The sequence below is a fragment of the Leuresthes tenuis genome, unplaced genomic scaffold (assembly GCF_036924035.1).
Source record: "Leuresthes tenuis unplaced genomic scaffold, fLeuTen1.0.hap1 SCAF_14, whole genome shotgun sequence".
Lineage (NCBI taxonomy): Eukaryota > Metazoa > Chordata > Actinopteri > Atheriniformes > Atherinopsidae > Leuresthes > Leuresthes tenuis.
The window spans coordinates 34,428,179-34,500,267 of record NW_027325368.1 but is presented as its reverse complement, the minus strand read 5'-3'; the positions used below and the strand labels follow the sequence as shown (position 1 = coordinate 34,500,267).

General features: G+C 41.1%; 2 protein-coding genes across 2 annotated transcripts; one reads left to right on the top strand and one right to left on the bottom strand.

Moving 5' to 3' along the window:
• The first annotated feature begins 4,353 nt into the window (after positions 1-4,353).
• On the top strand, positions 4,354-8,457 carry LOC140268850 (homeobox protein engrailed-2b-like). Its single transcript, XM_072363841.1, has 2 exons — positions 4,354-5,141; positions 6,836-8,457. The coding sequence occupies exons 1-2, from the start codon at positions 4,673-4,675 to the stop codon at positions 7,150-7,152; spliced, it is 786 nt and encodes a 261-aa protein (XP_072219942.1). The 5' UTR covers positions 4,354-4,672; the 3' UTR covers positions 7,153-8,457.
• A 23,386-nt stretch (positions 8,458-31,843) lies between these two features.
• Positions 31,844-66,862, bottom strand: cnpy1 (canopy FGF signaling regulator 1). Its single transcript, XM_072363113.1, has 6 exons — positions 66,743-66,862; positions 53,070-53,172; positions 49,142-49,257; positions 35,663-35,875; positions 32,639-32,735; positions 31,844-32,006 (listed from the first exon to the last, which is right to left on the bottom strand). Exons 1-6 carry the CDS (start codon positions 66,761-66,763, stop codon positions 31,969-31,971), a joined length of 588 nt encoding a protein of 195 aa, XP_072219214.1. The 5' UTR covers positions 66,764-66,862; the 3' UTR covers positions 31,844-31,968.
• Between the last annotated feature and the right edge of the window lie 5,227 nt (positions 66,863-72,089).

Below are 72,089 nucleotides of genomic sequence, written 5' to 3'. Positions count from 1 at the left end.
GTTTTAATATCTTCAAGTTTTTTGTGGAGTATAATCTGCTTTGCAGCATCTGTTGGGGCAAACTGAACAAACAAGGATGGCTCTGTGCTGGGGACTGCTCTGGGGCTTATTGTAAAAAGAGGAATGCTGCACAGGTTGATCACACACTGACCGTCCTCTACACATCATAGTGATCAAAGAGATTCTGGTCCTCCTCTTTACAAATTGTAATTTTAGGAAATATCCCTCTCAGCTGGATTGTACTGAAATTAATTAGATTATTTTAATTTCTTGCGTTATAATTCAACTCAGTTGGTTTATATTTAATGAGATTTGAATGGAACTTTATCCAGTGCCCCAACATTACTAATGATGATTTGTTGTGAATTAGCACTATATATAAATAAATTGATTTGATTTAAAGTTCAATTAAATTGGGGCCTTTCCAGCCCAGTCACACAACCTCATACAATGATTCTCTGTGGCAGGTCAGGGGTCTTCATACTTCTTTACCCTTTTATTTATTCTATGTTATACTTTCTTTGGGGAAGTAACAGATTTTCCATTATAAATGCAACATAACATTTTTCCATGATTGTATGCAGTCATACTCAATGTGGGAACATGAATTTGAAATCAGCTTTTTCCACAGACAATCTACAGTTCCTCGTACAAAAAATACCGATCATTGGACTAAAATATTGTGGAAGAAAACACTCTATCATACATATTTATTATGTCAACATTGATGATGGCTTTCCTTTGTTCTTTGGCCTCTGTGCGAGCAGCATTCAACACTGTTTAGTGTGGTACTGAAACCAACCAACACATCTAGGTGTAAAGTCTCTACATTGGAAGAAACAAACATTTTAGTCAGTCTACTGCTACAGAACCCAGGGTGTTCTGCATCCTTCATTTCTACAAAGGAGGAAGATAGAAGGGCTTTAAAAGAAAAAGCAGTGGAGCAAAACCCTCCTTTGTCAGCCAGCACCCCTGTGAACTCATGCAGGACGGTGCAATGGCCCAGGATGCCAAGCTCCGCTGGAGCCTGGGAAGCCGTCAGCCTGGCCTGGAACGACAATCTGGAGGATTAGGCAGGAACTGATAGCAAAAAGCCTTCTCTCAGCCTTTTGAACCTGCTGTCAGAGACCAGGAGACAAAGAAACAGATCTGAGTGCTACTAAAGTAGGGGGCAAACGCGGAGGACAAGACGTGGGAGTGTTTTGGGACAGCAACTTTGTGACTTCATGTTCCTGTCTTCCGTGTCTTTTGTCTTGTAACTTTAAAAGTAATGTAACTTCATATTTTTACTTTTACACAAACTGTCCTGGTGGATACACTTGAAGATGAAGTCACCTAATTTAATCCATTCGTCAGATCCTATAACTAAATATAATGCAGAGTTTGCTGAATTTGAATGATATTTAATTTTAAATAGAAAGATGTCAATTAGAATATAGATTTTCCACCCATCCACCCATTCCCTGTAGCTTCTTTTCTCAGTTCAGGATTATGGGGGTGTGGGGTTGAGCCATCAGGTGAGAGGCAGAGTACACCTGAACAGGTCAGATGTCCATCACTGGACCCCACGGAGACAAACAGACATGCACACACACACACTTACTCCAATGGTCAATTTACAGTCACAAAGTAACCTAACATTCAATTCAATTTTTTTCTTTTTTTGTATAAATCACAACAAATGTCATTTCAGGGCATTTCAAAGATACAATGAAGTATGCATGTTTTAGAATGGTGGGAGGAAGTCAGAGCACCCGAGAATGACATGTTCTCCAGACAGAAATAACCCAGCCATTATTATTCTTATCATTATAAGAATAATAATGATAAGAATAATATTCTTATCATTATTCTTATCATTATTATCACTATTGTTATTATTATCTTACCTTATATCAAGTTATCAAGTTAACTCCTTCATGTCTGACTTTCTTAGAGCAACCACAGTAGGTTAGAAAATGCAACAGATAATTGAACAACTTCTCTGCTCTGTGAAGCTGACTGATTGGCCTTTCACTGTTTGTATAGTAAATTTATGGCTAGAGATGGCAATAAGTGAGGAGAAAAAACTCTGAGAGGATCCGTTATAATTCTGTTCAAGATAGTTGAAAATTCAACAGTCAGTGAAGTGGTTCAGGGAGATAATGGATTCAAAGTGCAAATTAAATGTAAAGAAAATATAACTCTGAGAGGCTTAAATTGCAGACTACAAATAGAGTTGGATTTTGTTTCCTCCAGCAAGTTGAACTGAATCCTGTGGCAGGAGTCAGTGTGGTTCATGGCACTGCTGACCTGCAGGGGAAGTTTTCAGAGGAAAGCATCGTGAACTGTGTGCTTTAAAGACAGCTCCGGGATGCTTACTTTGGAACTGTTTGAAAGGTCAGCCATGACATGCTCAGTTTGACTGATATATTCACATTCATGCCTCAGTGCTGTCTTTGTCACCTGATCTTCTTTAGTGGAAGTCCTACAGTAAAAGATGGAGTTGATGCCAGTCTGAGCTTGGACTCATGTTTTACCTCAAGTTTGTTTCAAAAGGATTTTTTTTTATCTTCCTGCCTCAGTGACAGTCAGCTGTCTTTTAAAAAACATAGTTGTTATACTTATAGTTTGTGAGTGTTATCAGCAGTGGAGGTCTGGGTTCAGGCAGCTTTTTTATTCCTCTCTGCTGTGATTATTGTGTGTCCTTGCACTAATTCTCCGTCTCTGCTTAAATAGCTCACAGAGAGGAACAGGAAGTGTCTAACCTCAGAACTCTCACCCTGTCCCCCTCCGGGAGGTTTTGTATGAGACAGGAAGCTGATGGTCCTGGCTGACCTTTGCTTTGTCCTTTGACTCATCTCACATCTGGGAAGCAGCACACTGTCGCTGACCGCAGCTTCCAGTGCCATAAGCCTGCTACTAATACCGCTACAGATAGAACTAATATTGAAGATGTTGTCTCTGCTCAGTGAGATGTGTCATATGCTGGCATTTTATCTTCAAATATCAAGCCATCATCCTTCAACCGAGCTGACATTTGTTTCTGTGATACTGCATGTTCTGATTAATGCTGAAAGCCTTGAGGGATATTCTGTCACAATGTATGATCCAAGTTGAGGCATGTCACATTGGTGCTGAAGAAAGAATCCCTAGAACCTTTGTGGGATTTCCCACTGAGCTGGACTGATCATTTGGACAGCTTCTCAGCTGTATAGGTCGGACTGAACAGGTCCTTGTGCAGGGTGTAAAGGTTTCAGCTCTGTTTGATCCTCACATTTCATCCCTTCACACTGTGCCTGAATGTGAATATGTGAATATGTGTATACAGCCCGACACGAGCGCACAGCTGGATCCAGAGGTGAGGCTTTCATGCCAACAGCAGCAGTGTGCGTGTGTGTGTGCACGTGTGTGTGCAGCCCCACAGCAGGCCGGTTCCCATGGAACTCATGGAGGACCAGTTGTTCTTCAAATATACCTGGTGTTTATGTAGAAGTAAACACAAACAAGTGAGTGAATGAATGAGGTGGAGGAAACGATGGATGACTGAGTGACAGCTTGGTCTGGTAGAGCAGCTTCAGTCTACCACAACTACACCTCAGCTGTGTTTTCAATTTCAGAAACTCTGGATTATCTTGGAGGATGCCCTAAAATGTCTACATTATTCATTTAGATTTAGATTTTTTTCATTTGAAGGAATCCTAATTTGAACTTTAACAGGCAACATAGGCAACATACCAATATGTTGACTTTTAAAAAACTTCCCAAAAGAACAACTTCTCAGTGGAAGTACTTAGAATGTGTTTTTTTTTACTGATAAAAAAAGATAAATCAGATAAACCAGTGAGGGCTATGTACCACAGGACACTTCTACTGCTGCTGCTGTCTTGTTATTTAGCAGATGTCTGACATGGACAGAAATCCAATCTCACCCAGCTGTGATGATGTGTCACTGTGATGAAAAAGTTCACCTCAGGGGATGATGGTTTTCTTTAGCCTTAATGTGGGACCCGGAGATTCATCTGCGACCCTCTAAACGTGTAAAGTGTTCATGGAGACTCAAAGTGAGTGGGCTGACAGCACACCCCACAGCTGAGCATCACTCAGTACTAACAGACATTTCCGTTGTACCCTGAACGCATCTAAAACTGCCCGTGTGGATTGGATTAATCTGCGCCTTCAGGGAATTACGGGAACCTCACATGACACAATCTCTGCAGGTCTATTGGTCTGAGGCACGTGTCTGAAAGACCCGTAGTACAACGTCACCGTGGGGTCTTGCGGCCAATCAGAAATAGGAACCAAAATCTGTAGTGAAAGTATTTGAGCGGTGTCTTTATCAGAGCTGTTTATTTCTGCTGGAGGCGTTAATAATTGTGTGCAGGGATCTGGAAAAATGAAACAGACTTATTTTCCCAACTGGTTCCAGCAGGTTGAAATAAGCAGAAGTGAGTCCAAGTAACAGAAGGATGCTCGGACGACAGACTGCAGCATGATTGTTCTCAGCTAAACAACATACATCAACTACTATGTCAAAGAAACAATTCGTTTTTCTCATCGCCATTTTGTTTTTGTTTAGTTTTTTCTAAGTTCTAAACGCAGCCAATAATAAAGTAAAGGACAAGTATCAGCACACTGGAATTATTACTTTGGAGAGGGAAGCAGGAGCTGAGACTAATCAGACTTCATCATTATGGAGGAAAATGCTCGGCGAGACCCACAGCGCCCACAAAACTCCGGAGAGGAGTCCAACCGGGCCGTTCCGCCTCTCCTCCAACCACCCGTCAACCAGCAGTCCCACACCATCACCAACTTCTACATAGACAACATCTTAAGACCGGACTTCGGCCGAAAGAGAAAGGATGGGACCTCAGCTCGGGAAGGAGAAAGTGTGAGAATGAGAATAGGAGGAGGGGAGCTGACAGAGAGGAAGCCTTCCAAACCTGGCAACCCGCAGCACGGTGAAGAGGAGGACGACTCGGGAGCCCCCGACCACCAGCATCCGGACTCTGAAGCCAGGAGGCCCGACCTGATAGCCAGTGAGGCGGTGGTGGCGGGGACCCGCTGCCGCAGCCCCAAGGCCGGTGCGGCCCCGGCGGCCAAGCCGATGCTGTGGCCAGCCTGGGTGTATTGTACCAGGTACTCCGACCGTCCATCGTCAGGTTGGTGGGAAACGTTACTCATCCACTTTTAGCCAACCAAGTAAAAACAGAAAATTAGCGTCAAATAAAATCATTCTGTGGTTGTAGAAGTGTCAAACGGAATTTTCAAGTTAGTTATAAGACGGAAAATGTGAGGAAAACTCTTTCAGAAAGTTGTTAAAAAAAAAAAGAATCAATAGTTTCCAGTTAATAGACACCACCGAGATGAACGGATTAGCCTAATAAATGCCCCATACAGAACCGACAGTTTATTTAATAAATTAATGGAGCCTTTGAAAATAAATGAATAAATTGAACATTCTTGGAATAAAGCGCAGCCTCAATAATTCATCCGAGACAATATTTAGAAAACAGGAGTGAACTCCGAGTTTCTGCTTCGATATAAATAAATAAAACTAATGTCTCACTCATCCAAAGTCTTTATTCAAACTAATATAGGATAAATAACGGCTTCTACATGATGTATGTGTAGAAATTAAGTTTAACGCCATTGTTCGTCCTCTTCTTTGTTAATATTTCATTAGCATTTTTTTTTTACAAAGGGGGAGGGTGGGGGCAAAAAGTGAGGGCCCAAAAAATGGTTTCAGAGAGCTAATGTGAAATGGCTCTAAAGCTTTCTTTTCTTTTTCTCTCCCACGAGCAGCTAAAAAGCTTCGATTTCCCACCACGTTCCCATTTTGGTGTGTCCGGTCATTTTCAGGTTTTTCAGAGTTAAACGTGTTTGTTCTGGTGCAGCTGAAGCTAAAATAGGAGAAACAGGTGAATGAACCCAGGCCGCAGACTGTGAACGCGAGTTTCCCTTTGTCACAATTTAAAGACGCGCAGCTGCAGGAAAAGTGGCCTTTTAAAAGCTTCATATATTTATTGTGTTATTGACTTATTCGTTCATTCATTCACTTGTGTGGAAATGTGTGGCAGGTTTTCCCGCATTATTTCCTCGTCTGCTGACCCCACGAGCTCCTCTCGCAGGTGAACTGATGGATTTAAACTGATGGCGGCTGTTTTTACACTGCAGCTTTCTGTCGCTTCATGACCCAACCGTGTCAACCTGAGGGTGGACAGCTTTCTGTTCGTTTTCAATAATTATTCTTTAAAAAATGTTGTTCCTATGGTAACAGTTAGGGAAAGTGGCGCCTAACTCCACCATCTTCCATGGTTCTTAACCCCACCCCCATCACCCTCCTCCCCCCTGTAGCAGCCACAGCAGTCAGATGGCCCGTTAACACTGAATATCCTCATTGATACCTGAGAAATTCAGACTTCTGTACAGCTGTTGGCTAAAACATCCCATCAGATGGATGTGCTCAGTGTCACACACTGCTTTAAATCAACGGACCGTGTCCGTATGCTTCAGAAACACAATCACTTAAAATTAACTAATACCGAATTAGATATTAGATATATATATATACATTTATATATTCATTTATTTCTTTTATATATATATATATATATATATATATATATATATATATATATATATATATATGTATACAGTTGTTGTCATTTTCTTGGCGGATTCGTTCAGAGGTTTTTCACATAAATAAAATCATTCAGCAGTTAAACTCGTGTGATCACTGTCAGCTCACATTTATTTGTTAAAGAAGCCTCTTTGCCCCAAAAAGCTCACTTTTGTTTTAAAAAGTCAGAAATAAGAACCTAACCATTTGATTTTGTTTCCACATCCACACAAGGGCCCAGATCCCGCAAGCCGAAGAAAGCGTCGTCTCCGAGTAAAGACGACAAGCGGCCCCGGACGGCCTTCACGGCGGAGCAGCTCCACCGGCTGAAAACGGAGTTCCAGAACAACCACTACCTTACCGAGCAGCGGAGGCAGAGCCTGGCGCGGGACCTTGGCCTTAACGAGTCTCAGATCAAAATCTGGTTTCAGAACAAACGGGCCAAAATCAAAAAATCCTCCGGGAATAAAAACTCTCTTGCACTGCATCTGATGGCGCAGGGACTGTACAACCACACCGCAGCCAAGGACGGGCGCTCGGACAGCGAGTAGGGCACGCCGGGGCGGCAATAAAACCACTAAAAAACCAGCAGGTGTATACATGCCCAGCCAGAGACGATGATGTTATATTTATGTGTCGTATGTGTGCGTGTGTGTGTGCAGACTATGCACGTGCAGACAGGTCTGCAATTCTAACGATGTCCAATACAAGTGAAAGACGGTGCTGCGTTCTGTGGGACAGAGGAGTTGGGTTGAGGGTGTGCTGATGGGCCTACAGTACTGATTCGGACTGGTTCAGACAGTGATCCATAAGCTCACACTTTGTGGGCCACATCTTCAAAAAGAACCTTCTAGAAAAGAAGAATTCAATGATAGGCCCACGAAAGAACCGTTTACACAGATGTAAAATCTGAGGGAATTTATGCCAATTTTTACTTATAACTTGGATCATTTTCAGTTTTTTCAGTCTTCTAAAATAAAAAGTCTGGTGTTCGGATACCTGCAAGCTACAGAAACGCGGGGGCGCATAGGTGCCCCCCCAGATAATAGACCATCGAAGTTCAGTTCAGTCAAAACCCAAAGTTGAGAGACTGTCAGGATTGTTTGTGACGCTGCCGGAACATTTACAGAATTGAGCTGGGTTCTGTAAACCTGAGGAAGGTGCGCCGTGACACGTCCTGCGGCCCGTGTCCCTCCGCCGTCTGAAAGTGTGTGGTGTGAAAATGAGGTGCTGAAATCCAAAGAGTTTTTTTTCTTGCTGTATCCTGGAAACGGTGAGGTGAGGAAACAGCCAACCGTTCTGAGCTGTATCTCCTGAGCCTTCCTGCGGGCCCGGTTTTGCTCTGAGTTCCGGTGTCCGCGGCCCGGAACGGTGCCGTTACAGCTGCTTCTCTGTGAGGAGAGACGTTTTAACAAAGGACGCACACAAGCTTTTGAATTAATTTAGTGACTTAAAATGGAAAAAGTATTTGTGGTTGTTATCAAAGCACAGAGATTCTTTTTAAATTCCTCTTCAACCGTGTGCTGCCTTAAGGGAACCCCTCCAGCCATGCCTGGACCTGCAGTAGACCTACAGCTCGGTCCGTATACTGTTATTTATTTTTTAGAGGGGAAACGGGACCCTGCAGTTTACATAACTTATTTTTACGACGATCTTTGCTGGGTCCTATGAATGTGGATCCAAACCAAATGTTCGTCTTACAATGCAGTCAATTCATTTTATTTTCATGGACGGGCCTCTGCCTTAAAGTCCTGAGGACCGAGCAGCTTGGTTTTTTAAAGGTAGAACCATAGTACTCTTTCTTTTCAGCTCGAACTCTTTTTATATACAACATGTAAATCATTTATATAATGATGGTGGCGTGTAAATAAACAGCAACACAAATCTGACTGTTCAGAGGATTTTATTCAGCTGACACATCATGAGGAAATGTTTTACTAGACATGGTAAAGATCTGTACAATTTTACAGTGAGCTTGGTTTTCTTCTGAGTCCACTGATATTTTCTATAACCTGATTAAATATCATCAGCATGAGGGTGAGGCAGCTGAGAGATCTGTGATCAGAGCACCCAGGTACACCACAGCAGTTAAAAGCTCCATTTCAGCTCAACACAATGAAAGCATTTGCATTTACTGTCTGAGCAGAATTTTTCTAATGAGCTGGAAAGCACTGTCACTGACAAACAGTCATATTCAATAATCAAATTAATGATCAAATTTCTTTATTCAAACAGACTGTGACACTTTTTCTAAGTGCACCAGGAGCATAGGTTTTTCATAGTTTTGTGGTTAAGTCTTTAAATTCTTTTCTAAGGAAAACAAATCAGAATAGAGCTCATATGTTTTTTGCAAGTGAAAACAACCCGTTAAGAATTTCTTCCATGCTATCAAATTAGAGTGTGTGAAGATGCCACTTTCAAGTGCACTTCAATGGGCTTTCATGCCTCCATGTCTTCACAGTGTTAGGACTCTAAAACAGGACCGTGCTCTGCAAAAGTTTGAAAAAGAGTCATTTAGGATCAAATCATTACTGTCATACAGCGTGCTGAGCTGATGGAGGTCAGAACGGAGTCAGTAAACAAACAGAAAGCACACATTCATTCATCCACTACCAAATGAATTATTTGTCATTAAAAAGTCAAGACTGTGTTGGAATGTTCAAATACAAGGTTTTCCTTCTCAGCGACTAGACAAATATGTTTGACAGCCATCGTCACTGTAGGCACTGAACCTGAAAAATTAGCCAGTACTAAACAAGTAATGTGAAGAACTTTGATAAAGATTGAGACAAATGGAAATGGTTAGGGCTATTTACCAGGTTTTCGAGAACAGGGTTATTGAGTGCATTTCAGAAAAAAGGTTTTCTTACAAACTGAAGGTGCCAGCATCATTTATCTGTACAAATAATACTGGTAAACTACATTTCTTTCACTTAATGAAACAGTGAAACAAATTTAGTTTATTTAGTCATTAGTTTATTTAGTAAATGGTAAATGGACTGTACTTATGTAGCATTTTTCACTCAAAGCGCTTTTACATTACAAGCCACATTCACCCATTCACTCCAACGCTCAGACTTAGCATCTTTACTTTATGTTAGCTATCACTTTGGTGACAGAAAATATAGACTCTTCAGATTTAAAAACAAAGTTGAAAAATGACTGGTTCATGAAAAGTAGCTTTGCTGTGGATCCAATTATCTGCAATGTCAGAGCATGTTCTCCTCTCCAGAACCTTCCAGCAGCCAAATGAACCAAATCCACGAACAGTGTCGTTGAGAAATCACAACTGTTGACATCAGTGACAGCTGCCTGTGGAGAATAAACAGGAAAAAAAGTAAAACAGGGAAGAAATTTAGAGGGGAGAGGAAGATCCAGAGCGTTGTCTGGCACTTGTCCATTGGCAGCGATAGCAGCAGTGACCTGGGCTCTTTGAATGGCTGCAGAGGCCCTCATCTGCATTTCCTTTCTTAGCTGGCTTGTATGTGGAAGTAACGCCCAACGGTCGCTGACTTGATGAGCCGAGATACTCTTGACTTGGGAAGGGAAAGGGAGAAAAAGCTGCTTTTCTATGCACTGTCAGGGGCTGTCAGTTGAAGGGGTTGGGGGTATGGGGGGAGGGGGGATATACTGCCCGTAGAAACTGATGAAGGTCAGAATGTTATGGCTTTCCACGTAAAAAGCAGCAGATGACAACATAAGAGCCAGAAGAAATGGAAAAAAATCTTTTTCATTAGAAGAAATTGATTATTAAATGACACCTGCCACCATCATCATAATTACTTACTTTCTTTAAGTATGGAGACATCTTTTAAATCTTAAAACTTTTGGTTGAAATACAATATAAAACCTTTTCCAACACTACTTCTGAATAGACATGAGTGAACTACTTGGAATGAATATACCTGCTTCATGCATTGACCCACATCTGATCTCCTGTGGGGGCTAGAACATGTCTGCTACAAACAATGCGAATGTGTAGTCTGGTTTATATAGAAGTGAGGCTGGAAGCTTATTCCTTGAGGACACACATCCAGACAGATTTGGACAATCAATAATGGGCAGTTTCCCTCTACAAATAATTGTACATTTGATTATCCTTATATTCTAAAATTCAAATCCTCCTGCTGTAAGAAATGACAATCTTTTGCTCTTCAAATTCATTGTTTGTTCCGTTTTTTTCCACTGCATGCACAGTCATTGCCGTTGTACAACAGTCATTAAATCCCACATGTACATCTTCAGATGCAGCATAGTCGCTCACAAGAATATGAAAGAGTTATGTGGGTTCACAGCACAAAACATGGGTTTCACAATGCAGGCTCAAACATTGAGAGAATACTACAGACCTGAGCTCCAAAACCCAAATATACCTGCGTCTGCCACTAAAAATCTTAGCATGCTTGTTTAAAATATGTGGAACTGTTATCTATGCTCAAAGGTCGATACATTTTCAAGGCCTCTTACATGTTGTGTGCTGGAGGTTTTTCTTGCAATTTGCAAATTGTAACATAAATTGGCATTTCACAACCACTACATTTTCATCCAACACAATACGGGATGTGTGGGACAGTGGCAGCAAGGCAACCAAGTCTAAGTGTCAATATTGTCCAACAGCTTTACAGTGAAGACAAGCTCTGAGGGGCTTCTCTTCACTGTTGCCCATCTTGTCACTGTCATTGTTTTGCAGATTATGTACAAATGTTTCTCATTTACCCCCCCCCCCCCCCCCCCCATAAAAACAAAAACATAAGACAAACAAACAACAACCACTGAAGGGATTTAGCTCATAGATGAGTTAAACTTCCTTAAGATTAAAGAGGTCTTTGGCTAATCCTGAATACTCTATTATTATATTATATCATTATTATAATTTTCAAATTATTGCTTTATTTAATTATTGCAAATTATTTCCAATTAATTTTTCAACTTTAACAATCAGATCACCTGTGTTGACATGTCCTGCTTCTTCCACTTCAGAGTTAGAGTAAAGGTAAATCTTCTCCATGGTGATCCATGCCCTCATAACTTCTTGTCCTGATTTCTTTCTATGTGCGTTTAGATTGGCCATCCATTCAACACCTGCAGTTAGTTCAAAAGGCTATCGTTTTACCACCTGGAGTTGGAGCCATCTCACACCTGTATTGGGCTCCCTCCCTGTACTGGTTCCCATGTTACAGGACTTATTTTAAAAGCTTGTTTATTTAAAATACTTTAATGGAAAGACTGCCTTAATGAGTTGATCTCTTGCATACTCATACCTCAGCTAGAGACCTGCTGTCCACCAACCAGCTGCTTTTTGATGTGCCTCAAACCATGTAAAAGAACAAAGAAAGGTCATCAAGCTTTTGCCATGGCTACTCTTAAACTGTGGAAAAGCTTACCTCCTACAGTTTTAGCTTCTCTTCATTGGCTCCCTGTTAAACTCAGAATAGAATTTAAGATTCTTCTCCTCACATATAAAGCTCTTAATGACCGAGCTCCATCACATCTTAAAGATCTCACAGTTGGATATTTCCCCAACAGAGCACTTTGCTCTCAGGCTGCAGGTTTCCTTGTGGTTCCCAGAGTTTCTAAAAGCAGAATGGGAGGCAGAGCCTTCAGTTATCAGGCCCCTAAAAGCAGAATGGGAGGCAGAGCCTTCAGTTATCAGGCCCCTAAAAGCAGACTGGGAGGCAGAGCCTTCAGTTATCAGGCCCCTAAAAGCAGAATGGGAGGCAGAGCCTTCAGTTATCAGGCCCCTAAAAGCAGAATGGGAGGCAGAGCCTTCAGTTATCAGGCCCCTCTCTGTGGAACCAGCTGCCAGTTTGGGTTCAGGAAGCAGTCACCCTCTCTACCTTTAAGATCAGGCTTTAAGAAGAGTCAGAGTTTCACTGATTCTAGGTTGTTAATGTTGGTAGCTCTGTTTCTGAGAAATGTTGTACATATTCATCCAAATCTGAATACCAATAATGAATTTGAGCATTCTTTCTTGAAGCGAGTGCTACCATGACTGATCAGTTTATCATCAAATCCCATTGTAGGGTATATGTATGTCACATTTACTTAGCTCACAGATGAGGACAGAATTATTGCAGAGATGTGTCTATTTGATCATTTCCCAGATGTGACACTCAGTCACTGAGAAACACAGTTTTATACAAAGCATGATTTTTATATTCTTGAATCCTTACTCTTCTTGCATAAAGTTTGATCACTGAACTACAGCATTAACATGTTTTCTAACAAGATTAAAATATATTTGTCCTGGAGATTAGCATAGATAAGTGTCCCTTTTCCTTTCTTGAGGGGCTATGGAGGTATGGTGATGGTGGGTGGGAGGTGAGGGGGTTATGGGGCAGCTGCTTTAGGCTTTGATCAGTGTAGCGCAGCGAGGCCCAGGCTTCGACTGGCCATCCAAGTTCTGAGTGTGAAATTGGTCTGATGTCATCCCCCATTCTTCACCTTCACCAGCTTTTAGTGGCTGTAATTATATTTCCGCCACAAAGCCCCGGTCCCCTTCATTCCATATTCCAAGTTTGACAAGAAAGCATTTAGAGAATCTTGGCCAAATCTCTCAGTGGGGGGAAGGGGAACTGGATGGGCCATCTTTTGTCTGACAGAGACATAGGACACATCATTACTTTGTGATATATAATTTTCTTTTCTTTGCCCGTCTGGCTTTTGCCTCAGCCTGTTGAAGAGGTTAAGTTTATGATAAGGGAATATCTGAACTTTGGATTGAAAGTTAGTTCACAAATGTTGATGTAATATTATAAATCAGATTTAACAGCATTTGACTAGTGTCTCAACTAAAAAAACATGACCTCATTTACCTGATAGAAATTATACTCTCAGAGACTTACAGAGAATTACATTATATTGTCAGGTTTCGGAATGCAATGTTTGATGAACTAATTAAATCTCATTTTCACCTTTTATATTTGCTAATTAATACTACAAGTACCAGTTAAAGATCTTGTACATGGAAGCTAGGAGCTTTTCATCCCCATTTTCCAAAGTACAAAGACAACATTTCAAATATTGACTGTTATTATCAAATGTTATTTGAGACATATCTGCTCATTTTGAATCTGATGCCACCAAAGCAATGACAATATTTTAGTTGGAGCCACAAAAGACTGGAAAGGTGGTCCAAGGATTTGAAAACAAACTTGTTGGTATGTCTCACAGCTAAGTAAGATTTATAAGCAGAGGTCATTAACATGACTGGGTATAGGAATAGCATCAGAGAGACTGATTGATGATTGAGAGAGAGATACATCAATGTAAAAAAATATTAATGAACAGGAAGAAACCTCTGGCAGAATCAGAACCAGGAAGGGCGGCCATCAGCCTCGACCAGCTGGGGTTTGAGTGGACAGAAAAGAGGGGACAACAAACACTGTAACACCATTCAAAGGATACCTGTTCAGACTCAAGTTAATGACAACAAGAATGTCAAATGTACATACAATCATTTGAGAAATTAAACAGGGGGAAAAAGAGAGCAAAGTGAGGAAAGGTGTGACAGATGAGGTCCCCCAGCAGTCTAAGCCTATAGCAGCTTAACTATGGGATGTTTCAGGGTCACCTGAGCCATCCCTAACTATAAGCTTTATCAAAAAGGAAAGTTTTAAGCCTAATCTTAAAAGTGGAAAGGGTGTCTGCTTCCCGGACATTTACTGGCAGCTTATTCCACAGAGAGGGGCCTGATAACTGAAGGCTCTGCCTCCCATTCTACTTTTAGAAACTCTGGGAACAACAAGTAAACCTGCAGTTTGGGAGCGAAGTGCTCTGTTAGGAAAATATCTTACAATGAGATCTTTAAGATATGATGGAGCTCGGTCATTAAGAGCTTTATATGTGAGGAGAAGAATCTTAAATTCTATTCTGAATTTAACAGGGAGCCAATGAAGAGAAGCTAAAACTGGAGAAACATGATCTCTCCTGTTAGTTCTCATCAGAACTCTGGCTGCAGCATTTTGGATCAGCTGGAGGCTTTTCAGAGAATATGTGGGACAGCCCAATAATAAGGAATTACAGTAGTTCAGTCCTGAAGGAACAAATACATGGACTAGTTTTTCTGCATCACCCTGAGACAGGATGTTCCTGTCAGGAGGCACAAAATGGCAGGCAGGAACCCAATAGTACTGCACAGGGAACAGTTCAGATGAAAGAACAGAGGTTTAATAACCAGCACAGGTCAAGCCAGGTAATAATTGCGTGGCAAACAAATCCAGTGGGAGCAGGCAAAGGGAAGGTCTGTAATCCAAAAAGGCAGGTCAAAACACAAACAGGCAAGATCAGAGTCAGGATGACAGAACGCTGGATAGCAAGGGAAACACACTATTTCCTGTCAATCTGGCAAAGAACTGAGGGAAATGGACTGGTATATAAACTGAGGGGTTGATAGCTGATGAGGAGCAGGTGAGGATGAAGGTGGGGCAGGCCAGGTGAATGAACTCAGGAAGTGATGCAGAACAGGAGGGAGTGGCAGGGTCTGAAATGACATGAGAGTTAGTGTGGCAAAACAGGAGACAGACAAAAAACAACTAAAGCCTGGCTGAAGTTGTGACAGTTCCTGATTTGAACAATATTACAAAGGTGAAAGAAGGCAGTTCTAGTTATGTGTGTGTCAAATGATAAATCTTGGTCAAAAATAACTCCAAGGTGCCTCACTGTAGAACTAGAAGCCAAGGAAATACCATCTAGTGTATCGCTAGACAGTTTCTCACTGAAGCACTGAATTTAGAAGCAGAAAGTTCCGAGTCATCCAGGTCTTTATGTCTTTAAGACAGGCTTGTAGTCTGACCAACTGGATAATTTCTTGTCTCAATGCTGAATAACTACAGACTGGTGGCTTTGATATCTCATATCATGAAGGCCTTGGAGAGACTCCTTGTTCGTCGCATGAGATTGCAGGTTGCTGAGGAACTTGACCCCTCCAGTTGGCCTACCAGAAACACATAGGAGTGGAAGACGCAATTCTGTACATGCTGCATCGGGCATATGCTTATCTGGATGTGCCTGGTTCATATGTGAGAATCATGTTCTTTGACTTCTCCAGTGCCTTCAACACCATACGGCCTCCCATACTGAAAGACAAGCTGCTAGGTAACTGGAGTGTGGCCCCCTCCCTGACATCGTGGATTATAGACTATTTGACTGCCAGACCACAGTATGTCAGGATGGGGTGATGTGTTTCTGGAACACTAGAATGCAGTACTGGGGCTCCGCAGGGTACCGTTTTGGCTCCTTTTCTTTCACCCTGTACACATCAGACTTCAGGTACAACTCAGAGTCCTGCCACATACAGAAGTATTCTGATGATACGGCTGTTGTGGCATGTGTCAGGTACGGTGCAAAGAAGGTAGGACCCAGATACAGTACTTTCAAAATTAAAAAGGTTTATTTTCAACTACGAGGTAAAAAACAGAAAGCATGGCAGAGCCAGTTATCAAAATTACTTTAACTATGGAAAAAACAATGAACAAAACAAGACTATGAGGCAAGGACCAGACTTAACAAGACTTAACTTTGGCATGAAGGGTACGTAAGGATTCTGCAGTGGACATGAGTGAACCAGGAAACTAAATGCTGTAGGGAAGTGATCAGTGATGACGTGCAGCTGTGAACAGAAACAGGTGACATGAGTGAACCTAACGTGACAGGGGAGAAACATGACAAGAACCTGAAAACCTAACAAAGAAACTGAAAACATAAATGTCAAAACATGAACTGTGACAGCATGTGTGCGCGGTGGACAGCAGAAGGAGTACAGGGACCTTGTGGAGTCCTTCTATACTTTTTACTCCTGAACACTACCAAAACCAAAGAGCTGGTGGTGGACTTCAGAAGATCTAAAACTCCATACCAGTTAGTCTGCATTGATGGAGGGGAGATAGAGACTGTTCAGACCAAATACCTGGGGGTGGTGATGGACAATAAACTGGAGTGGTCTGCCAACATAGCAGCAGTGTACAGGAGGGGCCAGAACCGTCTCTTCTTCCTGAGACGGCTCAAGTCCTTCAATGTCTGCAGTGATATGATATGCAAGTTTTATCACTCTGTCATTGAGAGGGCACTGTTCTATGCTGCTGTCTGCTGGGGGAGTTGCACTATAGACAAAAACTGTTGACACCTGGACAAACTGGTGAAAAAGGCCAGTTCTGTTGTAGGCAGAAGGCTAGACCCTCTCAGTGCTGTGGTGGAGCAACGGATGAGGAGGAAATTATATTCTGTTTTGGATAATAATAGACATCCTCTCCAAAGCATCCTGGCAGGTCAGAGGAGCAGCTGCAGTGAGAGGCTCATCTCACTGGGCTGCAGGACTGAGAGGTTCAGGAGGTCCTTTGTCCCCACAGCCATAAGGCTTTTTAATAGCGACTGCTGACATGTTCTTCTCAAATTTATTTATTTATTTCATCATTGATTATTATTATTGTTATTATTATTATTATTGTTGTCTAGTATGCAATCATTGTAAATATTTATAATTTTTTTAGCTACTCGACTAATTTGAATTTCCCCCACTGGGGATGAATAAAGTATTTTTCCATTCAATTCTATTTCTATTCTCTTGTAATTTTCAAATTTTGAATTGATTGGACCTGGAATACAATTTATCTTTACATCCATTTTCTATACCTGCTTCATCCAACTCAGGGTCATTGGGGGGTGGGGTTGGAGACTATCCCAGCTGCCATCAGGTGAGAGGTGGGGTACACCCCAACAGGTCACCAGTCCAAAACAATTCAATTCAATTCAGTTGTATTTATATAGTGCAAAATCACAGCAAACTTCATCTCAAGGCACTTCAATAATACAATCCAATTCAAACCAATTAGAGTCCAACTCTTTGTAATCACAATCCAATCAGATCCAATTAATTAAACAAGGCCACACAGAGACAAACAATCAAGCCCACTCACACACATTCCTGGAGTCAATTTAGAATTACAAAGTTTAACCTAACGTGCGTGTTTGTGGACGGTAGGAAGAAGTCGGAGTATCCAGAGAGAACCCACAGGGGGTGAACATGCAAACTCCACACAGAATTACTGGCTGTGATTTGAACCAGGTGATCAAAACACAATGCAGCACCATCATTACCACATGGGCTAGTGATTACTGTGGAAAATCTTTGTCAAGCACTACAGTGCAGAGTTATATTCACAAATGACACTTTGAACTTAACTTTGCAAAAGAGAAGCCTTATGTTAACATTGTGCAGATGTAGCAGAAGATTCAACAGAAAATACACAGAATAGGCCTTTACAACCTGGAGTTTGCTGAAAAAGGGAACAGAGAGATGATAATCTGACACACATGTCACACTTAACAAAGACAACCTGGAGTTGATAGATAGAGGAGTGAGAGGGAACAAAAGAAAAAATTATTTGCTAAAAGTCAAATTCAGTTTCTGAACATTTGTACTCAAAAGGAAAACATTGTGTCCTTTACATAAAAATAAGTTAGAACAGAAGTTTTTCCTCTTCGAGGAAAGCAGATATATCTAGGCATATTACTGACCTTGTGGGAAGACTAAAGATCTCAGCCTCTGACTATTGATATCCTATCGAAGTTATTGAAGAACAGGTTGGATTTAACCCTGTCCAACCTACTGTACCAGAATAAAATAAATCCCTTGAGAAGTTGCAGATGGAACTATAATCTGACCTGTTCGAATTCAGTACTGGATTCCTGTGGCTTAGTTGGACCAAGAATGAATAAATCTGCTTTGTTCAACTTTTCTCCTGTTCCACCTATACAATATAATAATGACACGGTGGACTCTTGTTAGCAAAACGTATATTTTCAGTCCGGCAGTTGTCAACAACAGGTAGGTACAAAGCATCCTCTTAATTGTAATCCAAACTTTCTGTCCAGGTGTTAGTTTTGGGAGTGGTCTGGCATGGTATTGTCAGGAAGAGTGGTGTGGAGGGAGGAACCTGATGCAGACTTAAAGCAAAACTTGATTTATTAACAAAAAAAACTAGAACATAAAGCGCGGCTGAGCCGGACACCAAAAATCTTAAACTGTGGAATAACAAAATGAGACAAAACAAGACAAGACTATGACTGTGGTAAGTTAGCAAAAACCTAACCTGACCTGACAAGAGAGGAGCAAACGTGAGCTAGGATCATGTGAGGTGAGGTGAGGATTCTGCCATGAGACTGGGGAAACCTGGAAACTAAATACTAAGGGAGGTGATTGGTGATGGAGTGCAGCTGTGAACAAAAACAGGTGACTTAAGTGAACCTAACGTGATGGAAAAAACATGACCAGAAATGAACCTAAAACCTGAAAACAAGACAAGACAAAACTCAAAATGTGACGTGACAGGTATCTCCGGTTGTAGTGTTTGGCCCGCTCACAACTCCAAAAACTGTGGCCCATTATCCAATACCACAGTCTCTGGCCTCTTTGACAGCTTTGATAGTGATAGTGCATTTGGAAATCCCTTGATGGCCTTCATGCAGACGTTGCAAAATGTCTGCTCTCAAAGGTGGTGGATTAAAAGTCTTTCTCCTTTCATAAGAAGGCCGTAACCAACATCTAAGTCCATCCTTTGTTGCCAGTATGCTTTGACGTTTGGCTTTAGCTTGCTGTTTGGCAAACCTGTAAGACAATAGTCCTTCACTTTTCTACACAGGTCGTCTTTTTCCTGTTCTGACATTGTCTCCTCCAGCCTTTTGTCCGTGGCAGGGAGACAGGATACAACAGTGTCCACAAAAACCTCTACCTCTCTCTCCAGCTGAAGATCTCCTGCAGAGGCCGGACCTCCCATTGCAGCGCGTGATATGGCGTCAGCTGTGACAAGTTTTTTTTCCTGGAACATGGACAATTTTGAATGAGAAGCGAAGCAGCCTAAGCCTGAATCTTAATGAAGTGGACCTAAGAGTTGTGTAATGCAACTCAGGTAGCCACCTCTTTAGCACCTCCCTTAGCTCCTCCCCATGTTGTGTGGGGTGACTATATTAAGGCTCAAAATGGTGTGTGTGTGTGTGTATGTGTGTGTGTGTGTGTGTGTGTGTGAGAGATGAAATCTGTTTTCTCACTAACATTTTGTCTTCTAGGTTTACTTGCTGCTGTGCTGTTTTGTTTAGTTTGTTTCTGAGTTTCAGGCTGGGTGAGCAGGTTTCTTTGGTTACCAGGGCGGACTCTGGTTGCTGCCTGCTGGCACACCTGTGCTTCATCTACAGTCATTAAGATCCAGACTTAAGGAGCAGCAGGAGCACCAGTCTTTGCCAGATCGTTGCACCATTTTCCATTTCTTCCATAGAGGAAAGTTTTACACATTTTTTGTTTAGTAGGATGTCAGGATCGTTCCAGATGGGTGCAAGCTTATGTGGCAGTGAAGAGGTCTGTCAGTGTTACTCAGACATAAATGAAGAGGTTGACATCACCACACAGGGAATTTCACCCAGAGAATCACTAGTGCACACAAAGCACATGGGTGCTCAGGAAAGCATGAGACGTGGTTCCCAATTTGCAATATAAATTTTATTACGAGATTGTACCATTAAAAATATCTGTAAAAACTCACAAAAAAACCCAAAACTAATAGCTGGGGCATAGTGGAACCGGCAGAAGGATGGGCGTTTTTATACCTGTCTACCTCAATGATTAACCACTAGTGGTGTTCAGTACAAGCAGCGGCAATTTGCATAGACGGCACGTCCTGATGATCAAAAACATAAAAGCCAGAACAACAAACTAACCTTGGGGACGATTTATATTTAAGTGCCGGCCAGCAGTTTGCCTTGCAGTCCAGTGCGGGGCCACATGGCTGGAATCAGGATAACTGTCTGGGTGTGAAGCGGAAGAAGCTAATCCTCTCGAAGATTAAACTATTTAAGGGCCACTCTGAGTAGAGCCTGGACATGAGGCACTAAGGGCATGGTAGGAATAGGAACACCAGGTTGCTGGCCAAGAACAAGAAAATCATACTCAAATGAACACTTCTCTTTCAAAAGCATCCCCTCTACTGGGAGCAAGTTATTGGAAGAGGCCTGACCCGGTGAATCCACTCCAACAACAGCCTTCAGCATGATGTCTTGTCTGACCTTTATCTTGTCACCCACTGGCACGATGCTATACATGGATCCACCCTCCTTAGGTACCCTCACCACCTAAGGTCAGAGATTTCCAGATTATCACATAGTGCTTGTTCTATATTTAGCTATCTATATTGGTTCATCTTCTGGGCTAGGTTTAAACCATTTCGATATACAATCCGAGACTATGGTTCTCAGCCGGAAGAGGGTGGAATGCTCTCTCCGGGTCGGGAATGAGATCCTTCCCCAAGTGGAGGAGTTCAAGTATCTCGGGGTCTTGTTCACAGTGAGGGACGAATGGAGCGTGAGATTGACGGGCGGATCGGTGCGGCGTCTGCAGTGTTGCTCTGCACCGACCCGTCGTTGTGAAGAGGGAGCTGAGCCAGAAGCCGAAGCTCTCTATTTACTGGTCAGTCTACGTTCCCATCCTCACCTATGGTCATGAGTTGTGGGTAGAGACCGAAAGAACGAGATCGCGAATACAAACGGCCGAAATGGGTTTCCTCTGCAGGGTGTCTGGGCCTCCCTTAGAGATAGGGTGAGAAGCTCAGTCATCCGGGAGGGGCTCGGAGTAGAACCGCTGCTCCTCCGCATTGAGAGGAGTCAGATGAGGTGGCATCTGGTTAGGATGCCTCCTGGACGCCTCCCTGGTGAGGTGTTCACGTCCCACTGGGAGGAGACCCCGGGGAAGACCCAGGACACATTGGAGAGACTATGTCTCTCGGCTGACCTGGGAACGCCTCGGGGTCCCCCCGGAAGAGCTGGAGGAAGTGGCCGGGGACAGAGACGTCTGGGCTTCTCTGCTCAAGCTGCTGCCCCCGCGACCCGACCCCTGGATAAGCGGCAGATGATGGATGGATGGATATACACTGCTCAAAAAAATATAGGGAACACCTAAACAATACAATGTAACTCCAAGTCAATCACACTTCTGTGAAATCAACCTGTCCATTTGGGAAGCAACACTGATTGTGAATCAGTTTCACCTGCTGCTGTACAAAAGGAACAAACAACGGGTGGAAATGAGAGACAATTAGCAAGACAACCGCTATAAAGAAGTCAGAATATTGAAAGTTCAGCAGTCCAGATCAGTAGAGAAGATGAAGAGCAGAGAGTTCTAAAATTATGGAATGAGAGTCTGGCGGAGAGTCTCTGAAAATGGCAGGAGAGGAAGATGAGATGAAAGAAGAAGGTCCGAACAAAGACAGAAAGAGAAGAATGTAGTAGAAAGATACATTTTGCGTTTTTGTTCGTCCGTCATCCTGTCTCCTCTCTATAGCACGTTTTAAACTCTGCTGCTGCAGCATCCTCACCTATTTTTGATCACCAAAAGGAGCCAGCGTTCAGCTTCTCAACCTTTTTGTCAATCTTTGGTGAATTTAAGTTCACCTCATCAGAGTTGGTCAGCAACCAAAACCAACTCGACCCTTGGACAGTTTGATCATTATTTGCGGTGAATTTAATAAAATTCAATTTTGAAAATTGAAAAAGAAAAAAACACAACAATATTAGGTTGCTGTATTCTTTTCAGTTTTCAAGTTTGTTTAAGAAAACCCAAATTAATTGAGTTGTTTTAAAAAAAGCTTTATCAATACACAAAGGGAACATATATTGTTGCAATATTAAATATTAAGAAAATACAAATCAATAAATAAAAAAGGATTAATTGAAATAATTTGACAAACTGATGTAAAATTAAAGAGGAGCAGATAGAGAGAGAACTGTAGTTGAAATCCTTACAGATCACCATAAATGCATCACAAAGTTGTGTTTATAGCCTGACAACAACTTAAGATATCACATATAACACTGACAGTTAAAAAGGTGAACACCCTTGATAGACAACGTGCAAAGAAATGAATAGCCAACAGCTCAACAGCTGTAGTGTAGACATGCTTCTTGAGAATTCAATGTCCAGGATAACACCATCTGTTGTTGACGAGTACTGCACAACTCTGTTTGCCATTTTCTTCTGTCCATGTTGTCCATATATTAAAGCTTGGTACATGAGGGTGAAGGACACAGCAGCCAGGCAAACAACGCCCAGCCCTCTCCCCTCACCAGACCCCTTACTCCACATCACCAAAGGTCTCCAAAGGAGGTCTCTATCCCAGCCAGGACTCCAGCGACCACCATCTACCAGGAAACACAGGGCACCCCGTCCTCTTACATCATCTGTCCTGGCAGAGCAGGGCACAGGGGGATGTGCAGGATGTTCAAGGAGCAGCAGCAGAGTTCAAAACAAAGATAACATGCCATGATGCGTTCAGGGTCCCTGCTATAGTAGTCCTACTACTGACAGCTGTTCAGAGAACAAGCTGGGACCCAGTAGGATTCCTGTGTTAGTTAGTAAAAGAAGGAATCTAAAACAGTCAACTTGCTGGGTGAATCTAACTTATCTGTTAACGGTACCACGTACAACTCAGAATACAACTGAGACCAGAGTAAACCCCACAGAGCTACCTCTACTTAATATTAGATCTCTGTCCAACAAGTCACTGTTAGTTAATGACTTTATCATTTCACACAATTTAGATTTTCTTTTCCTGACAGAAACATGTTTAACAGAAAGCACAAGTGCTACTGTTCTTAAAGAAACAGCACCCCCAAATTTTAGTTTCATGGAAAAATGCTGAAATGGGAGGAAAGGTGGGGGAGAAGCTGCCTTATTTAAAGATACATTCCAGTGTAAAGCGATCTCATTTGGTGATTTCACTTCTTTTGAATATCTTAGTTTTATTTTAAAGAGTGTTCCTAAAATTAGATACTGTGCAAGTTTTATTGATGAATTTTCTGAATTATTATTATCTCGACTGATTTGAACCATTTTATCTTGACCGGGGATTTTAACATTCACATAGATAAAATGCTGTGATGGACTGGCGACCTGTCCAGGGTGTACCCCGCCTTTCGCCCAATGACTGCTGGGATAGGCTCCAGCCCACCCGCTACCCGACTGACGGATTGACGGTATAGAAAATGGATGGATGGATAGATAATATGATGGATGGTAAAGCCAAGGAATTTTCTTATGTGCTGGACATGTTTGGTTTGTGGCAACATGTAACAGAACCGACCCACCTTCGAAGTCACACTCTGGACCTGATCATTTCTAAAAGTGTTGATAGATTCTTCTGTTGTGGTTATTGATTTGGCCTTGTCTGACCATTTCTGTATTTTATTTGATTTATTGAATTCTGAAAAGTTTACTTATTATCATTATATAAATGTCACAACCAGAGAGGCCATTATATATATCAAAACTTCTCAAGGAGAAATTTGGAGACAAAGAGAGCTGTGTTTTAAGAAAGAATGTTGTCTCCCCACTGATTGTTACCTTTATAGCTCCCCAAATAAGGAGATGCCTCCAAACTCAGGAGATATACCAGACCTGGGCACATGAAAGCAAGAAGTAGATTGTATGTATGTGTGTGTATCACCAAATAAAAGAGCAAGGGAGGCAACCACTCGTTGGAGAACTCTTGTGAATCTGCAGAGAGAAGGTTCGTGTGTTGTTCTCCCCTTGCAAGTAAAATACTGAGGCCTCTGAGGGATTTCTTGGTTTCATGCTGTTGTCTGTGAGTGAATTTTTCTAACAATTGATTGCTCAGAATGTTCAAACAACCAGATTCTCAGTTAAGAAGAGGTACATTAATGAGAGAACAAGTGCTCAGTTTAGGGAGGCCATAGCTATGTCACCAACAATGAGTGCAGAGCCAGTTGACAGACTGCTGGATCATTTCAACTTAAACTTTGAATGTAATGGAAGTTGTTGCACCGATAAAAACCTTAAAACAGAATGCAGGAAAGATGAATGTAAGTGGAGGAAAACAAAGCTTCGGATTCACGATGAGCTGTACAAACAAAGCCTGTGTAGTTCTAACAATGAGTTGTGCAGGGCCAGAGAGCTGCATTTATCTGAACTGATTAATAAGAACGCCAACAATTCTCCAACTCTGTTTGCTATGGTTGAAAAACTCCTCCAAAACAGTTAAACCCAGACCTCCTCTCCACTGAGAAATGCAACGAATTTGCCAACTTTTTTAGCCAAAAAATCAAAGCAATTCGACAAAATATTCCACACAGACAAACAAGAAAACTAATCTGTGTCTAAAACCTAGAACTAACTCTAACGTTATGTCACAATTTAATATTGTTGATTTAAAAATCCTAGAGAAAACAGTTCAGCATCTGAAATCAACAACTTGCATTCTGGACATAATACCATCTGACTTTTTAAGAACTGTTTCTACCTCAGTAGAAAGTGATCTCCTACAAATAGTTAACAGCTCACTGGCATCAGGCATTTTTCCCAAGTCACTAAAGACAGCTGCCATTAAGCCACTCCTAAAGAAGAGAACTCTAGATGCTTCTATGATGAACAACTACAGACCTGTCTCTAATCCCTCTTTTATATCCAAGATCACAGAGAAAATTGTATTTAACCAGCTCAATGATTTTCTGAATGAAAGTGGAAGTCTCGAAAACTTTCAATCAGGCTTCCGACGTCATCACAGCACTGAAACAGCTCTGGTCAAAGTGTTAAACGACATTAGGTTGAATACTGATTCTGGTTATGTTTCAGTCCTGGTTCTGTTGGATCTCAGTGCTGTGTTTGATACTGTAGATCACAGAAGCCTGTTGCACAGGCTGGAAAACTGGGCTGGACTTTCTGGTCCTTAACTGGTTCAGGTCCTATTTAGAAGGCCGGAGTTATTTTTGTTACAATTGGCAGCTATGAATCTGAGCGAGTGGCCATGACTTGTGGAGTCCCCCAGGGGTCAATTCTTGGACCTCTGCTGTTGAACTTGTAGATGCTACAAAATACATCTGTGATATGTTCAGAGAATATAAACCCAGCAGAGCTCTTAGATCCAAGGACTCAGGTCAGCTGGTCCAGTCCAGAGTCCAGACTAAACATGGAGAAGCAGCATTTAGCTGTTATGCTGCAAACAAGTGGAACAAACTGCCAGAGGAGATTAAACTGTCACCAAATGTAGACATTTTTAAATCCAGGTTAAAAACAGTTCTTTTCTCATGTGTCTATACATAAAAACTGCACAGTATCTTTTAACTTATCTAGACTGTTGCTTATTTTTATTCATTTTAATTATTTTATTTCTTTCTATTTATATTCTTTTACATATATTTAATGTTTTTTTCTGCTCCCTGCTGCAATGCTTTTATTTTATGTAAAGCACTTTGAATGGTTTTGTACATGAAATGTGCTATACAAATAAATTTGACTTTGACTTTATATACATATCATACATATTACAGCATTCTGGATATTCATGCTGCATCCTTGTCATTGCTCCAAGTTCACATATCACAATACCAATGATGATCAAAAAAAGAAATTGTTTAAACTTTATCCTTGTTGCTCTTCCTTTTGCTCCTGCCTTACATTCTATGTTTATGTTTATGTATTCAGCAGACGCTTTTATCCAAAGCGACTTACAAATGAAGATATAACAGCTTTATAAAAAGCTAACAATAAACTACATAGAAGGAACCCACTAGTCCGACTCTGTCAGAGGGGACAGAGTAGAGATAGGGTGCAGGCATAGAAGGAAGTGCAGGAAGATAAAGTGCAGAGATAGAGGGGGGAGGGAAGTACAAGGTAAGTGCTGGGATAGGAGATGCTCTCTGAAGAGCTGGGTTTTCAGGAGCTTCTTGAAGATAGACAGGGACGCCCCTGTTCTGGTAGCGCTTTGTAGGCTAACATCAGTGACTTGAATCTGATGCGGGCGGCTAAGGGTAGTCAGTGGAGTTCAATGAACAGAGGGGGGACGTGTTCTTTTAGGCTGATTGAAGACCAGACGCTCCGCCGCGTTCTGGACCATCTGCAGAGGTTTCAAAGTACAGGCTGGGAGACCAGTTAGGAGAGCGTTGCAGTAGTCAAGGTGGGAGATGACCATGGCCTGCACCAGGAGCTGGGTGGCATGTTGGGTTAGGTATGGTCTGATCTTTCTTATCTTTAGTAATGCAAAGCGGCACGAACGAGCAACCGAGGTAATATGATCTTTAAAGGTTAGTTGGTCATCAATCATGACACCCAAGTTTCTGGCAACCTTTGATGGAGCAAGAGATAGGGATTCAGTTTGGATGCAGATGCTGTGGTGTATGGTTGGTTTGGCTGGGAAGACAAGCAGTTCAGTTTTTGGGAGGTTAAGTTGGAGGTGATGGGCTTTCATCCATGTTGATATGTCAGAGAGACAGTCTGAGATTCGTACTGAGACCGTGTGGTCGTCAGGTGGGAATGACAGATAGAGCTGGGTATCATCAGCATAACATTGGTATGAGAAGCCATGTGATTGGATGATCTGTCCCAGTGAGTTGGTGTATATGGCAAAGAGAAGAGGTCCCAGTACTGAGCCTCGGGGGACCCCTGTGGCGAGGTGGTGCATTGCAGAAGTGTGACCAAGCCAGGATACTTTGAAAGACCGACCAGTGAGGTACGATTCAAACCAGGAGTGTGCTCTCCCTGTGATGCCCATGCTAGAGAGTATGGACAAAAGGATGCTGTGGCTGACAGTGTCAAATGCAGCCGATAAGTCGAGCAGGATAAGTACAGAGGACTTAGCTGTCGCTCTGGCTTCCTTTAAGGCTTCTGTCACAGCTAACAGAGCCGTTTCGGTGGAGTGTCCACTTTTAAACCCAGATTGGTTTGGGTCAAGGAGGTTGTTATGTGAGAGGTAATCTGTGACCTGCTTAAAGACCGCCCTTTCAATGATTTTAGACAGAAACGGGAGGAGAGAGACCGGCCGATAATTCTCCACATGAGTTGGAGGGAGGGAAGGTTTCTTGAGCAGCGGTGTAACCTAGATGTCTTCTTTTCAACACGTCTGGATTTGTAGTCTTATTCCAGGTTTTATTTGTGCTCTGAAAAGCTCATTTAGCTTCTTCCAAATATAAGCAATTATCCCGGCATCACAACACATGTTGAAAAGAAACAGAATTACCAGCAGAAATCATTTCAGTAGCACAGTATCCAAAGTAATGTGAAAAAAATGTTTTTAAATCAGTTTTATTGCAGAAAAAGTTTAGTAGAAAATTTCAAAATGATACAATAAAAAGACCACTTGTGCAGCATAATCATAGTTCATAACTATGAGTTGTACCAAGGAGTGCACCTACTCTGGGGCAACACTTTCCTGTTTAGCAGGGCAACAATGTCAAGGGTAATTTATAGAGGCCGGTGCACTGTCAACCAGGTGATTCAATTGTGGGGGAGTAAAGTTTGGGGTAAGGTTCACCACTTAACTCTCTACATAGGTAGGGATGTAGAAAACATTTTTGGAAAAAAAATCTTAAATTTGGTCACTGTGATGTCAAATAGACATCTACAGCAATGGTGTTTATTTTTTGCTGTCAAATTTAGGGTTATGTTAAAGTCAGCTTACTGAGTGGAATGACTGAATTAGCAATGACTGCAGCTCCCCCTCTTCTGCAATGGTACTAGCTACATAAAACTTGGGTTTATTGTTCTTATTCTATTCTATCAATGATGAATAATAAGCAGTTCTAGCTTTACAAATGACTTTCCTATACAATAGAAGAACAATACAAGTAAAGTTTAGGTAGCCGTCCTCTGTCATATTTGCAAATGGCAGTGTAGAAAAGGATGATGAAATCAACTCTTTAAAGCTGGTTACAGCATTCTCTGATAGACATCTGATAGTTATCAAAAATGGTCAGACAAGACAGGGTTATGAGAGAACACTGTTAACAGTTCACTCTCAATGCCATAAGTCAACACAAGGTCAAGGGTAGTAGATCTCGTAGAATAGTAGTAAAATAGTACTGATTTCTGCATTAATTGGAACCATTAGTTCACTCTCTTGTTCTCAGGCTGTAAAAACATTCTCTTCTCAGATATTAATTTACAAGGGCACTGTATAACACGGCTGGCACCCCACCCACTTTCAAATAAAGCACCCAAAAAACTTTAGAGAAAAATTCATGCATGTATTCCTCACAAGCATTAATCTTGATTGGTTGGTGATCACGATGCCCTTGTCACCTACTCTCAAGTGGCCTGCACAACATAGCAGCATCAATCAGACACCTATTTTCGCTTTGGAGTCTACTTTAGTTATTTCCATAGACTAGATAGCTTAACAGTCCATAGACTGGATATTCCCAAGCTAGTATTCTATCGTTGGATGCCAGCTACCTCTGCCGCCAGTCATCTCCATATACTGGGGTGTTTTAACTGCAAGGTTTTACCACAGTTTTGCACGCCAGATAATACAATGTACCCTGTATTTAGCACTCAAGCTAATATGCACTCCCTTTAGTTAGCTGTCCAGCTTGCAAAAATGGATATTATCCTCCCTCAAATCAGAGTAGACAGAGGCTCTGGGGCTTGCGTTACTGCCCCCTTGCATGATGCGAGAGGTTTGGGTTGATATACACAAGGGCCGGTATGTGAGAGGTCTCTAGAGCAGGTATCTTCAGTGATCCCACATAAAATTACCTAGCGCTCTTAGCAGTATTTCCCTCCCTAAAGTTTTTTCTTCTGTTTCCTAGCAGATACATGTTCCGGTGAGAATTGACAACAGAATGACGGTGACTTATATTAATTGCCAAGGGGGTTTGTGTTCCTGTCAGTTACAAACGCTAGCGCACAGACTGACCCTATGGAGGAGTGACTGCTTCTTGTCTCTCAGGGCAACACTTGTCTGGGATACTCAGGGTGTGGACCTGCTCTTTAGGGGCACACCTTTATATGGCAACTGGATTCTACAATTCTCTTGGGATAAATAAAGCTTCTTCAATCTTGAATGAACAAATCCAGCAATTGTGGAGCAGGTGTGGATGCACTTTGGAGTGCCGAGTTGGATCTTTTCACATCATGGGAGAATACACCATACCCACCGACCTGGGACACGCCCCTTTTCAGTGTTCTGTTGGTGTGATTTTGTCAGTCCTACAGGAGTTAATTGACAAACAGAGGGCTTTCGCAATGATTAAGTTTCACCTGGTTGCTGTCTAGGTAAAATAGACAAGTCAACATCCTTTGATTTGGTGTTTTATGAAGGGGGTGGGTAGGCTTCTTCCTTTCTCCGGACCCCTGACAGTGTTGGCAGTGTTTGGCAGTGTTGCTGGATGGTCTCTCCAGGCCTCTTATTGAGCTATTAGATGAGCTTGAACTCAGACACTTGTCAATGAACACAGTGTTGCTACTGGCTTTGGCATGTACGAAGCGTGTGAGTGAGATTCATGCACTCTTAGTGCATCCTTCCTGCATCCAGTTTGCCCCGTGGGATATCAGAGTTTCACTGAAGCCCTATGCTGCTTTTGTGCCCAAGGTGGTGGGCTCATTTTCACCCATCGTCCTTGTGGTATTCTCTCCGCCACCTTCTTCTGTGCCTGAAGAATTTTTTGTGTTCAGTTCACGCACTGCGCACATATATGGACAGAACAAAGGGGTTTAGAAGGTGTAACCAACTATTTGTTTCATGGGCCCTATATGGGCAGGCCTGTTAAGGTCCATTTAGAATTAGCTCATGACAGAAATCCTGGTCATGATTTCGGTCTTAAGATCTGACCAGACCTTGTAAGTCATATGATTTCACAAACATTAGTCTATTCCCATGTCTAACTGATGGTTTGTGTACTGACCGTCACTAATTATGATGACCTTTTGATTTTTTTCCAAGATAAGGTTTTTTTTTTAATTTCTTCCCGATACTCAGTTTGCCCCTTCACCGAAGCCACGAGTACAGGTGCAGTCTAAAACCTATTGAAAGTCATTATCGGTATTGACCCAATCTTGATTTTATTTCTGAAAATCTGACATAATAAGAAATCATAGAATTTTCTAATAAAGTCTGCTCCAGCTTCTCATGACCAATCCCCATTTTACATAGCACTAATTGGTTTAGTATTGAAAAGTTAATTTCTAATCTTTTTTACGATACATTCTCTTTTAAGGTCAGCTTCTCATGACCAACCACAATTTTTTAATCAAACAGAAAAATCAGTTTCTATTTCTTTTTATGGCCGAATCTATAAAACATTAAATTAAAGAACAAACATCAAAGTCCTACAGCTTAATGTTAAAATAAGTTGTGACAGAAGTTTTGGGTGGTCATATTTGAAAAAGGGACTGATGTGAGTTACAGAATAACTCCTTAAAATCCCAAGCTGGCTATAAACTAAAGGCATTACTAATGTGAATTTATTTTTTAAATAAAACTTAAAAAATAACTTTATAAATCAAGTACTGATGCATATGTCATCTTGTTTCAGTAAAGCAACACTTAATGCACATAGTGAAGCTCAAAAATAAGTAAAGACAATGAAGTGAAAAACGTGACCCGACAGTTAGGTTCCATCTCATTATGAAAAAAAATAATCGAATTTGTTTTGCTTGTTTTTCTGGGACTTGGATTAAAGACTGCAGGGAATTACTCCACTTTCTGCGAGGGGGTAGGGGATGTAAAAGGAGCCTTTTTACATTTGTGCACCCTATATTTAAGTGAAGTTTTTTCCTGACGCTCAGTTTATCCTTTCACTGAAGCCATGAGTAGAGATGCAATCTAAAAGCCATAATCAGCATTGACCTAATTTTGATTATTGCTGTACTTAGGAAACTCTGCCATTTTGAAACCTTTGAGCAATTAGTGTACAGAGAGGAGTTCAGTAGGATGCACTTTCAGTTATCAAGCATGCGTCCCCTTCAGCATATCAATACACACACTGTGACCAATCATCAACCAGCTACAACGAGATCTGGTCCAATCAGACAAAGGAATCTTCAGTGTTTGCTCTGGCTTGTACACCTGCTATTTTGTGAGACGACACTTGCAGCTGACATTCAGATAAAAGCACAGAACAATCTAGCATCTTGTGAACACTTAGAAAACTAAAAAGAGCTTACAACACACTCTGCTCCAGCTTCTCATGACCAATCACTGTTTAATATAAAATAATTAATGAAAACAGACAAATGGCCTACCGCCTCAAACTCAAAGACATCCAGCTTCTGTGATAGAAGCTAATCGGGGATATTTTAATGTGCTACTACACTATATAGACTACTCGCTAAATTGTTCTAAATTTCACAAGAGTAAATTCCCCGAGGGAAATAGCCTTTGTGAATGTGTTCAATATGCAGGTATAACTGTTGTCAGTTAAACACCTGCAGCCAGACCGAGAGTGCAGGAGGAGAGACAGACAAATCCACACAACGCTTGATCTTTTATTTATTTAAAAACATTGTTACTCATTTAGCAAAAATTATTTTCATCAAAACGCTTCTTAATCTCTGCAACAAATTTGGTCCCACAGAGCTCCACTGAAAAAAGGAACCACTATAACTCCTCATTCGTGTGACTTCCTTTACAGAAATCTGGAAAAAAAAATCCCAAAGAGAAAAAATAAAATCAGTCATGGACTAAATGACTCACAAATGCATGTAAATATGGCAGCTTATTAAAACATTTCTGACACAAAATCTAAGAATAACAGGTAAGATAAGGTGCAACAGAAGTTTCTAGTGGTCATATTTGAAAAAGAGACTGATTGGGAGTTAGAAAATAACTCCTTAAAATCTGGCTGTAAAATACAGGCATAACTGAAGTGAATTTAATGTTGAAATAAAACTCTATAAAGACAGAAAATCTTACAAAATGGCCTCTGTTGTTACATGAGGCTGTAAGAGCCAGAGGGGGAAAAAATCAAGCACTGATGTAAATGTCTTGTTTCAGTAAAGTAAAACTCAATAAATATAAGGAAGCTAAAAAATAGGTGAATATAAAGACGTAAAAAAAGTGACAGACACTTAGGCTGCATCTCATTATAGCTAAAATTAAAAAAAAATAAAATAAAATCTAGAATTTGTTTTGCTTCTTTTTTCAGGAATTTATGTGGTTTTATTCTGAAAAGTCTAGCACTGGAAGGAATGACTACACTTCTCTGTGAGGGACCAGGGGAGGTAAAAGGAGCTGTTTTATATTTATATCAAAGTAAAATTAGTCCTACCTGATACTCTGTTGCATAATTCCTCGTGCACATTCTCCCCAGCCTGGCTGAACACAGAGATGATGGCATCCTCCAGCTCCTCCACCACCGTTTCACACTGAGAAAAAAATACAAACAGGACAGTCTTGGCTTGAGGGAACCAAAGTTGAGCAAGCTCGGCCATGCAAACACACACACACACCCACTGTCCACACAATGGAGAGCATGCAGCTTGCAGGGCGGTGGCCATGTTTCCTTTCTGTTTGCCTAACTGTTCAGCCATTGTGACGACTGGGCTCAGACACAGCTCCCAAAACTCTCCAGCAGAGCCTGATGATAACCTTCATTATTGGTTGCTCAGGTTTGATCAGCTGGTTAGGCTTGAATTCTGCAGGCTAAAAAAAGCACAGGCTGCTGCCATGATGAATCAACCTCATCATGATCTAATTTTCCTTATTTCTTTCTGTATAGTGGGTCTGAATTATTATCAAGCAATAGAAAAAGAAAGAAAGAAAAAGCTCAAATTAGGATGATGAAAGGAATGCAAGGTTAAACAATAAAATATTAACCAGATATTTTCCTGAAAATTCTATCCCAAAAGGAAAAAAATATACTACGAAAAGCAGCTACACCCCCCTTTAGGGCAAATCTTTTCTCCTTGTATGGAGATATAAAGTATGTATACCTGTATGTACACAATTTGTACAAAATAAAACCTACAAAGGCATGGTGGGTGACTATATTATTTCAGAATAAATATTAATTCTTAATAATATATCAAGAATGATATAAGAATGACAATATAAAAACACAATTAAACAATTTTTAATCTTATTAAGTAGACTTTCTAAAGTTTTTTTTTAACTGACTGGAATTTTAAATGATTTCTTCCCTTAATAAACATGGAGAATGTAAGAAAACTGAAAAATAAATGGAGTGCTCACACGGACACTGCAAGAATAGAAAAAATGCAGTATTAGTGGCTCACTGAGACATGGCTGTAGGAACTGAGATTGGACCATTGCCTCTTTATCCAACTTTCCAACTATACAGAAAAACTGTATAGTTTACGTCCTTATCATCCTTATCATCTATCAAGAGACTTAATCTAGTTAAGTTACTCTGCAATGTAATCAGCTCAGTTGTGACCAAGTTATAAAAACAACACCCCAATACATTGGTAATCTCTGGAGATTTCAACTGTGTTTTCATTTCTTCTACACTTTCCACTGCTTCACCAGAGGAAATTAAATTTTGGCATTATTCTGTGGAAATGTAAAATATTGCATACAGCTCTTTTTCACCCATTCTCCATTACGAAAATAAGACCAAAATCTTGTTTTCCTCACCTCCATCTATACACCCATTGTTCAGCAGCAACCCTGTGATAATAAAAAAAAAGTTTGAGAGGATGGTCTCAGGAAGATGAACAAACTCTGACGGACTGCTTTGCAGCCTCAGACTGAAATGCACTGAAATGTGAGCCATCTGGAGATGATATCAATGTCATGTCAGTCTACATAAACTTCTGAGTGGAGACTATAATCCTCACAATGACAGTAAGCTGCTTCCCTAATAACAAACCCTAGAAAAGCTGCAGGGAGACAGGTAATTATTTAGGACTGTTCAAAAGCAGTTGAAAAAGAAGATAACAGAGAACAACATGATGCATAGAAACAGCTAGAAAGAAAGCTTCAGCAAAATAATGTGAGATGTGGGGTCAGGGATGAAAAAGATCACTGGCTTCAAGAGGATCAGCCTGATGGAAGTCTGGACAGAGCCATTGAGCTGAACATGTACCTCAATACGTTCAGGTCAGATCAACACTCAACACAACAATCACGCATGCTCCTCCCCTGCCTCCAGCAACACAGACCTCACACCCTACCTGTACCCACATCCTCCCTGTCACACCTCCATAATGTCACCCTCCACTTCAGTCATGGCTTTTAACACAGCCTCACCAACATCTCCCCCACGGCAAGACTCACTGAGACCTCCTCTGCCTCCCAATCTCCAGGAGTCAGGTAAAGAGGTAGCAAGAGAGACTGAAGCAGAACAAAGCTGCAGATCCAGACGGTGTCAGCCTCAGGGTCCTGAAGACCTATGCAGAACAGCTGTGTGGGACTCTACAGCACCTCTTCAACCTTAGCATGAGTCAGGAGAAAGTTCCAGAGCTGAGGAAGACTTGCCTTGTTCCAGTACCTAAGAAATCTCATGCATCTGCCCTTAATGAAATACAATACTGAAGCCATTTACAAAAAAGGGACAAAACAGACTGTACTTCTTAAGGGTCCCTCAATGACTGCACCAAAATATTTCAAATCTCCTCCAAGTTTGTGGTGGAGAGTACAAATCTCCTTTGCATCATCAGAGCCAGAAACTCAAAGAAACTGAGCAAACTGACAAAGAAGACTGAGGCTGGGGACCGCTCTGGAGAAGAATGCTACACAAGCTGTTCAACATAATAGACAATACTGCTCACCTTCTACAGAACAGTTATTAAACAACAAAGTTTGTTTAATCAGAGGCTTCTTCAGCTCTGTCATAACAAATAATATTAACAGGAGGTCATTCTGGTCCATAGCGACAACCCTGCAAAATGACTTTTTATATCTATCATTAGCTAATTTCATACTGTGTGGACTACTAAAGCTCAATGTTATTAAATTATGAACTGCTGTGTTTGATAAAATACTACACACTACAAAAGCACGGTATGATACTTCCTGCTTACATACCTGATAGCTTCTGAACTGATCAATTCTGAAGAATGAACTGGTTGCGTCTGAGTAATGAATTGATAAAGAGTCCGTGCCAGAAATGCCTTCATTTTTGTAGCTGCAACCCAGTTCATGCAAGACACTTGTTTGAAGGCAGGAAACAGCTACTAAAACTTTTTACACAACATAATTATGACTAAAACTGGCATGACCTGGATCTGTTCTGCAAAAACCTCCAACTTCCAGAACAGTCCCTACTCCTAATTATGGATGTCACAAATATATTGTGTTCTATAGTTAAATTATGTAGTTCAGCACTCACTGCGAATTTCAGGTCGTTGGATGCCTCAGGTCCATCAAACTGGAAGTTTTTAAAGTCTGGGAAGTCATCCATGCCCCCGCTGCTTCTAGGAGCAAACCTCATGTACTGTTTACGCCGGGTGTCTGGGTCCTCGTAGAGGGCATAGTCGCTCATGCTGTTGCAAACCCCATCCAGGAGATCACTGAGGTGTGTCTCAGAACGAGCAAGTGGGACCTTGCCATATCATGCAGAGAGAGGAGAAACATTGAGAACAAACAGTTTGAATCCTATGGCTCCGACCTGTTCTAGCTCTTTTACAATAATACATTCTTCTTCGTTAATGTATTGAACTCAAGTGCATATCTCTAAAAGAGCTAACTTGAATTAGGATTAAAAAGCAATTCAAATACACCTCCATATACGATGCCTGGATGGTCCAAAACAACAGAAAGGGCTGGCTTATGGTAAAGGAGATAAGCGCAGATGTTGTCATAGTCTTCCTCAGAGTCTGGGCTGACCAACTGTCAGCTGTGCAACACAACAGGGCTCTGGGTGGGTCACAAGGGTGACCTTTTGTTTCCGCTGTGTTTTCCCCTTCAGAACTAACGAACCTCACCCTCCAACTCTGACTTTTAACCTACATGAATACCCTCTCCACCTTTCCTCTACCATCCTCTTTTTGCTGCCCTTCCCTCACTTCCCCTTTGAGACAAAACATCATGGCAGTGGTGTCTAGACAGGTCAAGACAGTTGCAGTGCTCTGTTCTCACCAGCCCTAGTATATCGAGTGACAGGAGTGACATTCAGGAGGGGAGAGGGCATAGACAGTGGAGGCATGGGTTGGTGCTCTTAACACCTCCAACTGGGCTAAAAAAGAATTTAAAAAATACAAGGATATGGTTCATTTTGTGTGGTCTGTAGGATTGGTATAAGAAATGGAAACAGGGAGGCTCAGCAGTAACCAAGTGCAGGGTAAACAGTTTATCTCATCAGCCCCGGCACTGCCTCTGCAGTGTGTTTTGCCCTATTCATGCCTCTCCATCATCAAATGATCAAAGGAGCAAATCTTGGTTTTGTTTTTTTTGGTCCAAAGGTGGTGGGGTGGATGTTGGGAGGGGCGGAGGGGCTACAGCAAAGGGAGGATGAGATCAACATTTAAGGGCATCTTGCAGATGAGCAGCATTTTCTTACTATATAGATAAATTATTCCCTGACCCCCTTGCTTTTCCAATTCTGTATTGGCTGCCGTTTTTCCCTCAGACCACGATTACTTTGTACATACCCACAAAACACACTGAGCTGTCATAGAGTCACTAAAAGTCTCTCTGCCGTCTGTTCTGATACATCTGCCTTTTTGTTTACTGAACAAACATATTCTCTAGAAAACTAAATCCAACCAATCAATAATGTCATGTGTCATAAAAGGCAACTCCACCTGTTTAACTTCACAGTCGTTCTACATTCAGAGGACCCCTTGAGCTAAACAAACTTTTGCTGTAGAGGAAGGAAGTTGGTCAGTCAACAGAACGTGGTAGACCACATGGCCAAAGGTTGGAAGGGCTGTGCACCGAAGGATGTAGGTCATGCTGCCCAGTCACGATGAGGTTCACCTGTCAATCAAATTCTGCTCTGACTTTGGCACCAGTAGTGACATTTCATGAACTGAAGGAATTAAATTTTGTCCATAGTGTTTTTGTAATTATTGACTAATTACCTTCATGGTCTAATTGTTTTTCACCAGGAGGCTCAGCTCTACTGGGCACAACATCTATTAAATTAAATCATCTTACCTTACGTCTGTTTACGAGCTCTTACTTTTTTTAAGTTTAAAAACACAGTTTACTGTTCATGTGATAGAGGTTTCTTAATGGCTATAAAGACATATTTATCTCTTAAATATGGACATTCATGTTCTGTGAGATGAGACTTCTTCCTGAAATATACACCTATTAATGTAATTTGTTTAAACCTAATGGGTCATATGTCTCTCTGGCTCATGAGGGGAAAACACATAATTCATCATCTGAATTTTTCTGGAGGTTATTCACCAGTCTGAAAGTACCTCGTTTCAAAATTAACAAAAATAACATACAAATAAATAAAATAATCTAACATAAAAACAATACTAATAATAACAACAGCTTCATTAATCATGAGTTTGGTGATAGGTTGACATTGTAGTTCTTGAATGGAACAAGTTTTCACACTGTTACCAACAAGAACATATATGAATATTGAATATGAAAAGAAAAAGTGCTTTAATGAATAATTACTCATCATATATTATGATGATTACTTTTACAGATTCATTGGCATGTATACTTTGCCAATTGTAACAACATCATAAGAGGGATTCTTAAATATTTAAAGATGCATAAAGACAGAGCAGCCAGTACAACAGCTGGGGGGTAAGATGATGGGGTACACAATCCAAGCATCTTCTTTGTTATCATACAAATCTATCTGCAAATGTTTTGGTTGTTATAAATATTCTTAATTCCCTCATGCCATTTGGAATAATAAATTATCCTGATGAAAATGTTAACTATTTTCAACCCCATCGAAACCACATTACAAAAACAAACAACAAAAAAGGGCTCCTCTCCGTCTAACCAACAATAATATCATGTCAGTCTATCTCTGGCTGGGGTCTAAATCATTATCATGCCATACTACAAAATGGTTTGGAATTAAACCCTTTCCTTGCCAGTCGGAGCCTTGTGAAAGGGAGCTGTCAGTCACAGCGTTGTTTGAAGAATGGGGTGGATGGTGGTGGGGGTGTTACTGGGCTGTGACCGGTTAGGCCAGAGAAAAGACTTCTCAGGGATGCTATCCTCCATTCAATTCCCACTGGACAAGGAGCCATTATTGCACCACTGTGGACAGGGGCCTTTCAATTTCATTGTCCTGCTGATATGGGTCAATGAAGACCCATAAATTAATAATAATGACATCAAAGCCATGTGTGGAAAGAAAAATTAAAATGTAATTGTGTCTTTTATTATATTTAAAGCTCATATTAGCGAATTAAAATGTCCACAATGAAAGGTTGATTGCGATACTGTGTACTGAAGATGACTGTAATAAACTGGCAATTCTGATCATAAATGATACACATTGTCAGAAAGTCATTAAATTATAACCTTGAGCTAGCTAATGTGAGCAGTTATGGAAAGGATGAAGAACAGAAGGCCTGGTGCAACACTGAAATTATAGCTAATCACTTTGCGAGAGAAAAAAAAAAAGAAGATTTATGGAAAACAAAACATCAAATAGGCATATATTGGTCATAGCCTGCTATACTTTTAAATAGTAGCCACTCAACATTGAAAAACCCATAATGCTTGACCACTTTATTATTACAGCTGAGCCATAAAGTAAACATACACAAGTTGAATTTTGATTTACAATAAAATTTTCATTAGAATGATAGGTTTATAGGTAATAGCAGATCTAAAATCATACAAACATGACAAAAAACAATGAGACACAGTGTCAGACTAGTTCATGTCCAAAATAATTCATTTTGAAACTGTTGCAAACTTTTGGGAAAATGCAATCTGAAAATTCTCAGAGTTTAATAGGAAGCCAAAAGTGAATCTTTTGCTAGTGTCCAAGGCTGACAAGAACTGGCAGCAAGGCCTTCCTGGTAAATCTGAGCAATGCCAACATCTCAAAGCATTGGTACAAAGGCTCAGGGAAATACCCAACTCTTTGCTGTATCGAGATGTGAATCTAGAAGAATCTGAATCAATTCTCAGATTTTACGACTGGTAGGATGAGGTCACTGATGAATGTCAACAGAGGGGGGCGCTTGTGGGTCCGGATTGACACGCCAACGCACCAGTAGTGCATTCTGGGATTCATAGTATTAGCGGTCTACCGGCAGGCCAGCTCTAGTAGACATTTGGCATTATCGCGCGAGCCAAATATAATTACACTACGAGTTCCATCTATGGTCAAGCATGTCAAGATGCCCGAGTGAGAAATCAGCAGACACCCTGGCTCATAGAACTTTGGCTTCGATGAACTAAAATTATTCAGCAATATAACAAACATGATAAACACATCCAACTAGGATTATTACCAACCATGCTTCCTGCTAAATTTGAAAGTTCAAAGCAAATTATAAACTATCGCTGCCTTTATTACTAGGAATTTATGCCTATATTCAGTTGTACAACCAGAGCCAACATGCTACTACAGACACCCCTTTCCCGTCATCTGTATCATATGTAAGCAAGTATAACCTTCCAGGTCTTTATCTTTTCTATTTGTTACATTAATAAAACATAATGGACGTAAATTAATTTTGAATTGTTACAAATGTTTTGCAATAAAAATAAGGAATAGTGACATGATGAGAAAAAAGATCTTTATTGAAAAACTGTTTAATCAAGATCCTAAATCCTATAATTTTCTTAAAACACATTGCAGCCTCATAATTGAATCAAATTGTGAGGTGCCAAGTTACCATGTTGGTAAAACATTTGTCTTCATAAATGCTAACCAAGGAAGACTCATTCCTCAAAGACAAGCATACAAAGGCTTGTCTTGCCTTTGGAAAAGTTAACCTAGATAAATGGAAACAAAAATACTCTGATGCACGATTTGTTTGGTGAAAGAAAAGTGAAGTATTCTGCCCCATAATAATCTTTGCAGCACTGGACTGTTGATGGTTGCGGAGGCAACAGGTTCAGAAGAGAAACCCAGACATCGCTCTCCCCAGTGACACTGTCCAGATCTTCGTGGGTGATCCCGAGGTGTTCCTCGGCCTCGGTGCCTCCTCTCAGTTGGACGTGCCCGGAAAACCTCCAAAGGGAGTTGACCAGGAGGCATCCTAACCAAATGCCCGAACCACCTTACCCGTCTCCTTTTGATGCAGAGGAGCAGCGGCTCTACTCCAAGCTCCCTCTGGATGGCCAAGCTTCTCACCCCATCTCTATCCCTTGTATCCACAATCTTGTTCTTTCGGTCACTACCAAACCATAAGTGAGAGTTGGAACAAAGAACGACCCACAAATATTTAGCTTTGCCTTCCAACTGAGCTCTCTCTTTACCACAATGGACCTTTTCCAAGTCTGCAAAACACATGTAGACTGGATGGTCAAACTCCTATGATCCTCTGCAAGGGTAAAGATCTGGGAAAAAGCACTTCCTCCTGAATCTGAGGTTTAACAATGGGTCAGACCCCCCTCTCCAACACCCTGGAGGAAACATCCCAAAAAAATAGATTACAGAAAACCATATTGGGATCATGGAGAATCCAAGAAACTGTGGGAGTAAGCTTTAAAGACCTCAAGGTCATCTCCAAAGAAGAGAGGTCCAAAGTCCCAATGTGCAAAAAGTAGATGAATGAGAAGCTATGAGAACAAACAAAAGTTTTGACACCAATTTCTGTAAAAGAGGGAATAAGTAATTAGTAAATTGCTTGTTTCATAAAACTGTCGTTTCTTTTTTCATATGTCTTTCCGTCCTCTGTCACCTTCTTATGTCATTTTCAACCACAGGAAAACTATTGGCCAAATGTCCCAGCTGGACAGAACAATACATTCAATGAAAGCCAAATATTTTAGTGAAAGCCAGTCCGACTACAAATATTTACATTAAGTTCATTATTTGAACTTCATGGCTCTCTATATCACACCATAGTTAGTTTGAACTCAGCTTCACATTAAGTAGAAGGGTAATAGCTGGCTGGCTCCGTTAAACACAAAATTTAAGTATAAGAGGCCATTCAGCTATTCTTACCACTGGGTCTGTTGTTTCTTTTTTAATGCCTGTGAGTAGCAGCCACGTTTGTTGCAAGCTATCGCACATGACCAGTCATGTGAATCAAGTATGAGTCGCATGAGGCGTTTCATTCTCCCGTTTAAACCCTATTTTTTTTTGTTTGTTTTTAAGAATGCTTCATCAACGTTTTCTAAAGTACAACTTCTAAATGTGCAACAGAAACCATCAACAGAGACAGGACTATTTCTCCGTATTTGTCTGTAAGGTCTACGGTCTTTTTTGATAGCACCTGAACAAAACAAAAACTTATGCTTGCAGCTATATCTTGCAGCTTGATGTGGAGATTGCACAGAAATGCTCTGTGGATAGCTACACATACATTTCTCCAGATGCTGCTTTAGCAATCCCGCAAGGAGCAGGCACAAAACCTTCTGGATTAAAAAAGGACTGCATGTCACCACACTCAGTCACATTTCTGGACTGTGATGTTATGCGTCACTGTGTCAGCTTGCCATTGTGCATCCTCTCATTCTCAATGCATGACTTCCCACTGGTCACTATGAGATCAACTAGCAGCTCGAACTAAGTTCAATGTCTTTAGAGGCCTTAAATGTGTCATTGTTATGGCAGGCAGGTTTAACTTTTGTGCCACAGAGCAGCTCCATACCCCCAGGAAGTCCTACTGTGAGGAGGCCAAAGAGCAGAGACTTAAAACCTGAAAATCCTCCACACTGATGGCATCTAAGCTGTGACATCCCTCCCTCTCTGATTCACACTAGGTCAAAAGCTGCTGAAAAGGAGGGAACCGGGAGGGCATGGGATCAAGGTTTGGCTTCTTCTGTGGCTTAGACTACACAATGCAACAGGTGGAGGTTAGTGTCAGCTAAAGATAGAGGAGGAGCTCATCTTTGGAGGAAACACTGTCATGGGCCTAGAGACTAAAATGATAACAACCCCAAACTGTTTTCGCCAGAAAAACTAATCTGGCTGGAAGTTAAGCATCTCATTCTATGAAGATCCTCTATAGAAATATAAGTTATTGATGGGGTCACCAGAATACCAGAGCTTTTTATACCTTTCCAGAAAAAATCATCAAGTAGGATTTGACTGGCAACGTTGCACAGACATGGGTCTCTGTGGGGGTAGTTTTATTTCTCTGACAGCTTAAGCCCCTTCGTGCAGAAAACAAAAAGATTGTACTAAAAGCATCATTGTTATAGTTTGTACACACTGAATCTCTAGCCAGTTTCACATATAAAAAGAGATGTTCAGGAGAATGTGCAGCCAACTTTTTTCAGGCTCTTTTCAGATGTGGTGAATGGCTGTGCTTTCTTTCAAATCACTGCCACTTATTTCACATATGAGTAACTATCTTAATCGAATAGTGGCAATTTTCCTGTAGTGAAAACCAATTCCTTTGAATAATGTTTATTTGTGAAGGAGCATTTTTATGGTGTGGTAATACAGTTGTAATTATATGTAATACGATACAAGTACTTTTCCACCACCACAGTCTGAGTTGCAAATTAAGGAGGCAATAAGTTGATTTGAGATGCAGAAAATGTCAATTTCAACTAGGCTCTTTAAAATGTGTAATTTTGCAATTCTTGAGTGGGTCATTGCACTTTAGACAGAGCACTATTAACTTAAAGCAGCAGTCTTGATAAAAATTAAAAAATGTCAATAAAATGAAATTCTTCGCTCTCCTTCATCTATCTTAAGTGTTGATGTAAGATCCCAGCTCCCAAAGAATATATCATGTTTTTATGATTTGTGCTTCACATGCTTGAAGCACAAATCTTTCAGGATAGAATTTAAGATTCTTCTTCTCACATATAAAGCTCTTAATGACCGAGCTCCATCATATCTTAAATATCTCATTGTAAGATATTTTCCTAACAGAGCACTTTGCTCCCAAACTGCAGGTTTACTTGTTGTTCCCAGAGTTTCTAAAAGTAGAATGGGAGGCAGAGCCTTCAGTTATCAGGCCCCTCTCTTGTGGAATAAGCTGCCAGTAAATGTCCGGGAAGCAGACACCCTTTCCACTTTTGAGATCAGGCTGAAACTTTCCTTTCTGATAAAGCTTATAGTTAGGGATGGCTCAGGTGAGCCTGAAACATCCCATAATTCTGCTGCTATAGGCCCAGCCTGCTGGGGGAGCTCCCATGATGCACCTCTCCTCCCTCCATGTACATATGACATCATTGCTGTCATTAACTTGTGTTTCTCTCTCTCAGCAGGTATCTCTGGCCTGGTGTTACGCTGCTTGTTGTCCCCTCTTTTCTGTCCTCTCAGCCTCCAGCTGGTTGAGGCAGATGGCCGCTCTTCCTGGTTCTGATGGAGGTTTCTTCCTTTTAAAAGGAAGTTTTTTCTCTCCACAGTCGCCTTGTGCACATTCAGGACGAGAGGTTGGATCAAAGAGAAGTTTCAGTGCAATCTGTCGGTTTCCTTAGCTCAGGAACTTTTTTTTTAATTTATTTTTTTCTTAAATTGGCTCTGTATGTATGAATTGCACTAATTTGGAGTTTAATTAATTGAAATTGATTGGATTATGATAGTATTACAATGAGTGTAGACAATAATTGGATTGAATTTAGCTGCATCTTTTAAGTGCCACTATACAAATAAAACTGAACTGAAGCATTTTCATCTTTGTACATATTCCAGTTTCTGCAGGGATGTGGACATGATAGGAGACTCTGCATAGGAGCCAGACTGAAAGCAGTTGCACTTTAAGTTTCCATGCTGGGTGCTCCCTATTTTTTGTTTTAAGCTTCCCACTCATGGTAATCGTTATAAAAACTAAGTTATTTTGACTATTACTGTAAGCAAAGGTGTTTTTATGAGTTTCCCTATCGCTGCTCGTATTACTGTTATAAATCATTACTATTGTTATTATTATCATTATTATTATTGTTACTACTGTTAGTATTAGTTTCATCATGATAATTATTTTTCAAAATATATTACTAAATCAGCTGCTGTTTTCATATTTGATTAAGGTAGTGTTATCAAACCAAATAAAGGGAACAAAAGACAAAAGGAGCTGGCGGTTACTGCTAGCAACAAAAGTTAGCAACCATTAGCTGGAGGTTAGGACTTTTTTCATGATTCAATTCCACCACGACATTAGCCGATTATGTGAACGATACCCTGCCGGTTGATTATTGTCTTGGACATTCTGTTGTTATGCATCTGTTTTTACTATTCTGAGGTGCTCTATTACCTCAAAACCTTTTCTCTTTTCTATACAATAGCTGAATACAGTTCAAATTAAAATGCCACTTTACAAAAAATACAAAAATTTGCCCACACCTGAATAACTGAACAATTGATCTGGCTTTGGTCAGGTCGAGGTTCATCAGTGTTAAATGCCCAAGAAATTAGGTCAGCTGACTAACTGAATGAACAGGTTTTCCCCATCAACAGATTTTTTTCTTTTCTAATGGTACAAATATATTTGAAGATGACAATGTCAGGATTCATCAAGCTAAGACTAATGTTTATGCCCAGACCTTAACCCCCACTGAGAATCTTTGGCATGTGGTAGAAAAGACTAGACACTTAGGTCCGACTGTCCATCATTAAAGAAGACGTTGGAGAAAAATTAATACAATAGTGCAACTCACAATAAATGTTGTGACATTAGAAAAACAATGCAACTTTTTCCTTTTTTTTTTATGCAGTGCGTATTACTTTTTTGACATTTCATAAAGTTATTATTTACTTCAATATAGTGCTTCTTTCCATCAGCATTTGCATCTGTATAATCTTTTCCTTTTTAAATAATTCCAAGCAAAGTTAGATTGGTGGTTTTTAGCTGTGATAGCTGAGATGGACACTTTATGATAGCTTGATTCCTGAACTACAAAGGATGTCCAGGTTTCACTGGGACTTGATCTCATTATACAAGGAACAACAGCCTGGATCCATACTCTGTTCAGTGTTCAAACAGCATCATACTCAAACCCACAGAAACATCACAGACCAATCTAACCTGAGAAGACCGTTCACCAAATCTCTTTATCTCTGAATCACAGCAGCTCAGTCATGTTTCACAGTGTTCAAATGTTATGCTGTAATATTATGGAAGAGAAAAGTTCATTGTGTGCAACATACTGGAAGAAAAAGTGTGAGTGTACGCCCTTAAATTTCTAGCATAGTTTTAACTAGAGGCCAACAACAGGATTAATGGCTAGATTAAAGTAAAACAGAGTTATTCAGTTCATGCAGACACCTTAATCTGACAAAAAAAACGGATCGGATCAGGTTACTCGCGATCGGATTAAGACCCAGAGATAACGCACTCCAAATGTACACTAAATGTACATATAGACGGCAGCAGCACGTGGGGGATCAGATTGAGCGCTCTGCGCATCCTTGAGATTTTTTTTCCGGGATTGTCACCCGGAAAACCGATAGTACTCTTGTTTTTTGCCACCGTCGGAAAGAAATCGCCGTTGGAGAATGCGCTGTTGTGCATCGTGTTTTTGCCATAACAATGCTCATAACAAACAAAAGTAGAGGGACGTAGCTTCATCTTGCTCTTTGTTCACCATCTTTCTCGAATGCCTGAGTTTGTTGTTGTTGGTGGTGAAGACGTCAACAGGAAGTGGCTCTATTAGCGATAGCTGAAATGGGGACAGCGCCACCTATCGTACTGTGGTATTGCATGCTTTGTGCCAGTGATTCCATTCATTCACCGCCATATATTAAAGGATAATTACCCTCAGATAAGGAGCAGAACACAACTATAGCTATAATCGAGTTAATCTCATCATGTAGACCCACTGACTGAGCCCTCTGACCAATGTGCATGTCATTAGTCATTATCACCTCTGAATTGTCTACCTGCCTGAAAGGGTAAGTTTTGGTCACAGGATCCAAGGTGTGAATGGTTGTGAAACTGCCTGGGGAGGAGAGACAATGCTGCATTGTAGGTGCTGGGAATGTGATACCTGAGGCCACCTGAATACAATTCTGTGTAGTGTGCAATTTAGCAGCCTCAATAAGAACCATATATACAAACACACAAACAAGTGATTTGGAGAAAGTGGCATTGTGTAAGTGGCATTGGATAAAGTGACATTTGGTATTTGGCCTCAGGACGCAGTATTTCCACCTACCCTCTCTCGACCTGAGGTAGATGAATTAAACAGTCTGATGGCCACAGGCAGAAAGGACTTCCTCTGGCATGGTGGCTTTGGTGAGTGTTGTTGTCAAGGATATTATGCAGTTTACACAGCATCCTCCTCTCAGACACCACCAACAAAGGGTCAAGCTGGATCCCCAGGACGGAGACAGTCTTCCTGATGATCTTGTTGATCTTGTTGGCATCTGCTGCCCTCAGCCTGCTGCCCCAGCACACCAAACCAAAGAAGACGGCACTGGCTACCACTGACTGGTAGAACGTCCTCAGCATGATGTTACATACATCGAAAGACCGGAGCCTCCTCAGGAAATAGAGTCGGCTCTGACCCTTCTTGTACACAGCCTCCGTGTTCTTGGCCCAGTTCAGTTTGTTGTCCAAGTGTACTCCAAGGTATTTAATCCTGGACCACCGTCGATGGAAATGGGTGTGGGGGCAGATTTCCTCCTGCGGAAATCCACCACCAGCTCCTTTGTCTTGGTGGTATTAAGATGCAGATGGTTAGTCTAACACCACCTGATGAAGGAATCCACAACACCCCTGTACTCCTCCTCCTTCTCCTCACTGACACAGCCAGCAATTGCAGAGTCATCCGAAAACTTCAGCAGGTGGCTGGACTCAGAGTGGAACTGAAAGTCAGAGGTGTACAGCGTGAACAGAAAAGGGGAGAGAACAGTTCCCTGTGGGGTCCCTGTGCTGCTGACCACAGTGTCACACACACAGTCCTGCAGTCTGACATACTGAGGACGACCCGTCAGATAGTCTGTAATCCAGGAAACCAGAGGGGGGTCCACCTGCATCGTCAGTTTACTCCCCAGCAGGGCAGGCCAGATGGTGTTGAACACACTGGAAAAAAAATACATAAATAAAATAAAAAAATAAAAACACGATTCTCACAGTGCTTCCCGGTTTGTCCAGGTGGGTACAGGCATGGTGGAGCAGGAAGATGATGGCGTCCTCTACTCCAAGTCCCTTTACCTTCAGATGTAGGTGCACCGCTGAGTCTTGACTGCACTGCATAGACAACGCCCCTCAGTTTGTGTTTGGGTGTTTTGTCCTTTGGGTGAACCAGTCTCCGTTTGAGCATGTTCTTGGGTTTGAAACTGGAAAAAACATTCTGTCAGAGGATTCTTCCTGTTAAAAGGGAGTTTTTTCTTTCCACAGTGGCCTCAAAGATGCTCAGGATGGGAGATTGGATCAAAGAGAAGTTTCAGTGCAATTTGTTGCTTACTTTAGCTAGGTGCCTTTTTTTTCAACTCTGTATGTATAAATTGGACTAAGTTGGAATTTAATTAATTGAATTTGATTAGATTATGATTGTATTACAATGAATTGGATTTTAATAGGATAAAAGCGTCTGCGAAATACATAAACAAACATAATTGGCCTGAATTGGATCATATCATTGAAGAGCCTTGAGATGACATTTGCTGTAATTTGGTGCTATATGTATACGATTGAATTGAATTGAAAAATGAAGCATTGTTTCAAGGGTACCAAAAATTATTTCAACATCTGTAAGCACACATGAGGTAGGATTGTTGAGATTGCGAATACAAGGGGCAGAAATTAGTTTTGTATAAAAGGATGGTTAGGGTCGCCTTTAGGGATAGGATGAGGAGCTTAGTCATACAGGAGGGGATCAGAGTCAAGTTGCATTGTAAGGAGGCAGTTCTGGACACCTCCGTGTTTCGTTGCATGTGCCACTGGGAGGAGGTCTCAGGTAGACAGACGACCAGCTGGAGAGACTATATCTCTCGGATGGCTTGGAAAAATACTAGGTGCCCCCCGGAGGAGCATGAGACTTTGTCTCTGTGTCCCAAATAAGTGCCAGAAAAAAGATGGATGAAAAACCACGCAGAAATGTATGAAATATCTTAATTTCAATAGATCCAAAACACCATGCATCTTCTGACACTTCATTGTTGCACATCATGTCGTGTGAAAGTACAGAGACCGAACGCAGGTTGAAATTGATCCACCGCTGATAAACCTCTGAGTTGGCAACGCAGGCAATAACAGAGGCAAAAAAACCCGCCTTGTGTATGCTGAAACACATTAAGCCAGCATTTTGGAACTTGCCAGACTACCCAACACTGATGTTGTCACTAAGCTCTTTCCATGATGCCAGCTTAATATATGTAAGCACAGTAATACAGGGTTGAGCCACCTCTGTTTGAATCATGAAGACGAACAGCAGTGGGTTAACAAAACTGTCATTTTTGCCCCGTCAAGGTTCTACCCATGAATGAAAACAAGTGTTTGTAACTGAAAATCACTTGGAATATGTCATTATAAGTGTGGCACATGAAGCCACTAGGATTTTCAGTCTTTACAAAATCAGCAGCAAACTTTAGTGAGACTGAGGTCCAGGCTTTGATGTGGTCATTCCAAGACCTTTAACTATTTCCCCACACAATGTTACCAAATACTCAGTAAAATTATTAATCAAATACATTTAGCAATCGACTCATATTTTCATTTTCTACGTCCCAAAACAGAGAGATGTACTACTCCAAAGCTATGAGCAGAGTTTTGTTTAAAAAAAAAATTAGGAGCTTCAACAGATAGGTAAGGGGTAAGGTAAGTATCTTTACTTACACACCAGAGTACTGTACCTTTTTGTCTTTCATGGTTCCATCAGGGTTGAGTCTAAAGCTGCCAACATTGATTGTCTTCTTTGGGTCCACCTGACTGATTGAGTAGTTAAGTTCATCCACTATGGCCTTGCATGCTGGGAAATAAACAGCAAACCTCAGTGATGGCAACAAGTCAGTATCAAGAATCCAGTGAAATTATATTTAATGAAAATTAACTCCAAAGGAGAAGTGAGGTGATTAATTGTGAAGAGACAGACAGGTATATCCAAAAAATATACATATATATATACACACAAATCGAAATGCCTCATGCAGACCCTAGTAAAAACCTTGTGTTTAGAGTGGCCTGACCATAATAAAATTTCCAGACCATTTCTTTGCCTCACCTGCAAAGACCACAAGGACATAGAATACACACAGACTGGTATTTTCTCCTTCTCCATCATGAAACTCTGTAAAAACTCAAATTTTAATCAATATTCTACCTAATCTACTTTTTTTACTTACTGTAGACATAACTACAAATACATGGAAAGCAAAAGAATTATAAAAACATAACTAATAACTAAACCGTTGCATGCTTTACACGTTAATATCTCTCCACATTACATTTCATACTGTTGAGGATTAAGGATATTCATTTTTTTATCTCCACTCAGTGTCACTGTGTGTGTGAATGATGCTTTAATAGATACATACGCTCAGCTGTTGAGAACATGTACAGGGACACAGGTTCTTCTTCTGTGTGATATTATCTAAGCTCTACTATAAAGTCAATGGTTCAGAAAAAAATGTTTCAGTTATTGTTTGATTCCAGTTGTGTAACATGACTCCTGACAATGTTTCCTTAGCAAATAGAAAATAATTATATTAACCCTTAAAATTATATCAACAAATGATATTGTTGTGTATAAAATAAACAAATAATCGTCATCTGTCATTATGAACAGTCATTGCGTAGGGCTATTGATGTGACATCATTTCTGGGAATCTAAACCCTGACTCTCCTACTTGTTTTAACACTCCTGTTGATTTTAAAACAAGGCCTGTCTTGATTTTATCAACTCAAATGTTCAGAGTTTAACTAAAATGGCTGTGCTTCACATTTAGAACACATCACATGCCTCACAAACTGACAGGAAGTGCGCCACAAATATGCAAACTCTGGTTCAAATGACCAAATCAGTCTTTAAATGTGTGAATTCCACCTAACATACATTTGTAGGGTGAAAGCATTTACATTTGTATAACCCTTTATGTGAAAGTTACTCCTACGTAAAATTAAAATGCATGTTTACAGGGTAAATATTACACACATGTACATATATACACAGCTCTGCTTGTGTACAAGTCTCTTCATGGTCTAGCGCCAAAGTACATCTCTGACATGTTAGAGCCATATGAACCAACTGGGACTCTGAGAACCTCAGGGAGGGGTCTCCTGCTGGTGCCCAGAGTCAGGACTAAACAAGGTGAGGCTGCGTTTCAGCTTTATGCTCCTAAAATCTGGAACAGTCTTCCAGAAGATGTGAGACAGGCCTCCACTCTGACAATGTTCAAATCCAGGCTGAAAACAGTTCTATTTAGCTGTGAATATGACAACTGAAAGTATTTTATCTGTACTCTGAGCTTTTAATTTAATTAATTAATGATACATTTTTTTATGTTTTTGGAATGATTTTATTTGCCTTCTTGTGATTTTACGTAGCTGTAAAGCACTTTGAATTGCCCTGTGTATGAATTGTGCTCTACAAATAAACTTGCCTTGCCCATTTGTAAAAACCTCTCATTTTTGTGCATTTTTGCAGATTGACAACAGAAATACAAAAAATACATATACACTGTCATGTAGAGATTGCAAACATATTTTACAGATTACCGTCAGGACAAACAACCACAAACAGGATCAGAGCCGGTTCTAGGGCAGGGGGCATTCAGAAATGTGAAGGGGTCACCAGGTGTAAACATCTTTTTTTCTGTGCTTATAGTAACAATGTTTTCTTCATGGAATTAGGTTGTTAGCCATGTGTCCAACCCAAACCTGGAGAAGTGGATTGCACTTTGTCAGGCCTCCACCTTCAGACCTGTCCAACGGGTGTCCCACCTGAAGACTAAGCTCCTGCTGGTATAGCTCTTAAGGTCACTGAGGCACGCAACCCCCCTGACCACAATAAGGTGGCAATCCCTCAGGGGGAGGGGGGGGGGAAACTGAAAAATAAAAAACAGGGTGTTTCATAGTTTCTTGCCTCAGGCCGGCCCACTTTAGATCACGACCTATTATCAAAATAATTTCATTATGACCTTACATTTGATATAAAAACACATTTTGACTTAACCAATTAAGATATTTTCAATGGCAAAATATGCAGCTTTATTTCATATTACTTTCATCCTATTCCCTTTCAGCTGTGGGCTTTGTGTATTTACTATCTTACTTTTAATGATAAAAATACAACAGGCCACTACTATCATTTGGGTATAGAAAGTGGTTATATTGGAACAGATGATTGGTTGTTCACACACTCACCTGTGACAGCTCACCTGTTCCCGCCATACTGACAGAAGCAGTCCCCTCATCACTACCGGCTCCTGGCTCTGCTTCTGACATTAAATCCCATTTTAAAAATGCTCATAACTCTCAGCACAAAGCTCCCCTTTTTACAAAGCCTTCTGATCAATTTAGGTCAGTTGTGGGCTCATGGCCGGTGCTTGGTGCTGGATCTTCTGACTCTGTGGTGCCGTATCCTACTATTACTTAAATGATATAACGTTACGTTATATGCCACAACACTACACAATTCATTGGCTTGATAATTACCTAACTTGAGCGGTAGTTTGCAGGCAGGGTTCAACATATTGCCTTATCCATTTCATGGTCCTTATTTGACGTTACAAACCGCGAGCTCGTCTTTTTTGCATTGCATTGCGTCCAATCTTTGCATATTCAGCTGCGTCTGTTTCCAGAGCTTTCCTCTTTTTAATTGTAGCCTTCTCAGCACCACACTTGCTCTTTCTTCTTTCCATCTTTCAAACGACACTGACCGAGTGCACTGACGTGTGACGTCAGAGAGCTGCCAGTGGAGGTGGAGGCGGCCCAGGGACAGCGGTAATCAAGCCACTGCCTTGACTAAGAACACCGGGCCTTGTGGCCCCAACATCAGACGGGTGTGTGCTGCGCAGCCTGAGAAGATTCCCACGCGGAGGGACAGAGAGATGAGAGGGAGCAAATATCTTGTCCCTTCCAAAAAATTAGATTTGAGTAAGCAAGACATTTATTTGAGAGGCCAATGCCCCCTCTTGCCCCTGCGTAGAGCCGGCCTCGAACAGGATTGATTAAAATGTTTGCAGAGCAAGTTAAACACTTGCCAATCGATATTTTGTGCGTACAATAAAACATATCTATTTTTGGATCCTTTAGCACATTTATGGATTGCCATTTGTGGGTACAAATGTTTAAGTCAAACAAAAACTTCTTTAAACACCTTCCTACTTTGAACAGTACTGTTTCACAGGGTTTCATTTCCTTTGTTTAAGGCAAGGCAAGTTTATTTGGAGAGCACAATTCGTACACAAGGCAATTCAAAGTGCTTTACAGCCACTTAATATCACAAGAAGGCAAAAAAATCATTCCAAAAACATAATAAATTAAAAACGAAGAGTTCAGATAAAATACTTTCAGTTGTCATATGAACAGCCAAAAATAACTGTTTTCAGCCTGGATTTAAACATTGTCAGAGTTGAGGCCAGTCTCACATCTTCTGGAAGACTGTTCCAGATTTTAGGAGCATAATGCATTACGCATTAATGAAAAGGTACAAGGCCATACAGAACACATTAGTTACTTCTTTTATCTGAATCAGTGTTTTTTTCCAATTTCTTTTTAAACAGCATAATCAACAGTGTTTCATTGAGTGAATAAAGTGACAGTGAAAGCTCTGTGTCTTACCGGAACAGTACAGCATCTTATCTCTCTTCCCCTGACTGCTGCTGATGAAGACAGATAGCACCATCGCAGTCATCTGAATTATCAAGGACACCATACTGATACCCTTACAAGACAAACAGACAAAAGCTTCTTCTTCAGAAAATATATTCTTAAATATCCCACTACAATGTACATCCATTTATCCATCCATCCATCCATCGTCTATATCCGCCTAATTCAAGATTGAAAGATTATTTATTGTCAATTCACTATATGTATGGGACATGCAGGAGAATCAAAATGTTGTTTCTCTCTCCCCTTGGTAATAAATAAAAAAAAAAAAAATCAAATAAGGATGAAATGGTAAAAAAAACAAAAAAAAGTCAAAATTAAAATAAATGACAGCAGTGCAAATACAATAATAGGTGTAGGTGCAAAATTGAGCAGCTTGTGATATGTGCATAGACAGTAGCGCAAATGATCAACAGCAGATATGACAGTCTGACAATTGGCAAAAGCAGGTGTGACAACAGGCAAGTGGTACACACGTGGACAAAATTGTTGGTACCCCTCTGTTAAAGAAGGAAAAACCCACAATTCTCACTGAAAGCGCTTGAAACCTACAAACGTAACAATGAATAAAAATGAAAATGAAAATTAAATAATCAAAATCAGCCATTACTTTTGACATGTTGATTAACATAATTATTAAAAAACAAACTAAAACTTCAAAGCTTCAAGAACTTCAAGCTGTTTAGAGATGGTCTTACAGCCTGCACCTTTAAGATGTTTGTCTATCATTTTTTTTCGGATGTCCTGGGACAATTCTCTCCTCCGCTTTCTGTTGTCCATGTTCAGTGTGGTACACACCTTTTCACCAAACAGCAGAGTGACTACTTGTCTCCCTTTAAATAGGCAGACTGACTGATTATGAGTTTGGAAACACCTGTGATGTCAATTAAAGGACACACCTGAGTTAATCATGTCACTCTGGTCAAATAGTTTTCAATCTTTTATACAGGTACCATCATTTTTGTCCAGCCCTATTTCATTAGTTTTTTTTTTTAAATAATTATGCTAATCAACATTTCAAAAGTAATGGCTGATTTTGATTATTTAATTTTCAATTAATTTTTATTTATTGTTACTTTTGTAGGTTTCAAGTGCTTTCAGTAAGAATTGTGGGTTTTTCCTTCTTTAACTGAGGGGTACCAACAATTTTGTCCACGTGTGTATAGGAAAGTGCAGGAGACAGTCGGCAGCAAATTTGGTAAATATTAATTGTGGGAGTATTGAGTCTTTATGTGCAAATAGCTGAGGTAGAGCTCAGTCAAGAACGTGCCGTGGAACAGGTTTGCTCTGGCTGTTGTTAATCCTGTAGAGACCTCACGACCCTTTGAACTTCTCTTATCAGTCATGGCTTCTGATCAGCACGAACAGTGACAGTTTTGTAGCGGGTGACATCATCGGTGCATTTAGCAATGTCTGCTGTAATCACCTCAGTGTATTCCCCTATGTCTGTCAGTGTGGTCATTGTAAGTAAATGGTTGTGTGAATCGACTGGTAGATCTTTGAAATGTTCCCTGTAGATCCCGAAAATAATAGAGAAATAATTACTCAAATACATTATGGTTGATTAATGCTAATGTTCAGTTTCGCAAGCGCCTTTCTTTTCTTTATCATATCCGATCCACTCGTTGTATTTTTCCCCAGTGTAACAGGCGGCGTTAAATTGACCATTAAGATCAAATAAGTATACATTAACTGTCGCAAAATGACAATATACTGTATTAGCAGGTGATAGCTGATAGACTGCAATGTTGTCAGCTAGCATGGTGGAGGCTGCGAGAAATAAGTCGAAAACCTAGTATTTCCATGAGGACTGGGAAGACAAATTTATTTTCACCATGGTGAAAGACACGTGCGTTTGTAAGCTGTGCCACCAAACTCTAGCGCTGTCGAAAAGAGGAAATCTGGAGCAGCACCACAACACCAACCACGACAAATTCAAGGACAGTTTCCCCGTCAAGAGCGCAATCCGTGCTGGGAAAGTTGCTGAACTGAAAGCGGGGTTGAAGGCCCAGCAGTCGCTTTTCACAAAACCTGCAGCTCAAAATAAGGCTGCGGCTGAAGCTTCATTCCGTATTAGTCAACTTTTGGTTAAACACAAGAAGCCTTTAACAGATGGCGATTTATTCAAGGTGGCAATGGTCATCACTGCAGAGACGATTTTCAACGGCTTCAAGAACAAAGACGACAAACTGCGCTCTGCAGGGTCCAGTTTGGGCCCAATACAGTGGCGAGGAGGGTCGAGGAAATGTCAGGGGACGTAGATCGACAAGTGCTAAAAGACTTGTCACACTGAATATTTTCCCTACAGTTCGATGAATCCCTGGGTGTAATGGACACAGCTCAGCTTGTTGTATTTGTCAGGATGTTTTCCCAGACAAACAAAAGAGGATCTCCTCACTCTTTTGCACTTAAAGGAGAGAACGGGAGGTGAAGATATTTACAACACGTTTAAAAAATATGTCCACGATAATGACGTTCCCCATTCAGAAACTGGTGGCAATTACCACTGATGGAGCCCCAGGCATGTGCACGCTGGACTTATTGCGCTGTGCCGTAATGACCATGATTTTCCATACTTCTAAATTACCACTGTGTCATTCACCAGCAGGCTGTGGCGGGGAAGGTCGTGAACTTTTCTCAAGTTATGACTCTGGTGCTCAAAGTGATCAACTCTATTAGAGCAAAAGCGCTTCAGCACCGCTTATCCCAGGCATTATTGGATGGGCTCGATGCCGCATACAGAGACCTACTCCTCCACGCGGATGTCCGGTGGTTGAGTCGCTGCAAAGTGCTGCAGCGATTTTCTGCCTGAGATAAAGACTTTTCTGGAGAGAAGGAAGGGGGAGCATGAGGAGCTGTCAGATGATCAGTGGCTGCTGGGCCTGGGGTTAGAAAAACTGAACGCACTGAACAATGAGCTCCAGGGAAAAGACCGACACCTGTGCAGTACGGTGTTCACCGGAACAAAGTGGCAGCAGAGTCAGCATTTTGGTGAATTAGGCGTCATGGAAGATGTTGCTGCATTCGTCTTAAATCCATTCCTGACCACTGCTGTGGAACAGGTAACAGCCAAATTACAGCAGGTATTTGCTCTGCCTAGTGGGGTTGACATGGAGATGGTTGATTTGCAAAATGAAATTGAGCTGAAAGTAAAATCACAGGACAGTAACTTTTGGGGAATTGTCAGCAGGGAGAACTACAAAGTACAAAGCGCTCACAGACAGTATTCAGTCAGACCCATCTCACTGACCTGGGGGAGTAACATGCCAGCTTTGACATCTGATGGTAATGTGAAAAGTGAAGATGCATAAGATGGTACATAAATGCACTGAGCTTATTTACACTGACTGAGACTTTTCTTAAAACACAATTATAGTTCTGTTTTAATAATAGTAATACATTTTATTTGTATACATTTTCTAAAATGCAGATGTTATGTTACTTGCATGAAGCCTGAGTGGATAAGCATAACACTGCATGTCATCTGCTCACTGCTAGTTTTGTATGTGTGAATGTGCCTTCTATGAACAAAATAATTACCTCATACAAAAGGAAATAGGCCACACCTTTATTTCTTGTATTGGACATAGAGCTGTACTTGGCCTAATTGCATTGAGAATTTTGTTAGCATTAGTTCTATTTTCTAAAATGCTGATATTAATGTGACCTGAGTGAAGCTTCAGCGGACAAGCATAACACTTGATATGATCTGCTTGTCTACCATAAACAAAATACTGTCCCTCATAAGTGGAAAACTCCACAAATTCCACATTCCTTTTCTTTTTGTGTTGAAATTAAATTGAATAACTTCGAATTGAAGTTGATGTGAAGCTATGACCAGTTTGATATGCTTGCTACAGTGTTTTCGTTGTTGCATTAATTTGAACGCTGTCCTTTCTTACTGGAAAGTTCACGTGTTGATGTAGTACAGGCAATAAAGTCTGCATGATCAAAGTCTCCTGCTGTAATGAGGAACCCGGATGGCTGTGCTGTCTGTTGTTCACTCATGGCTTAGTAGAGTTCATTCATTGCCTTGCTCCTATGGCTGGTGCTCCTGAGATGGATGTCAACAGCTACAAGTAGAATAGATCTAAATTCCCCCGGTAAATAGAAGGGTCAGCACTTGATAATGATGATCTTCGCCAGCGAAACGGTATGTAGTCTATTTTGTTGTCTAGTATATGACAGAAAGAGGGATGGTATCGTGGGCCTGTGCAGGCTAGCAGCTTGCCTAGCCTGGATGCCTCTCACAATGCTTCCAGGGCATTCTCTATGAGTCAGATGTGGCAGGCAACTCCGGTGATGTGGTAGACCAATGGAGGAGTACCATGTACTGAAGTTTCTCTGTGACTTTCTGCTTCAGGACAAGGTGTTTGGTCTTGGCAGTTGGCAACAATATCTTGTGAGCGACAATGTAGGTAAACATAAAGCATACAAACATACACTAGAGATGCATTTCTATACGAGAGAGAGAGAGAGAGACCGCTGCAACCATTTGCAACACTGAGGATTGGCACGCAGAGGCCCTCGCCTTTGCCTGCCACCAAGCTCACACTACACCTGACCTCAAACCTCATCTTTCCAATAGATGTACGAAAACATGCTTTTTGTTCTTTTTTCCACTCAAGAATTTGCCTCAACTATATTATTTATATAGAATTTAAATTATAACTGTTGTTCGGTCTGGTAATTCCATCAATTCAAAGCACACATTCCATGAAACCTGATGGAAAAACTGATAACAAACTCTGCTACTGCTGAAGTGAAATATACCCATCCTTAAATCCATTTCCTCACTCTGAATAAAAAGGGGGGAACTTTGCATACATTTTGGAACAAACACATGTGGAAGGAGAAATGGAGTGTAATTCAGCTCTTCAGAGAGCATCTCCTATCCCAGCACTTACCTTGTACTTCCCTACCCCCTCTATCTCTGCACTTTATCTTTCTGCACTTCCTTCTATGCCTGCACCCTATCTCTACTCTGTCCCCTCTGACAGAGTCGGACTCCTGGGTTCCTTCTATGTAGTTTATTGTTAGCTTTTTATAAAGCTGTTATATCTTCATTTGTAAGTCGCTTTGGATAAAAGTGTCTGATAAATACAGAAACATAAACACATAAACATAATTCTTCCACCTTGTTTCCATTTACATCTGTGTTGCTATGCAACTAAACTGAAAGTCCATTCATTCCTATGAGAGTCTCCATGATCTCTAACAGATGTACAAAATTTCAAGTTTCACTATGTATTTTCAAATTTGACTCTACAATGTTCCAGGAAGTTTGGTAATGGCAGTAGCGATCAGCTCAATGAACTGCTAACTTCTCACTACAAGTTTAATACAATCAAGTGAAATCTTCACAGTCGTGTCTAACCGACAATTGGTATTTAAACAATTTGAATTCTTGAAACATAAAGTGCAATCATAGCAGTGTCATGTCTTGAGAATTCATGTTTTCAGTTCTCCTTATCTCTAGGTTTCCGCCTTCCCGTGTCATCCCTGCTGCCTGATTACCTGCCTCCCTCATTTGTTTCACCTGTGCCTGGTTGTGTTTCCACTCCCCTTTTCCCTCTCGACTTTAGTGTCTGTGCTTCCTTTGTTTGTCGCCAGTTTGTCTTGTACAGCGTCCCAGCATTACTTTGTCTACTTCTAGTTACCCGATTATTGATCTTGAACCTGTTTTTTGACGATTTTGACTGACGTTTTTGTACCTTCGCTGGTACTTCTAGCCCTGTCTAGTAAACCTGTTTGAACCTCCACTTTTGTCTCCGAGTCTGCATCACGAATCGTTCTGTGTGCTCACCTTGATAGTTGGCGTACGACATCTTTTTTCTGTTATTGCTCCGTTGCGGTGTTTTGATGAAGCGGGGGGGTATCACCGGCATGTGTTCACACCCAGGCAGGTGTCTCTTGTCCGTGTGTGCCGTTATCAACACACGTAAACTCCGATCTGACTACATATATTCTCTGTCATAGCAACAAGCTGCTGTTGCATATAAGCGACGTCCTGTTAACGGTGTATTTTCCTCATCTCAAAAGTACAACAATATCATTTCCCATTGGGGAATAATTGGGTATTATTCAATTACAATAAAAAGGAACGGCCTAATGGTGGTTCATGAGAAAGTCAAACACATTATGGGAAGGCTTTCTAACTGGGGGCTCACACCAAAAGCTCACAACCTGCCGCTTCTACTTCTTCTGCCGCCGGAAGCGGCCAAAGAAGCCGGAAGTGGCCAAAGGGGCGGGGCTTATATGTATAGCAACTAGCAGATATATATAATAATCCATCCATACATTGGTTCCCTCTTTCACCATGGATCGTACTCTGGGCAGCCTTCTTTGTGTTTCTTTGTGCTCTGCCGTTTTCCGCCTTCGGAATCCAGATCGGCCCTAATTGGCTGTCGTCGTGTCGCGTCACTGCTCATTTGCATAAAGTTGAGCCTTTCTCAACTCTTGAAGCTCACGAAGCTCATGAATCTCACAACGCGCCGCTCACATCGCCGGGCTCTCATTGACGCCAGCTTACATTGAAAATGAATGGCAGCTGGCCGCTCACGACGCTTTTGGTGTGAGCCCCCGGTGAGAGCTCATTTCCCACCAGTTGCAGAGAGTCAATCGTTCCATCTCTGACTGCGTCCATGAGATGAGGCATCCTTGGGCAAGATATTGAATCCATTGACCCCAAGCTATTCAATGCTGTTTAACTATGAGTACACCGGAGAAATGTGCTCAATATACAAAAACAACTGCTGAGTGGGGCTTAAAATGAAAAGCACTTTCAGTGTTTAACACGACGAGAAAAACTCCTTAAAAATACGATCAATTTATCTCCTAAAAGGACCAAGTGAACTGGTATGTGGACCAAACATACAGTACATTTACAAGCTACTGTTCTTAGGTGGTTAAACCAGTCATGTACTTCATTCTTGCTATAAAATATGTCAATAATTATTGTATGATTGAACACAGCAACCAAGTTTATTTTGTGATAATGGAAAATAGCTAAATCTCCAGACTTAAAAAACTGGGTAAATACATGAGCCAACGGCCTTGTCTTGTTAGTCCATCTTAATAGATGAGTTTTCAGTAAAAGAGCAACACAGAGGATGAGACTACTCCTTTGGGCTCACAAAAAGACTAAAGGTCTGGATTTACAGACAGATCAGTAGACCTACATGACCTGCAGCACATGAAATGACCAGCTTCAAATGGGCTTTCAGTGGTCTCTTTTAACAGTTCTTTTACTGGGGAAAAAAACAAATACAATACATAACGTCAAGGAAGACGAACAAAAAAAAAATGAAAAGAAAGAAAACTAAAATTTGACAATCAGGTGAAAAATATATATAAATATATATATATTATTTGGAGAAAAAAAAAGTATATTATATATATATACATATATATACATATACATATATCAATGTGGATTGCCAAAATCCAAAATGATGTCAATAAATACAAAAACAAAGTAACTGAATGAATTAACTTCAGCAATAATTTCACATAAAAGGTAACAGGATTTATACTTCAGCATTCATTTTTACCTGCATTGATTTAACTTTGATTTAATGTCCCAAAATACTTTGTCTTTTGTCTTTCATATATCCATTCTATTCATTATTTCTTTTTATCAGTTTACATACTGAGTTTTTATTCATTTTAATATTAAATTTTCTTTGAATGGAATATTCAAAGAGGTTCAGGTTTTTGCTTTAACATATTTTATGCATTTTTTCCATAATAAAACTTATTGTTTTTACGTCATTGTTCTTTAAATAACTGAACTGAAAATTGACACCTTATCGTGGTGAAGGGCACTGAGTGCCTCTTAGATCCCAGGGACTACATTGTCAAAGACAGTTTACCCCTGGTAAGGTAATCCTGATCGAGGTGTGAAACAAAGTGTTATTTAGCAGCGTTTATGAAGAACAGATCAAGGTACCCAGATACCTTGGCCAGGTTTGGGAGACCTGGGCCTCACCCGGAGCCAAACCTGGGGTATAATTTTGTCAAAAAAATGTCTTGTGGTCTGGATATTGTGCATGGGGACCAGTCAGGGTACAGTCTGTTTGTAATGAGCAACATGGGACCACCCCTCTGTGGACTCACTACCCACAACAGGGGTCCTGTAAGGGTCTAGTGCAGAGGTGTCCAAAGTCGGTCCTCGAGGGTCGCTGTCCTGCAGGTTTTAGATGATATGGTGATCATGGTGTGCTCCTTGGCGAACGTGTTTGTGACATGCTCCTGACACAGACTGTTTTTATTGTTTATTTGGGTACTTTTGATCGCGACAAATGCTCAGTGCTTGTACACAAGGATCACCTACAAACAAAGACATTCTTCTGGACACTGGCAAAATTCACTACAGGCTCAGTCCAGTCCTGCTTGACTGAAGCTTTCTTCTCCACGCCAACACCAACTGGAGTTGCAACGACACCAGCCGACAGGCCGCAACACCACTAGGCTCGAGTAGGTGAAACGGCCGACGACCTATGCACCCAAGACAGAGGCATGGTAAGAGAGGCGGACTACACGATAGGCTAAAGGCTCGAGCTACAAGACCACCACTACCTAGCCTTCTGCTAGTTAACGTTCACTCTCTTGAAAACAAGATGGATGAGCTGAGAACCAGGATAACATCTGGACTACCGCAAGCCTACCAGACTCGAGCATTCAACTACAGAGCCACTCCGTGCACCGCGGAGACCACACATCTGCTTCTGGTAAAAACAAAGGTGGCATGTGTGTGTTTACGTTAACAACAAATGGCATACGGATGTACAAGTGGCTGAAAAACACTGTTGTGCAGACGCTGAAGTGCTGATGGTGAAGTGCAGACCCTTTCATCTACTGAGGGAGTTCCGTGCTGCGTTTATGCTGGCTGTTTACATTCTGCCACGGGCCGATCCGACTACAGCGCTAGGACTACTACACAACATCATCGGCAAACACGAGACCACACACCCAGCTGCCCTGTTCGTTGTGGCCGGGAATTTCAACCATTGCAACCTCGGACTGTGCTACTAAAGTACCACCAACACGTGAGCTTTCCGATGAGGGACAACAACATTCTGGACCAGGTCTACAGCAACGTGAGGAATGGTTATAAAGCTGTGCCCCACCCCCACTTTGGACAGTCTGACCACATTGGACTGAAGAGACTGCTCTGGTGCTTCAGGACTGCTTCAGTTCTACAAACTGGGATGTGTTTAAGACTGCTGCTTTTAGAGAAGATTCTTCTGTGGATTTAGAGGAATATACATCTGTGGTTACCAGCTACATCAGCAAGTGCACTGATGACATTGTCCCCTCCAAGTGTATATATCCATATAAAAAACCTTGGATAAACAGGGAAGTACGCTCCACTGCATTTAGCTCTGGTGATGCAGATGTATACTGAAAGGCCAGATCTACACAGATCCAACAAGAAAGCCAAGACGCAGTACAGTATAACACGTTAGACTCCCGATGAATGTGGCAGAGCCTGCAACACATCACCAGTTTCCAGCAGGGGATTAGTAGGGCCACAGTTCTATGCTTGCTTCAACATCCTCAACACCAACCAACGCAGAGGGATTCTACCAGCAAAGGCAACACAGAGCTTACCCACCCACTGCAAGGTCTTAAGGAGGACTAACCCCCTAAAAGCAGCAGGCCCTGAAAACACCCCTGGACGTGCTTTGAGGGCCTGCGCCTCAGAGGTAGCTGAGGTCTTCACAGACATTTTCAACCTGTCCATGTCGTCTGTGCCCACATGCTTCAAGACCACCACCATAGTGCCCCTAACAAAGAAAAACAATATAACATGCCTGAAAGACTATCACCCAATTGCACTCCCTTCAGTTGTAATGAAGTGTTTTGAGAGGATAGTCATACATCAAAGAAGACATCACAGACACAATAGACCCCCTTAAATTAGCTTATCATTCGAACTGTTCAATAGACGATGCCAACTTTCTTACGAACAGACCCCAGAACCCTATTAGAGTTGGTACCAGGACATCCTGCTTAAAGACAGTAAGCAGAGTGCCCCATAGTTCTTTTGGTTAGCAAGTCGCAAAATAAGATTCTCATTGCACAATAACAACCACTGTGTATGTGACAAATAAACATCTTGAATCCCTGCTTCAACACACCTGATTAAATGGATCACTTCAAAAGATTGTTAAGTTCTGCACAAACCAGCTAATGAAGTGTTGATCTGAATCAGGTGTGCTGAAGCAGGGGAACATCTAAAACCAGCCCTCAAGGACGGGATGTGGACATCCCTGGTCTAGTGCGTCATGAATTGGGCAGAGGTCAAAGGTGGAGGCTGTGGAAGTCCACTCCATGCCAGATGAAACTGACTATAGGGACATGGAATGTTACAACACAAGAGGAAAACTAGCCTGAGCTTGTATGAGAAGTTGAGACTGGCTAGATAAAGTTGGGCTCAACTCAACACAAAGCAAGGGTTCTGGAATCTCATCCTGGATAAGAGGTGGCATGTGGGGGTGTGGATTTACTCTAGTCACTTTCTCAGTACTCAAATATTAGAGATTACTTAAGGGGGCTGAGAGGCTGAAAATCAGTGATTGATTTTGTGATCAAATCAACTAACCAGCTACCATATATCAAGGACAATCAGATGAAAAGAGGAACTGAAGCATCAACTGCTGCTGATAAGCTGGATCAGGTGGTGCGCTGGGAACATCCAGGGAACCCGGTTGTTCCATCCTGTCTCCAAACATCTAGAAAGAAAGCTTGGTTCACATTGCCAAAAGTAAGTCAGGCAACCAAGGGGAAGAGGTTTAAAGTTCAGTTGGTTTAAGATTGTATCTTTGCTTCTTGCAGATGATGTTGGTTTCATTAAGCTGACATCTCCAGCAGGTACAGCGAGTTTGCAGCCAACTGTTGAGCACTCATGATGAGAATCAGCACCACCAAGTCTGAGGCTATGGTCATCAATGATTGGCTATCCAGGTTGGGAGTGAGTAGAGGAGTTCATGTATTGACATTGATTGGAGCAGTGTCTTCAGATAAGGCAGGAGAAGGCAGAATGCTAAGCTGTTGTGTTGTTTGTAAGCTGTCGGCTTGTTTGTAAACAGTGCATGACCTTTGTACACATGCTCCATGGCTTCTCTTCCGGTTTTAGTGTATTGATGTGGCAGCGTCACAGCGCCACATACAGGCCTGGCATATGTACTACAATGTTTTATTGTTTTGAGAAAAAAAAAGTCTCCGGAAACAGGGCATCGTTTACAGAATTATCTTCGTCCACATGGATTCACTGGAAATGACGCCCTGTTTCTGGAGATTTTTTTCAAAACGACAGTGTACTGGGTGAGGCTGCGTACTTGTGTGGACATGCCCTTTGTCTTACTTATCTTAAGTATCCTCGTCACTGATTATACGCACCATGCTGTTCGATGTAGAATGCTACTGCAATCAGCACACATTCAATTTGTGAAATGTGAATGCAGCAGCTTTATATTACTCTTATAAAAATTGCTGACACATGAATGTACAAATACAACTAGCTTATTTAGTTGGTGTATGTGCCATTAGTTCCAGGGCTTACAGGCTCAGCCCATTAAAAAAGTAACCACACAGCTCCATGCAGCAGCTCATCTGCTTAAGGTTAAAATTATCTCAGCACTGATGATCAAATAATGACGGATTTTGCTTCCATCACCGTGAACCATATACATTACTCAGCAACAATAAACTATTAAAGCATGTGTCTTCTGGCACCTTGAACACAGCTCAGGGTTTGTTTTTTTTAAAATGTTAATGTGCATAAAAAGCTCTCACTGGAGCGATTCGCAGCCGAGTGTGAAGCGGCTGGGATGAGAATCAGCGCCTCCAAATCCGAGACTATGGTTCTCAGCCGGAAGAGGGTGGAATGCTCTCTCCGGGTCAGGAATGAGATCCTTCCCCAAGTGGAGGAGTTCAAGTATCTCGGGGTCTTGTTCACAGTGAGGGACGAATGGAGCGGGAGATTGACGGCGGATCGGTGCAGCGTCTGCAGTGTTGCTCTGCACCGACCCGTCGTTGTGAAGAAGGAGCTGAGCCAGAAGGCGAAGCTCTCTATTTACTGGTCAGTCTACGTTCCCATCCTCACCTATGGTCATGAGCTGTGGGTAGTGACCGAAAGAACAAGATCGCGAATACAAACGGCCGAAATGGGTTTCCTCCGCAGGGTGTCTGGGTCTCCCTTAGAGATAGGGTGAGAAACTCGGCCATCCGGGAGGGGCTCGGAGTAGAACCGCTGCTCCTCCACATTGAGAGGAGTCAGATGAGGTGGCTCGGGCATCTGGTTAGGATGCCCCCTGGATGCCTCCCTGGTGAGGTGTTCCGGGCACGTCCCACTGGGGGGAGACCCCGGGGAAGACCCAGGACGTTGGAGAGACTATGTCTCTCGGCTGGCCTGGAAACGCCTCGGGGTCCCCCCGGAAGAGCTGGAGGAAGTGGCCGGGGACAGAGACGTCTGGGTTTCCCGAACCCCGGAGAAGTGGCTGATGATGGATGGATGGATGGATGGATGGATGTGCATAAAAATAGCTTTATTTCCAACAATAAATCAAAACCTGCATGCAGAAACCAATGATTATTTGGCTTCTCCATTCCATTGGTGATTCATATGTGGTGTTTGTGACATTAAACAGCAGAACATTCTCTCCCATGTAAACCGACCAGACCTGGGGCCGATATCGGTTGATCTTTGTTTTTTCTTACCTCATAATCTAACCAGAGTTCTGCATGTACACAATAACACGTATCGCCGTTTTCCTGATTATTCTTGGGCTCTTGAACAGGAAAAGCCTTAAACAAGTTTCTAACTTGATGGTAGTTTTTGTTGGTAGGACCAGATAATTCCATATATGAGTCGGGTTATTTACATTTAATTTAAGGATTCTAGTCAGCCCAAGGTCTGCAGGTGTCAACACAGCTTCCTTGGAACACAATCCTTCTACAAAAAAATTAATTAAAATAAATACAAAAAAGTCTAAAAGATAATAGAAACTCTTACAAAATAAAAAGTTTCAAAACTATTCGTCTCTGAAAATCTCAAACTAGTGTACATAAAACTTTTAAAATCACATATAAAACAGCTTAAAAGGGCGAAACATTCCAACCTGAAAGAAGGCAATAAAATAATTTGACAGTTAAATTAATACAAAAACAAAAAGCATTTTTTTATAAATATTTGGTAGATAATTCTGTTGCCAGGAGGCGGAAAAGTACCAAGTTTCTAGTTTTTTATGTTGACTGAATGAACACAGCTCAGGTGTAATGCAGCGTCACCAATCGATCGCCATGGAGAATAAATATGACTCCATATCATGACATGTTACTTTTTATAATAACTTACTGTCAATCAAAGGTTCAGGCCAGTATTTCGCTTGTGAAAGAATGGCCATTAAATCAAAGAATTAGTCAAATGTGTTTTAAATGCGGCTTCTTCACGATCTGAATGCCGGATTGTAGGCTTTCAATCAAACAGCCAAACATGTTTCAGTCCTGTTGGTCGGTACACAGGAGAAACTTAGATGTGTAGATTTCCCTGCGGTGCACGGTAAGTATTGAGGCTAAAACACATAGCTGGTCGGTTGGCAAGCAGCTTTTCTTACCTGACGAGGACTTGCTGTCATCCGGATTCAAGTCACGACGCTGGATTTGTTTTTAATGACTGTGTGACAACTCCTTTCCCCATATATGCTTCCTCTGCTCGTGTTACTGATTACCATCGTCTGCATTGATAGATTTGAATAGTACAACTGTAAAACTTTACGTTTCCGTCATTACTTTCAAAGTAAAGTTCTTACAACCTGCAGTGTTCTGTAATTAGTTTGAGTCACGCTTTAGCAGTAAGATAACAGTAAAAACAAGCAAAGTGCTCCAGTGAAAGATAAAGTAATCCGCGACACGGGTTAAAGCAGTATTTCTCAATTCCGGTCCTCATGACCCACTGCACTGCATGTTTTCAAGACATGTTTTTCGTTTGAAGACATTTTATTTTGAAGGCAGACCTCGCTCGCTTTCTCGCTACTGCTGCCGCATTCTTTCTTACTTGACGCAGCTGTGTATTTACGTGCCAAGCTGTACTGCAGCCACGTTCCGTGGCGCAGCCAATCACGTTCACGTTCAGAGCTCAGACCAATCACACAGCCGACAGCCGATGAGTTCTGTTATGTTGCTGGTGGAGATTAATCAACAATTAAACAATAGTATGAAATGAAAGAAACATTTTTCTTCCCAAAGAAAAAGCCCCATTGTTCTTCAATGCGTTATTATTATTTTATATGCATTTTGCGCAATTGCTTTCCTGTGCACCAATTTTTCCATGCGCGTCAGGCCTGGTATACACTACGTCATAGTTCAGTTGCTTCAAAATGACTTTGTTAAGTTACTCTTCAGCCACGAGGGATTAAAAGATAGGAGAACCTTTTCCAAAGTCTGAAGGGTGTGGCCGTGGCAGACCCTCAAACTTTGACGACTCCCTACCAAACTTCATAGGCTTTCCCGGGACTCTGCCCTGACTGGGTACATATACACATACTAATACTCATCTATAGCGCCACCTGGTGGTTGGAAACGTCACTTTCTTTACACACCTCGCATATGAACAAATTCCTCATACAGATTTAAAACTTGGTCAGATTACTCTTCTGCCATGGGGGATTAAAAGTTAGGAGAATCTTTTCCAAAATCTAAACGGTGTGGGTGTGGCCAGGCGGCTTGTCTTGATATACAGGCTGTATGATTCTCAAAGCCTGCTCTACACCAGTAGAACAGCTGTGCTGTGTGATGCGCGCCGCCCGACGTCCAATGCCTACCCCGATCATTGCTGCTTGCAGCTTTAATTCTTTTTTGGTATTTTATAGGTGGCTTTGGTGGTGTAACATTAGATCAGAGTAACAGTAGTTGTTAATGCAAGATGCACCGGTCAAGGCTGTTTTTGGCCACATACACACAAATAGTTTCAAAAGGTATAAAAGAGTCCAAGAATCTATTGTCTTTGGGAATCCTTGTATGCTGCTGTTGTGTTATGTATTCTCATTTAATCTGTTTCCCCGACAACAGCAGAAGTTCACAGTCCTTGCTGATGAAAAACATCCCCACAGCATGATGCTGCCACACTTTCGATGCAACCCGTTTGTTTTCCTTAGTTAGGCTACTTTTTTAATTGGCTTTGTATGATTGTATTCTTTTTTCCCCCTTGTCCTGTCCAGCATTATGGCAGCAGAATTGTAATCTGAATACCTTTTATGCCAAACAGATTTTCTTTGCTAAGGGAAGCTTTATGAATGTAAAGCTCCCCTTGATGCCCATCAACTGCTTATTTATCTATTTTTGTTACAATATTTAACATGTAATAGTGCCGAACCGGACGGGGGGACAGGGAAAGAGGAAGAGCAAAGAAGAAGAAACAGAACAAAAATAGAAAGAAAAACCAGACAACCAGCTGCTACACCTGTAAAAAAAAAAAAAAACAGAAGACAATCCACGGCCTCTGAGGGGAATCCAGCCTTAGCGCCTCCAGGAGCACCTGAAAGCAGACAAGCAGAGAAAAAAACAAACACACAAACAAACAAAAACAAGCACAAGTCGCAGCAATAACCCATCAACTGCTTAGCGAGCATGCTACTGGGCTAATGAATGTGTGTGTGTGTGTGTGTGCATAAACATGCAACACACATGGCACAGGTCCTACACAGTAACCCTGCTTAGTTATGAGTGTATAGGTGTACAGAGCCACAATCCACAGCCCCCCCCCAGCACACACCCAACCGCCCAGAGCGACGGGACAGCAAACCACCACCACTATGTGATAAAGCTAATCAGAGGGGACCAGAGAGAATGAAATTCAGCCAATTGATGTTTTGAGGAGGCAGACATTGTTTCCATGCTAATATAATCTAAAAGAACATTTCTAAACTGGTTAATACACAGATTGTTCTTCGCTTTCCAGTTCATGAGAATAGTTTTCTTTGCGATACATAACACTGTGAGAACCATGTGTGCTGAGTTAATTTCCATGTTGATGTTGTCTAAGTCACCCAGTCTGCACAGTGTGGGGCATGCAGGGATGCTACACTTTAGCCATGTTGATAGGTCCTCACAGACTTCAAGCCAGAACTTCTGGACAGGCGCACAAAACCACAAAGCGTGTGCATAATCATCAGGTGTGTTATCTGTGCAATGTGAGCAGATGTCTGAGTGTGTTAGACCCATCCTGAACATCCTTTGTCCTGTATAGTGTGTTCTATGAAGGATTTTGTATTGTATGGGCTGTAAATTAGGATTTCGAGTCATTCTGAAGGTGTTCAAACATATTTGTGGCCAGAAGCTATGACTAGAACTGAAGGATAGATCTGCCTCCCATTTTGAGGATGGAAGAGACATTGTGTCATCTATCTTAGACAATAATTTATATATTTTTGATAGTAGTTTTGGGGTACAGCTGCTTAAAAATTAAGATTGTATTCTAATTGGCTTGAATTGGATTGTATCTTTGAGGTGCCTTGAGATTATACAATTGTAGAGATAAAAAAAAAAGTTTTATTTAATTCACTTCAGTAATTGGGACTATTTTTTTGTTGAATTTTTTTAAATAGATTTCCCCTCAAAACTATTTGAATAACACAAAAAAAATCACAAGAAAGGAAAAACACTAAAGAAGGCAAATACTTTTGCAAGTCACTGCTTACCACACACTTTTAAAATCCTTCTATCCTATATTCAACATACTTGGTCAAAGATCTTTTGTCAGATGTTGCTCGCTGGTAAGTGTGTCTGGGTTGTGTGTGTTCTGTCTGTCATGAGAAGAAGCTGTTCCATAACTGACCATCCTAACATCTTTATCCACTGCTTGTCATAGAAATCTGACACACCTTTTCATCTCAACATGGGAGCCTTTCTCAGAAGCCCATCTGTAAATGCGTGTCAGTGTCTGTGTGAGGATGCACAGTGCTGCATATGGCCCAAGGACACAAACCTGTCACGGTCATCAGTTTACATTCAGTCTTGCAGATGCTAAACACTGCTATATCATACTAATCATCTGTAGATTGGTGTGTGCGGACTTGTTTGTCAAGATTTGAGGAGATATTAGTGACTGACACCTGAAGAGTGTGGCTATTTTTGGAAAATAAGGATATGCTGTCATGTTATCACTTTGCAACTGACCTTAAATTGGCTATTTGGGGGCTCAGGTTTAGATTTATTGAGCAAGTTAGAATAAGATTTAAAACTTAGTAATAAAATATGTCAATGAGAGTCCTCTCAAAGCCATATGCACATCCATTCTCTTTACTTGTTTTATACTCATACTAGCAATCAAAGCAAGCACAGGGAGAACATGCAAACTCCATTGAGGAATACCTCTGCTGAGGATCGTACCAGTGCCAACTACTGTGCAACTGGAAGCTTGTGCAATAAACCAGACACAGAAGGATCACAACAGACATAAAACACCATACTTGAGACTAAGTCAAGTTTATGGACATTCAAGGCAAGTTTACTTGTAGAGCACAATTCGTACACAAGGCAATTCAAAGGACAGCAAGTGCATGGCTTTTGTGTGCACTTATCATTTAAATGTCTTTCAAAGATGTTACCACATATATATCCGTACACAGGTTAATAGCCTACCTCCTGAAAATCTTGTCACAGTGAAGAATATGACAACCCACTAATATTATTACATGACATTCCTGTCTCAACAGGACAGTTGAGACTACAACTAAAGGGATATGAATAAAATCTAATTTATTTCTTAACTTTCTGTTATTGGACGTAAATCTTCTGTTTCAAATACAATCACTATCTTAATCAATTTCTTTTAATGATTTCAGCGACGTGGCCTGTGAAATCGTCCAGAGGGAGTGAAGCAAAATGTATTTCAGGGATGGAAAATACACCTCTGTACACAAAATCATTTTATAGAACAGACAGATACAACAGAGTCCTAATCATTAAAGTGAATAAGGGGCTAATAAAGGGCTACCTTCCCAAATGGTCCTCATTTATAGGGCACTTTTTAACTCTTCTATGACACACTTTACAATGTGTTTCTCATTCACCAATCCACACAAACACTCACAAGTCTACATGGGGTGTGTCCTTGACACTGATGCCCTTTCTCTTGACAATATGGAAAAAAGCAGGGGATCAAAACAGCTGCTTTCTGACTGGAGGATAAACGCCACATAATTTGGGCCACAGCCAACCAGTCCACAAAATAATGATACAAAACATTAAATGCTGAAAAAGGGAAAAAGATATAGATTTCCCATTTTAGATTTTACTGCAGTAAAAGATCATACTTGCACTAACAGTAAAATGTCCCACCATCTGTGATGATGCTACTAAAAGCTAGCTGAAAATGATTTAAATGTAAAATTGTTACTCTCTGTATGTTACAGCTCACCTGGATTTCCTGTTAGCTTCTGTCTCTGTTTTGAGAATGATCAGTACACAGGAATAATCACCAGTGTTGTGACACGTGTAAATGCATCCGCTTTTTCACATTAAGGATGCTGCTGTAAGTTATTCTGAATCTGTGGTAATTTATGATGTCTGAGGAAATACTTAGCTGAAAGCAAATAAACACCTTTAAATTTTCATGAGACATTGATCCTGGTTATTACTTTTTCTCTTTTGATAGTTTATTTGTACACAAAGTGATTATCAGTTTGGAGCCAGGATCTTGGGTGTGGAATGTTGCTTTTAACTCTGAGATTTTGCATATGCACAGATGCAGCTTCAAGAGATCAGATCAAACCTTAATTGTTTTAAGTGGGACTAAAGTCCCAAATTCTTAACAGTAGAGAACTGAGCCAGTCAATAGAATAATTAAATTATTGGGACTTATATCACACAAAACCAGTTGTATGAAGTGTTTGTTTATGTATATGAAATGTTTATCAACCATTATAAATGGGAAACAAGCATGGCATACCGTTTGTGTATGTG

Excerpts from the sequence above, each read along its gene's own strand:
- cnpy1 (XM_072363113.1), bottom strand. The coding sequence starts at position 66,763 with ATGACAGCAAGTCCTCGTCAG. Across the intron at positions 53,173-66,742 it reads TGACAGCAAGTCCTCGTCAG|GGTATCAGTATGGTGTCCTT; the intron begins GTAAGAAAAGCT and ends TTGTCTTGTAAG. Across the intron at positions 49,258-53,069 it reads TAAGATGCTGTACTGTTCCG|CATGCAAGGCCATAGTGGAT; the intron begins GTAAGACACAGA and ends TTTATTTCCCAG.
- LOC140268850 (XM_072363841.1), top strand. The coding sequence starts at position 4,673 with ATGGAGGAAAATGCTCGGCGAGACCCACAGCGCCCACAAAACTCCGGA. Across the intron at positions 5,142-6,835 it reads CTCCGACCGTCCATCGTCAG|GGCCCAGATCCCGCAAGCCG; the intron begins GTTGGTGGGAAA and ends CATCCACACAAG.